We start from the raw sequence: 72,089 nt of genomic DNA on the forward strand, positions 1-72,089 counted from the left end.
TGAGAGCATGCTGATCATTGGTTGAAAGAGTAAAACAAATCATGAATGTCTATCACTTTCAACAAAAAGATAAGGAAGTATGTATAATGAGAAAAAAAGAACATATTAATTGGCAAGAAAAAAAAGCCTCATGAAATCTCAAATATTTGAATGAGATTATTTAATTTGTACTTTTACTAAAATACTTGATAAAATTCATCCTAAGAAAAAAATCATCAAAATTTATAAACTTTTAAATATTATAAGATTTTTTTTAAGTTGTAAAAAATCTTAATTAAATATTAACGAATTTTATTGAATTTTAAAAAAAATCCTAATAATTTTGATTAAATATCAAAATACTTATTTTTATTATTTAAAAATCTTGATTAAATATCTTAACTTTTTTCATATAAAAAAAATCTTTTAAAATCCTTAATTGAATACAATCTCCTAAATATAAAAAAAAAATAATAGTATGTGTATGTAACTATATCAGTATGCGTATATTATTGTTGATGTTGATTAATGTAGATATTTTTGGTTGAATCTCTATTTTCTTATCCTCACACACAATCGTTGCTCTTTATTACTCCCTATATTTATATCTTGATTATGATTATTTCTAAAAGAGGATAATATAGGGAGTATATGTTTTCTTTTTGTTAATTTCTCAAAAGGAGTGTTTGTTTTCCAGATAATTTTTTAGTTTTGAAAATATTATGTCTGGGAATAAAACATGAGAATATTATTTTAGGTATTTAATAAAAAAAATGTGTTTTAGTTGGAAATGATTTTAGTATTCTCGAGAATAATTAAGACATATATTTGGTTAAATTATTTTTCCCTCCAAATATATATTATAATTACTAAAATATCTTTATTATTATATTAAAGATGCTATTTTTTTCATAAAACAAATAAATTTATTATAAGATTAACAAATGACAAATAAATTATACTCAAAATGTTATTCATATGACAAAATTCCTCTCACTACTTTAAAATTTATGAGATTAATAACAATTGACACATGAACCAAAATTTTGAGAATGACAAAAATTAATGAAGTAAATGAATGAATCCTTAATAGGGAAATGTGACAGCCGGTAGGAAGAAAAAAAAAAAAAAAAAAAATATATATATATATATATATATATATATATATATATATATATATGTATTTTTTCTCACAAAGGAGATTTGTATCTCATGGGAATAAGTATTCTGTATCCCTTTTACCGGAATTAAATATTAGTTGAATTTGAGATTATTGCTTACCTAAATAAATAAAAAAACATACGCGTGATTTATTAATTTATTACTTTGTAATAAATGCAAGATTATTTTTTCCTCTTTTATATTCCTGAGACTAAAACAATCTACCCTTGAAACAAATTAACTACCCCAAAAGGTTTTCTCCAATTTAGAGGCAAGACTCTTTGACACATGGTCAAATAGTAAATTCAACACTTCTTCTAGCAAAGACTAGAATCTTTGTTTATCACTTGTGAAATACTAATCTCTTATGTTAGAACCAATTCCCGTTAGTAGTATTTGTTTTTTAAATTCCTATATTATTCTTTTTTAAGTTATGTTGAACAAAACATTTCATAACTCATGTCATAAAAGATACAAGTTAAAATATGATAAAATACTTTAGCACTAATAAATTAACAATAATATTTATTGGTCTCCTAATAAAACTTATTAAAGAGTTTGAGATATTTAAAATTAACACTCTACATTTATTATTACTGTTACATATGTATTACATTAATTATTTATCTTATTTAATTTTAAACTTGTTTATCTATTTTTTTTTCTTTTTACATCTCTTTTCTTAGTGGGAATACCTTTTTATATTTCTTTTAATTATAAAAGTTGTTGCAAAAAATAATGTTTCTCTATAATGATTTATAATGTTGCTTTTTCCCGATATCTTTTTCCAAAATTATATTGTATCATTGTTGTTGGAAAAAAAATATAAACACATGGATGAATTGGTGACAATGGCACATCTATTTATTATACTGCATCCAATTCTTATTATAAGTAACAAGTGTAATGTGACACTTTATATATATAAACTTTCACTTATCTAATCTTGTGATGTGCACCAAATGGTTGCATTCGGACAACATTTAGATTCAAAGGTAATAAAGAAAACGAAAATAACTTTTGCGAGTACCCTTAATCAATCAACAAGGGAGGAATTTTCTTTTGTAGAATGGAAAGTCAAATAGGATTGGGAAAAGTTTAAGTTAGCATCATCGCTTAGAGTGGAATAACTACAAGATGATCTCAATCATTATACATGTTTTCCTATAACAGATAAGTGCTTATATATATATATATATATATATATATATATATATCTTCATAACTTGGTGCATGAAGTATCCTTGATCAACCCACATAAATTAATGTGCTAGCCATCTTATAAAGTATTATATGATTAAAGAGAATGGTACAGGTGTTTGGAAACGTGCAAACCCAAGAAACAAGGCAACTAATACATTCCATATTGCTTATATAATGTAACCATAACTTCTCATTATCTCTAGTCGTTCATATTTTAATACGAGGATGCTTGGATTTTAAAATGTTTATCGGAATATTTTATATAGACATCAAAAGAAAATTATATATTCCCTCATAAAAAAGAAAATTATATATATTTTTTGTAACCATTGTAATTAGTTTTGTTTTTCTCTTAGAAAAAGTTTAAGTATTTTTGTAAGCATAATCATTTGTTAGTTACAAAATTATTTTTTGATACGAGACTTAATTATATTTAAGATTTTTGTCGTCCTTTATCCAAAAATATGTTCTATGAATGAAGTGAATTCAATTTTTTTTTTATTTACCGAATTCAACATATGCTGTGAACTGAATCACACTCATTTGTTATTTTTTTAGGAATATACTAATTCATGTTCTCTTATGCTCTACATCATGAGCGCGTGCTGCATTCTTTCATTAACATCGGCAAATCGTTTGGCTTTCCCTACAATCTCGGCATGCTCTATAAACTAATATATTATTAATTCTCTTTCAAAGAACAATTTTGTTCCTGCAGTCACTAAACTAATAGATTATTAATTCTCTTTCAAAGAACAATTTTGTTCCTGCAGTCACACTAACATGCTTCCAAGATTTTAATTTTGCATAGCCATCATTTAATGCAATCGCTTCTTGATTCTGATCGATCATCGGTGGCTGCATCAAGATGTGATTGCTAACCACATTAGCTGCAGTTTTGGGGGCATCAATCCATGGTTACAACGTGGCACTACTGTTACATGCATGTTGTAGTAACAAGGAGAAAAATATACTAGTAATAAGTAACAAGGAGGAAAATATACTAGTAATATTTATTGCATTACTTTTTATTAAAAGAAGTATTTATAAACAATTAGAAGAGAGAGAAGTATTAATGATAAAAATAATTTTAAAAAATATAAATTTAAAATAAATTTATTATTATCAATTAAACTAACTAATAAAAAAATAAGTAAGTTGTAGCATCACTAGAGTACTCTTGATTTCACCAGAAGCATGGGAAGAAAATGAATTTAAAGACAAAAACTCAAGAAATAAAATGCGAAGGCATGGAGTTCAGGTAAGAAAAAATCTCTAGTTAATGTTTTATTTTAGAGAGCAATTTTAACGAATTATATCAAATAATCAACCGAAGAACAGTGACTAAAGATTCTTTTTACCATTTGGCCAGAATAAATTGAGAAATTAAGGATTTATTTGATTTAAAATTCGATAGATTTTTTTATTGGTAAAATTTGATAAAACTGATTTTAATATAATTAATTTAAAGAGAAAATAGTTTATTTTTTTTATATTATTATCTAATCATAAATTGATATGTATAATAATAAGTTGATTCACTTTTACAATATGATGATTCTTAATTTATTGACTACTGCATGCGTATATGTGTACACCTTTTTAAATTAACGATGTCAATACCGTATTTTAAGGCTGTGTTGGATTGGATATGTAACACTAAAAGTTCTTAATGTTGTAATTAGCTTAACAGTGTTAGAGAATTTTTCTATATAAAAAAAAATAGTGTTAGAGAAATATATTAGTTTCATTCTTATTTGTGGATCAAAATCTTCTTGAGAGAGATCCAAAACATATAGAAAGACGTTTCATTAGGTTATGTTGACACAACAATATTAACCAAGTCAAACCCAATCGTAACGGATACACAAATCATGGGTTAGGTTGGCCAATAGATTGATATATAGTTGACTTTGGGTTATATATCCACCCAAACAGTGCAACGGGGGCGTGGCTAAACTTGATTGATGTCATAATACAATTTGGCTACTTATATTTTAATTTTTGTTTATATATATAATAAAAGACAATGTTTCATACCTTGTCCGTTTCTCTTGTTTTCATTTTCTCCATTCTTCTCTTGACCTATGTGTCTTTATCCATCAAACCTCCATTCTTTGGTGAAGAAGGGATTTGCAGTTTAGATTCATTTTTTAAGGAATAAAAAATTTAAGTCCCGCTCAGTTTAAATTGAATTGAATAAAATGTCAAATTTAATCGTATTTTATTTTATTAATGCTATGTAAAGTACTATGTTAACACATTAACACTTTTCCTAAAAAAAACATTAACACTTTCCAACATCTTATAATTTAACCTATTTTTTTCTTTTCTTCTACCTTTAGTTATATTTTGTTTATTTTTCTTCAAAGTACTAGGCAGTTACTTTATGCGCCAAAAAAAAAAAAATAGTAATTAACTAGTTATTTTAATAATTACTTTTCCCCTCTGTACACTTAATTAAATATGCAAAAGTAATTAATTACAAAAATTTGATCGAGTTTAACTACTAAATTTGAATAATTTGAAAGTTTAAAACATTCTTAGTAGGAGTACAATAGCATTGATTCTTAATTATAGTTACTTTCAAAAACTATAAGAGATTGTTATTTGAGTTTTAAAGCATCAAGAAAAGTATAATGATGTTATAAGCAATCCAATTTAGCCAATTCGGTTCAATATTGAAAAAAATAAAAATCCAAAACCGATAAGATTCAAGTAAAAGGGAGTAATTTTTTAGAGTAAAATGTATATCTATTAATTTTTAGCCAAAATAGTTCTGAATCCTTAATCATACTTTAAAAATGATGATTTTGGTTATCATATTTTTTTTAATAAATGGTTAATTTTGTCTTTCATCTTAGTAGGCACTCCAAAGTTTCATAAAAAATAGATGAAACTCACCAATTATAAGAAATATAATGACTAAAATCATCATTTTTAAAGAATATGAAGTAAGACCAATTTTATCCAAGTTAAATAATATTTTACCTTTTTTTTCATTATCCGTTTAATTTGTTCTGTTTTTTTCTTTTTCAGATCCCTTTGAGTTGAATTTCTCCTATTATATTCTTTCCTTGACAACCTTAGTATATGAGTACACTTTTTCCTTAATCAGTTCTCTTGTTAGTGCATGAAAACATCTGATACATAATCATTCAGTTGCAGCATAGTATGGGTATATATATACATATATTATTCTATGCTTCGGAGTTATGTTATGCCAAACTGTTAAAATTACGAACAGGCCTAATTATAGGGCTCCTCGACCTTGCACTCCAAGCATCATAGATTCCTTTTTCTTTTGCAACCAATGTGGAACTTATTTCTATTCCTCCATTTTCCCAACTAAGCCAGGTTTCCCTTCGTAACTAAGCAACAAATGTTGTAGATTAAGTTAGGTTTAATAAATCAGTGGGTACTTAAATTATTTGAAATTTTTTAATTATGTCTTCAAATTAAAAAAATTATAATTGAGTTTATGATATTCCGCAATTTTTGTAATTGAGTATCTAGAATTAGTAAAATTGCCACAAATTATTTTTTTAATGGTTTCAAGAATTCATAAACTAATTTCAAGAATTCAATAAAAAAAATTAAGAACTCAATTATATTTTAATTTAAAGATCTAATTAAAAATTCTAAAAAAATTTCAAAGACAAAATAATTATTAAATCTTAAAGTTATAAAGAATTATTTACTCGTTATGAGTTATGTGAGTCTCCTAATTAATAGAGTAAGCTAGTTTGGAGCACAGTACATTCTGCCCGCAGGAAATATAACGTGCATGTTATGACCGCTTAAGAGACATATTTTACGTAAGAGTTGAGCATGCATGCGAGGATTGCTGGTAATACTCCATCAGTTTCAAAATTATAGATGGGGTAATTGGGTAAATATTTATTTTAGTTGTTTTTTTTTATAATTATTTTAGTAGTTAAAAGTATGTGGTGCTAACATATGTTGTTTCTTAAAAGATAAAAAATTTAAATTAATTTAGTCTCTAAATATAAAAAGTATGACATATGTTGATTCATATCTATTAACTTTAATGTATCTGTCTACGTGATACCTCTACCGATGTTGTAGTTAGAGACGATTGTCACGTGTCATTCATGTGATTGTTACATGTTATTCATATGTCTGAAAGTTAACTTTTTAATTTAGTATTCAAACTTAACAAGTTGATGTCATTTTGGTCACTAAACCTAATCAATTGGCCAACATTATGGTTCATAAACTTAATCACATACTGTCATTTTGGTCCTTGAGAGTAGTTTTGAATTTTGAATTAAATTTCATGATGCATGTAAATTATTAACATAGTCATAATCATATTCTCTTCCATTTCATATCTCTCATATTTTTCACCTTTCTCTTTTACATGCACTTTGTAGTTCATCTTGACTTTCACATCTATTATCCGCATGCAAAGTTCACCATTTATTCAATTGAAACATCAAAATTTTAATAGAAAAAAAACATAAAACATCTTTAAAAACTATTTTTTTCATAATAAACATTGTCTATCTTCTTCTTTAAGAGGTTACATTTTATTCAATTAAAAATCTTTAAATAGGTTCTTCAACACTCTCAAGTAACCACTAATTACATTTAAAATTCTTTGATATCTATATATACCTTACGGTAGTAGTTCATGAAATCAACAACTTTCTTTGTTTATATTTTTTTTTATTTGCTTGATCTTTTTACATTGATCATCAATCATGTGCCTAATGATCGCATAGATCATATGTGACTTTCACCTCCTTAAATGTTTCACTCTTTATACTCCAAATGTGATTAAAAGAATGAAAAATGATGTATGTTTCGCATAAGTTATATCCACTAAAGTCTTCTAATATCTACCCTTGAACAACAATGTGAAAAGTGCAAAAACTAAAAAAAAAAAACAACAAAATGCATTACACTTGTCTCATTGAAAGGGTATATAAGCAAATGGTTTTAACACTTCCATATTTCTTCCTTTTGTGATTCTAAATTTTTTTAACTATCTTTTTGTGATTAATGTTATTCCATGAAATAGATTAATTAAATAATTAACCTAGCATTTTACACATATAATATCATATAAGATAACTTGATTTTGGTAGAAGATCTAACTTGAAACCTTATAATACCTTGTTAGCAATGTCCTGCATTTAGTTGTTAACTACTATTATGTAATCGCTCATAAATTATTTTCATATTTTTAGTATAATTTAAATGGAGAAATTGGTAAGAGAAAGGTGAAAAATATGACTGATAAAAAATAAAAGTGAGAGAATATAATAATGTTTATGCTAATAATGTACATTCATGGACCAAAATTTCACTACATGGTTAAGTTCAGGATCAAAGTGTGAATAAATTATTAGGTTTAAGAACCAAAATGAAAATAAATTGTTAAACTCAGAGGCCAAATCAAAAAGTCAACTTTTAGACACGTGAATGACAAGTGACAACTGTGAGCTGTAACGTTATCACCAGAGGTGACACATAGGCATGAACCTTAACATTAAAGAGTTAGGTTAACGACAAGATCAATATGTCATACTTTTTACACATTCAAGTATTAAATTCAATTTATTTTATCTTTCATGGGCCAATCTATTAGTGTTATACACTTTGAAGGGTCAAAATGAGTATTTATAGTATTGATTGTGAATTTAGTATATATAGATTAAAGAAAATTAAATGAGTGTAAAATATTAATGTATTAAGTTTAAAATATATTTTTAATATAATATTATTTTGTCCTAGACCAGAGATCATGAGTGTCTCCCAACCCACTGGTCAGAGACTAATCCCGTTTGTTTTTATAAACGGTGAGAATTAAATACGAGTTTTCTTGTTAAATAGATCATTTTTACTCATGTGAATACAACGAAATCTTATATTATTACATCTATCCTTTAGGTTTTTTAATATAAAATTTAAATACGATTAGTTATTTATTGATTTTTTTTAAATAGGTTGTAACCGTAGTATTCTTGATAATGATGAAACTTATTTATTTCAAATAGGGATGTGAAAAAAAAATTAATGTCACAAAATTGTAAAATATTAATAGTTTTGGAATAAAAGGAAAATATTGAAACCTCGATAGTTTTGGAACAATGAAAGTATACTCTAACACATTATCTATTATTAATTAAAAATTACAAAATTATGGGTGAAACTAGTTAAATAAGAAGGAATATTTGCAAAATTTTATAATTTTCAGTAAATTCTACTAAATATTCCATGTGTTTCTTTTTATCTGTTTTTAAGGTTTTTGCGTAGAAACTAATAAATGTAATAAATTTTTTTAATCTTAATAAAATGCATATGTGTAAATTAATTAATTAATCTATAAAAAATATTTAAATTAATTAAAGATTAGATAGAAAATTAGGATATAATTGATAAAATAATAATTAATTATATCTTGAACTTTAATTAAAGAAACAAAGGAAGTAACAATATGTTAGAGAGCATGCTGCTAACATTTTTGTTAAACCTATTGCACGTGCACAACACATATTATAAGATTATTGATTTTTAATAATATTCAAAAAAATGGGTTAAAACAAGAAAAAAAAATTCTACCATATGCATTAACAACATTTTTGCAAATGCGGTATAAAGTACACATGGTTAAATGGGTTTGGAAACCTTTCCTATTATATCATTAATAACACTTAAAAAGCGTTGATGATTTTAATAACATTTAAAAATATTATTAAATTATTTTTGGTTCAAATATATTTTATCCCTATAATTTAACTTTTTTTTTCACTTTAGTTCCTACAAATTATGTTTATTTTATTTTTTGTCTTTAAAGTGCTTTAAATATTATTTTTATTTTTTTAAGTGTTATCTAAAGAACTTAAGATAAAAAATAAAACAAACACATTTTGTAAGGACTAAAATAATTTTTTTTTACAAGGACCAAAACAAAAAATACTGAATTACAAGGAGAACATAAATATTTAAGTCATTATTTTTTTAGTAACATTTAAAAAATGTAGTTAGTTGATAATAGTGTATCATTAAAAAATGTTACTTATATTCTTGTAGCATTAAAAAAAATATGAATATAATATTCATTAATGTTTGAACATCGAAGTATTCAAATTCCAAGAAAATTCGTCCAACGAACCAAAATTTTGTCACACTATAATCTAAAGACAAACACCAATTAAGAACAACCATAATTATTATTTTTCTCATAAAATCGCATCATGATTTAACTCGAGAATAGGAGAAATATAGAAAGGGAAGAAAATAGAGAACTTACCACTACAAGAATTCTCTCCCAAGAGGTCTAGAGTGTATGGAAAGTACGCAAGAGAATGTGGAACTCTACCTCTCCACCTTGAGGATGAGAGAAGTTGGCTAGAGAAGACCTAACTTTCTTATTTGTGAGGTTTAGAGAAAGAATAGTTTTAGGGGTTTTCAAGGTTTTTCTCTCACTGTGGCTCCACAAAACACACTCCCTCGCCTATTCTCTACCTTAAGGCCCAAGCATGAAGCCCAACCACCAAGAACTTATAAACTCATCTAAAAATACATTAACTTTTTACATTTTATTAAATCATTATTCATAGGATAAATTAAATTTAATTCCTCTAACATTTCAATTAAAACACTTAGTCACATAATTAGGTAAAACACATTGTTACATTTAATTCACTCTATTTATTCAATCCTCATCTATTAAAATATCAACATTTCATTTGCTTTATCAAGTCAGTTCAACCATGAAACAGTCTCAACACTTTTTTTTAAAAAAAAAAATAGACTTCTACATTTTTTAAGCTATTATCTTAAATGATAAAAATTAATAAATAAGTGCAGAACAGGTCTTAAATTAAGGAAGACATCGTAATGATAAACAAACGATTATCTTAAATTACAATACTGCATTTATAACCTCTTAAATGTGTTAAGTTGTTAATAACCCAGTTTTTAATAATGTGCTAATAATCCAGCTTTTAGCATATGAGTCTACATCTACATCAATATTCAATAGAGATGGAATGGAAAGTTACGTATACCATTATCCCCTAGTCAGAATGTTGAATAAAAACATTTATTTACTTAAAGAACAGTTTTTAAGCAGTTTTTTTAACGCACTTCCAAGTGCAATCTATCTACGTAAACTGCAGTTGACCACAGAAAAAGTAGATAGTATCTGCAGTCATTACTTTTAAAATACTTCAGCTATCACTCTCCTAAATATTGGATGCTGCAAACGAGTTCCAATATTTTAACGGCCAAATGGCAGTACATTATCAAATATAGCAGAAAATTTACTGAACTACAACGGAAGAATGAGCTCGTTATTATGTGCAAAAATTTACATTGTACATTATCAAATATACAAAGCAAATTGCGAAAGGGTGGGGGGGGGGGGGGGGGGATGGAGAGTACAATGTAAAACTCCCCAAAAATTTTCCGTAAAGTACCCTCCACGGGGAAAAATTATTTACTCTTTCAGTGTGGGGGTTAGAAGCTGATACTTAGGCTGTGTTTGGCAAAGTGTTTAGACCACGTTGAACGAAAAAAAACACATTTCAAGACAAAAATGCCAAAGCAACTGCCTAGTTGCTTCTCCATTGTGTCAAACCTGACGTTGACTTAAAACCTTTAAGTTAACTATGTAAACCGAGTGATCATTGACGCATTTCCTTTTTTCCCAATTTTGAATGAATTCGGATTTGGTACAGGGAATGGCAACTTCTGGGATTCAACCAAGCAATATCTACCTAACAACATCGTAGGTTCGAGATCAACGACTCACGAGCCAACCCGGTTTAATTAGGATGTCTTCCTTAAAATTGCGACCTGAGACAGACACTGACTCACCTTGACGGCGGTAACACTACAAAGGATTAAAAGAATAGGTGAGAAAATCCAATTCACAAAGTAGTGCTAAAAAAAGAAGTGTTTACTCAACGAGAAATATTGATCAATATAGTTACAAAAAATGGAAAATGAATTGTCCCTAGATTCATTCACTATAATTGGAGAGAATAATCAATTCCATTTTGTGAAAACCTAGCATGCATGCACACGTGCACAATCACACAGACTGATAGATGGGAGTTACTGAATGAAAACAATATGTAAACAGGCATTGATAAGGAAGATTTTCTTCTTTCAATACATAAACAGTAAACAATGAATTTAAAAAATTATTTTCTTGTTAGATTGTCATCATAAACAGATTAATGACCGAAAACATGGAACTGATAAAATTACATCAAGAATTAAATTGATAAGCTAAGAAACAAGTTCTATAAAGAAATGGAGAAATAAGTTTAGCAACTACATGTAGAAAGTTGGGATAAAAGCTTTATTTGAGGCATCAAATTGAGAAAAAGAGCTCAAGCAACTAACCTTGTAACATACAACAGTGTCATCAGGATACATTGCAAATAGCTTCGTACCAAGACGTGCATCACAGGAGTCACAGAGGCTCTCATCATTAATTTGTACATTCCTTGACCTCTCCTCCAATCTTGACAATCTTGCATCAATGTCTACGGCACGAGATAAATTATGCACAATCTGAAAGAATTTGTTGCTAAGATTACAAGCCCATAATACTTGGTTGACAACAAAAAGTAGCAATCAACCTCAAAATTTCAGACTACAGAGAAAAAATAATCTTGGGAAGATTGAATATGGGAATTATTGAAAAAAATTAGTTTGATTTCAGAAGTAACCATGAATTTGGTGGTCAAACATCCATATAAACTGGAAATACTGTAAGGACTATACCCAAAGGATCGTATTAAAATAAGCCATATACATTGTTCCAGAAGTATTTAAAAAATTGTTGTAGTTGCCAAAACCTTGCTGAATTCTCTCAACCTCACTTCGAGAGAACTTTCATAACTGAGGATTAAAGATTATTCTTGATCGCAGCAGCCACTACACCGAGTGAAGTTTTATTCTTTTTTCTCTATCACGTGGAAAGAAAAGATCTGAGATTAGGACAATCTATCCAAGGGAAAAAACATGGAAGTACCTGTCCTTGACGATGATGATGAACTCTGGCCCTGAACATTCTTAGTAAAGTGTCAGAAGCAAGTTGAAGTGGCATATCTGGAGACAGTTTCTGCATTATAAAGCCAAAACTTTTAGGGAGTAACATTCCAAAATTAAGAACCACATTTATGTGGAATAAACTCTATAGTTGAGAGAGAGAGATGCAACTATATGCAAGTCGTTAGAGTCCTGTAATTGCAAAAACATACATCTACATCCAACATTGACAGTTATACTCGGGTTTGATATTGATGAATTAGCATACTCAAGCATTTCAAATTTTCTCTTGCAGTGGTTAACTTGTGATATTAATCTTTTGATGATAAGAAACGCGAGGAAGTTGATTCATTTATCATATACATCACATCAAAGAAATTCACACCATAAATTACGTTCTTGTTTATAAAACTTGGTATTTTCAATATGCCTACTGAGTGGCTTGCTTATGCAGCAGCTCCATTGACTAACTTATAATATAATTGTTTGATATAAAATAAATAGAACTATTCATGAGCCATCTCCTAAAAATTTGAGGTTTAGATAGTAGGTCATTGACATTAGTATTAAAGACCCCATGTCAAATGCTCAGGAGTTTGATTGTTGCAACCCTTACTTTTCTAAAATAATGTTGAATTTCAAAATGATGTGAGTTGGACTTGTACATTGTTCAATCTTCAAACATCAAACCCAAAGGGCTTGCATGAGGAGGAACATTTAATACAAAACCATTTATATGCCTTCACACAATAGGTTAAGTTTTTGGGATAGTTTGTCCTTGACAAGAACTTTAGCGAAGAGAGAGGGGAAATACAACCCTTCAATCCTTACCAAGGGGCTGAACAAGTTTATGACCTGATGGTCTTATAAGGGGCAATATTTATTTGTATTAATAATCTTCACTTTAAGTGCATATCATTTTGCCAACATAAAACTTGCTGATATGACAGATGGATCTGTATACGTATTTTCATGCCGACAGATCCCTTCTTTCACTCTACACTGCAAAATATGTACTTTTTGCAGTTGAATATAGATGTTGTGAACAATTTGCTTCAGAAATTATGGTAATATAGAGTGAGTTAAATACCTCTAAAACTTGCAATGGATCTAATGATTCTCCATGATTATGCAGAAGGCGAACAGCAGCAGTAAACATGGGATCCTTATCATCTTGTGGATCCAAATACATTTCAAGCAACCTGAAGACAATAAGCAAAAAGTAAAAGCATTTAAAACAAACTTTTTAAAACACCTCAGCATAAATAAATAAAATATTGAAAGGGTAAATAGGAGACAAACTGCATATATGCATCAGCTCTTCCTATCTCAGCACAATATTGCTCAGCAGCTTCACTGTCTTCCAGTTTCCTGGGAGCCAACATAATAATAATAATAATAATAATAAAGAAAAAACTCCTTGCATGTGATTTAACACGTTGTAGGCCAATTGGTTCTTCTGCATGTGGTTTATGTTTTATTCACATTAAACTTCACTATCCTAAAACTATGGGAAATCCAATTGTCTGCTAAAATACATATCCAATGGAATCATGCTGATTGCAAACATCCCATCTTGAGACAATCACATTAGTCTGCAAAAAATACGGTAGGCTTATATCTTACCAATACTTTAAAGGATTTTTCTTCCCAAATTATTGGAAACTGAAAGCTATTACAACCTAGAAGGATAAATATTTGCTAAAAAAGTAATGCATGTTCATCTTTTCTGTTTTTGTCTACAACAACCAAACCTTATCCCACTTAAAGAGGACAGTCAAATATATGGATTAAACATCTTTCACCTCTATCAAAAACAAGTTTTTCAATAAATCAAATTATAGTAAGGTAAATTTTAATGAACATTTCTTTATAGTGCAACTATGATACTCTACGATGAACATAATGTGTATACCTGAACATTTTGTCAATCTAAAACTGAGGAGACTATTGTTAGCAGTGCAATTTAGATCAACAGTTTCTGTATTATCTTCTCTAAGAGTCTGCTTGCATGATGAGTAAGCTAATTTATGTTTGAAAGATGCAAGATTGAAATTTGAAGTTATTGGAATTGTTTAAAGTTTTAGCATAATGATTTGACTTTATGATTTGCTCATTGATGCATGAGTTTAACTTGTATTAGCATAGTTTTGAGTGAATTTTATGAAAGCTAGTGTAACTTTGAAGCTAATTAGACACTTACAAAGCCAAAATTTGGAGGACCAAAGTCTCCTGCCCCAGTCTTCTATACAGAATAGCCTGTTGAGTAAAGCCAAATTAATATAAGGAAAAGTAAGGAATGCTAAACATCCTTTTGAACATATGGGAGTTTATCACCACACCTCCCAAAAGTCTATGATCACAAAGAACCATTAGTAACACATATGCCAATGTTGGATAAACAGAGCTTAAGATAGCACGGTCAAAAGTCTTAAAGTTACCTTTTCTAACCATAATTCTGATCCTTCAATCAAGTCAAGAACTTCTTCTGGATCATACAAGTCTGAGGATTGCAAAAATATCTGTAATCTTTCCCTGACAGGAATCTGAAAGATTGAGTTCTTCAACATAGCCAAACTTCTTGTCTCTATATTTCCACTATCAAGATTCTCAGAAATATTTTCAGATTCAAAGGCTTCAATTGCTGATTTGGCAAGTGAGAGGGCGTACAAAGTATGCAACTGTGTATCATTACAGTCCTGGTCTTCAATCAACCACTGGAGATACCTAAAAACAAGGAAGCCATTGAAAACTAAAAAGTCAAAATATTAAAAAATAAAATATAAATTTATATTACAATGGGAACAACAACCAAGTACTTTAAATTTTGGATGAGAAATTGATTTGAGTAGTCTAAAATTGTTTTAGAAAACAGATTTTAAAACTCTAGAGAGAGAAAGGATTCAAACAGGCTCAGAATGATTTTTACCATGATAATGCAATGATGAGAATCATGAGATGTGATGCATTAATAACTTAATAGTGCACTATCTATAGTAATATTCCAGTAAGTATAAATGTCGTATAACTAATGTAACACAAATCAGCAGCTATATTTATTATATGGTCAGCAAAAACATAAAAGGAATGAAAATGAAATAAAGAAATAATATCTTAATCAAATCCTTCAAATCAATAACCATAAATATCCTAATAAAATTCTTAAGACATTATCGATTTGAGAGAAAGGAGTATACTGCCAATAGATAACACAACATACCTCTGTAAAATTTCTGCCTTCTGCGGATCAATAGTTGTAACAACTTCATCTGCAGTACGAAATGAATAACATCATGAATTGTTTCATAATAAAATAATCTTAGCAAAAAAAAAACCATAGCAATGCCTATGATATTTGAGAACCCTTTGGCAGAGTACATTAGCATTGTATGATAATATCCATTAAACCAAGTAGTCCAAACTAGTCAAAATTTAGCAATACATTCAAAATTTACATTTCACAATAAAAAGTACCGAAGAGTAGTAATTATCCAAATAATGAGTACACAATGCTTAAAGAATCAAGGCCAACCAGGAGAAAGCTCGATCTCTCGTTTGTCTGAAGTTAAAACATTGACTGCAAGAACTTGGTTGATATCTGCAATCTGAAATGAAAAGATTCAAAACAAGAATAATGATCATTTAATCAAATTATGAAGTTGAAACATTCTACTTCCATTAACAACAAACTTCTAAACACTCGTACCCATCCTAGATGTTGTAGAATCAATTCTTGGTCAGATGATTCCTCAAGAATCTTTGAAGCTTCAGCTGCAGCAATTACCCTGCCAGAAATAAGGTTTCCCCCACTATTCTGTGTATTATTCTCCAAAGAAGGGTCTTTCCAGAGGCCGGATGAATAATTTCTAGCTAGGATGCGCCAAATATGCACAGCTTTTGAGCTCATTCCTTTACTTGCACATAGGAAGGCAAGTGTCCTTAGGTGCCCAGACTCTTCTAACATCTGCTCCAATTCCTCCTGAAAAAGAGATGTATTTCACACGGTCATTTTTCAGGCAACCCCCAGGTAATTACCATTATGTCATGCAACCAAAGTTTTCTTTAAGGAGCAGCATGGATTTAAAAAAGGGAATTTTTTTCATTTTCCTGTATATGCTTGTGCTTGACATTCAAAGAAGGTTAGGTTTTGGTTTTTCATGTTTATTTTGCTGCTGAGGCTATTCTCTTTCTGCAGAGCTTCAAATATGATCATATCAGGAAAAGGAAAAAGTAATTTCTCAAATCTACATAGAAATAATGGGTATAATTCAATTCACGACATATTTATTTTACAGTATTAATTATGAAAAATGTATTGAAATTACTTCAATCAAATAACTAAATACATAACTGTTAGAATAATTTGCAGTTCATGTACAATATGTTAAATGCTTAGTTCTCATAGGAATTAGCATCCACTATTTGCCTAGGAAAATAGTCTCCACTTAGTCTACTAGGAGCCTATAGATACAAATGTTCAGCATAATCTGAGAGTCGTACAATACAATCATTTAATCAATCAATTTCACTTGAACAATTCCATCCTAACTCTATTTCTCCCCTATAAATTCAACAATAACATCCAGAGACTTGTGTAAAACAAAAACATATTAATTTGCACGTATCTATTGAGTTATTCATTTACAATATCAAAACCACAATAACAGTAATCTGCACATACCACAACACACCAGTTTATAGAAGAAGCCAGCTTCTCCATGTCCTCAACAGAATTTAGAGCTCTATACAAATACATTAGTAGTGTGTCAACTCCCTCCCTGACTGATTCCGTTAGGTCTTTTTCACGACAGGCCTCCAAATACCTGTAACAATATTGATCAACATAGGTGGTTAAGTAAACAAGTCAAAGGCCATAATAACTACACATATAAGAAAGGTTCCATGAAAATTATTAATTTACAATGCTATTATGATATGGTATTGAAACCCAAAATATTTCAAGTATATTCCTATCTTCCTCTACACAAACTTTTCTTTATGATCAGCCCAATAGTCCCTGGTACATGGTATAGGAGCTTTTTATTAGTATCTGTATGACATTAGAAGTCAGTAGGAATATATTATATAGTCACCATCCAAAAATAGAAACAAATACGTGAATAACAACAAAAATTGAATTCAGACCTGCTAATGTTCTTGATTGCTGACTCCAACAAATCAGCTCTATTTGCTGGATTGAGAAAAAGATCATTATCTACTATTGTTTCTACACCTGCTTTCCTCAGGAAAGAAGCTCTTTGGATTGTCATCAAGCCATCATCTATTACATCTTCAAGAGGGGCCGGTGGAGGATGCAAACCCCAATACCTATTCCTAGGAACCTACAAAAGCCAGTTTGAACATCTGTACCACATTCATACAGCACAACCTTTAAATATTTGAATAATTTATATGTATTAAGGACAAGTACCACATTTCACAATATAGCACAAAAACTAATACAAAAATTAGTTGTTACTATAGTATATTTATTATTTTAGTTGAATTTGTGCCTAAATCTGATTGAGAAGAAATTGCATGCGACCAAGAAATTAAATACTAACTAGATAAATACATAAATCTTCTACTAAATTTACATCTCATGATGAACGGCTCAAAAAATATATCAATTGATACTCATCCAGTATGGACCATTTCTTCACATTTCAAAAGTTCTATTTCAGGCAGATTACCCCCTATGTTGTCAATCGTGGGCGTCACGGCCGCTATCGCGGCGGAGCGGAGCAGCGCGGCCCCCATCCGCAACGGGGATGGACGTAGCGGCGCGGTTCAACGTCGCGGTTGGAGCAGCCGCTATCGCGGCGGAGCAGCGCGGGATCTGGACCGGATTTTCACGCCGCTACACTGAAGCCGTGGAAATTCTGAAAACCCTAGCGCGTTGCTGCTCTCCACACCTGCAAGGCTGCGACCCCGGCAACGCTGTGACACCGGCGAGCGCCGCCACGAGTGCTGCGAGACTGCGACACTGTTCGTACCTTTCTTTCCCAAGCGAGTCTGCGACACCGTTTCCTTGCTTGAACTGATTTAGGGACTGGGGAAGTGAAGATGGCAATGGTAGGCGTGAGGGCAGGGGATTGGACAAAACAGAGAGAGAGTCGTTGAGAGTTTGTGTTCCTTGAGGCCACGGAACGCATAATCATTATACAGTGAATATCACTGAAATAGGATTTTAGTCCTTTAGAGTTTTTTTTAGTTCCTATTTTTACTTTATTAATATTAAATTATGATGTTACAATAATATTCACAACTCATTGACTTACCGTACACGTCCCCTGATGTGTATATTTTTTTTAGTATTTTAAAATTTGTATCTATTTAAAATAATGAATGACATCAGATTAATGGATGAAATATTTAAAAATATAATTTAGAAAAAAAATCTAAATATATGTAATAATTACGTGATAAGTTAATGAGATGTGCATATGGTGTTAAGTCATTTACTAGTAACTAGATTTCATCCTTCTGTGGTGCGTGTGGAGTCACAGCTAGAGAGATAAAATAAGACCTGTTAAAATTAAATTAAAATCTTAAGTTCTTTCATTAGAATAAAAATATTCTTAAGTCCCTAATTATTTAGCTTAAGAGGGATTAAGGCTTTAAGCCCTTTATTTGCTTGACTTTTTACTTTATGTTTTGTAACTTTTGTTTAAGTAACTATGTTTTCAGTTATTTTTCTGTTTTTGAACTTATATATATACATATTATTAATTATTTAACATATATAAAAAAAACATTAGAATAGCGGTCATCCCGCTATCCGCTATCCCACTTTTGGGGTCGACCGCTCTGCTCCGCTACACCGGTATTGACAACTATGATTACCCCAAGGCCATATACTAAAAAAAACCAGCAACATAATTTTGAAACAAAGCTCAAGGCAATAATATAAAAAGATAGACATGCACAATGTACCAGTAAGGACCAGCGATTTGGATCTCGCATTATAAATGGGAATACTTCAGAAGGTTGCATCGTCTCAGAAAGCAAGAAGTGGTCCACTGCTTCTTTAAAATGCAAGTCAAAAAGCAAGAGGAATCCCACTTGAGCATGAACAAACGAGAGCAAATCTTTTGACATTTCACCTTCTGACTCTAGCTCCTCCACCAAGGATATGGCTCCCTTATAGTTCTTCTTCCTCAGAAGGTCTTTTATTTGTTCTACAGAAGGTAATTTCTGATAGCACACTACCTAGTAAAATATGTAAAAATAATAACAAATTCTTCAATGAGATAGGACTATGATCATCAAAATTATTTTTAATTAAACTAACAAAATAAATTAACACGATGTAAAATCTAATAATTAATTAAGTCATGATCAACAGTTACAATTTAAAAATGACATTTACAGAACTATTAGTAATAGAACAACAAAAAACCACACAAAAGAATAACTACATTACAAGCCTCTTTCAAAAAGTACATTACAAACCATTCACAGTCAATTAATCATACATTGTTGTCAATGTCATAAACTCATAATTTAACACAACTAAAAAATGTCCAACACATGGAATCGCGTATGATTATTATCAAACGAAGTCTTGACTTATGTTAGAATGATGGGATTATATATAGGATATAAAAGAAAAACCAACAAAAGTAATGTGTATCAGTTTGGTTTGATTCAATTTTCACAATAGGAACCAAAAGTTGAGCCAAACCACAACAAATAAGGTTTTACAATTTTCATTTTTTTTTGGAATAGCATGGAAGTCAAATTACGGTTGACATATATGATATATATCAATTATATATGCATGAAAAATGAAGTTATATGCAAATAAAAATAAAATACATAAAAATTGGCAAAATATTAACTCAAAAGTTCAATTGGGGCTGGAGACTCACTATAGATGACAAGAGGATGCCGGATGCATGCCGCAACCACAAGATTCATAACGGCTGCAATACCGGCCAGAATTGCAATTGCAGATCCAAGAAAGTACACTATACAATAGTGCTATAGCGGCTATTTAACAACACTGCTCTTGATTAACCAAAAATGGAATCTGTCCACTTTATGGATGATACTATTCTTGTTCATAGGCAATAAGCAATAAGCAGTGATTTATGCTAACAATGATTTATAATTTTTATTTTGTTTTTAGTAATGTCCAAGAACTTTGTTCTGAATTTGGATTTGTAGAATTGTAATTATATATTTATTATGTTTTATGAATTTTTATGTACATATCCTACACATATATATTTTACAAAAAGTTACTATAGCATCAGAATGTATAGCATCACAAATTTCTCTCCAACTAGCATTATATATATGAATTTTCCCTCTTGGGCCAACTACTTGAGTGAAAAATTTAGGTTTCAAATAAATAGTTCTCTAAGAACTACGCATTTAACTCCACAAGATTGAAAAATTCTATTATACTTTTAGTATTTTACTTCCTCTCATGGTTTTCAAAAACAATCCGTGACACCAATTGCAACCACATCAGCTGCATTTGCCCACAATCTCCCGCAATGTCAAGGATCACAACAAAACCACAACTGCAATCATGACTACAATCTAAAGCCTTGCTTCCTACTTCTGAATTTTGTTCAGCAGTTCTGATATTTAAGTACTCCATCAATATCATTTTCAAATTAAAGGGACCCAGAATGAAAGAATACCATACGTTCTTGACTTTTCTAAAACAACTTAAAATAAGTTCCACTAGTTATTTACAATTTTGAGCATGCTATGTTTCAGAACAAATTCCCAAATCAGAGAAACGTTATTTGATACATTTCCATAATTGGACTTCACGAGTGATGCCATGAGAAGATTGCCAGAAACACTCAAAAGCCAACTAAACCTATTCTGTTTTAAGGTGTTCGTATTTCCATTTCAAACCATATTGAACACCAACCCATCATTTTTCTTCAGTATATAAATATTGAGGTGCAACAAACGGTGTGTAAATGCCTATTCAAACACAACCTAAATTTTCCTTTTTCTTTAGCATTATTTGCCAGGGTGTGGCCATGTACGAACAATCTGCCATTATGATGAACTAGCCCCTATTCAGTTTACTTCAACAATCCAATAATCCACAACCCTAATAAAGCATTTATCCATTGAGTTGAACCCTAACAAGGCCAGCCATCCAAGCTCACCTCACAAGTATATGATATATCAATCAACAGCTATATTCTGAAAAATTATCACAATATCACCAGATTCAAACTAGAACATACCTTGGTAGCAGTTGCAACAGCAACAAGCCTCCCACCCTTATCTTCCTCGCTGGCAACAACGCATCGCCCAACCCCTTCCCCGCCGAAGGGCAACACCTGAACACAACCACCATGCCTCTTATGATACAACCCAATCTTCCCATCACTCACAACCACCACATAGGAATCAATCTCCCCCATGGAATCCAACCCGTGCCGGAAGACCAGACTCCCCCCCACGGGTTGCCCATGGGGATCAACAATAACCCCCACATTGTCCACCAGCAACAGCACCCTCCACTCCTTGTGCAAGAGCTTCAACCTCGGCGGCCACGACACGTCCGGCAATGAGAAGATCACGCTACTCTGCCCAGTAACACATGAAATCAAACTGTACCCATTCACAGTACCAACAACAATAGAATCATTCAGCCAGACCATGGCACTAACAACCCCATCAACACACTGAATCTCCTTCAAAACCACAAGCGCACCACCATCATCCCTCTCACTTTTCCCATTCCTATTCCCCAAAACAAGCTCCGCGAGAATCAGCCTGTTCCCAACAACAATTGCAAAAACACAACCACCACCTGTCTCACTCTGCACTTCACCCTCCTTCATTGAGTTCATTCTCAATTTCTGAAACAATCCTAGACCCGAACCCGAACCTGAACCTGAACCTAAACCCGAACCGAAACCCTCGGATTCTCCACCGTTGTTCCTGAGCCTTCTCCTCGTGACCAACGAAACCCCCTTCGGGAAACTCAATTTCGTGGCGCGATTCGAGAGTTCGGAGTCGACCAAGAACAGAGTCCCATCGGACAGCAACAGAAGCTTCCGGAACTCTTCGATTACCGAGATGGACTCGACGGCGGCGTCGCTGACCGAAACGCTTCTCAGGAACGAGAGCTTGCGCAAAACGGCGTCGTCGCTGTCGTTGGAGTCCTCGGCGGAGAGGGAAAATAGGGTTCCGGAGTGAGTTCCGACGTAGAGAAGAGTCGTACGGTGTCGTTTCGAGTGGGAGATTGAGAGGGATCGAATGGAGCTGGCGCGTGAGTGGGCGGTGAGGTCGAACTGCGCGTGGGGCTCCAGCACCACGCGGCTCATGCTGCTGTTGCTTTCAACCTGAACCATTTTTGTGAATCGACGCGCTGCGACTCGGAAAGTTTCTACCTTCTCATTCTCGCAGGTTCTTTACTCTCATGAAAACCAATTGAGGGTGCACGATAAGGGCGATTTTTTTATGGCTCACCTAAGCGGAGCCTCAACGGGTGCGTGGGATTAAGCAAACTTGCCTTGCACCTCCCTGCACTTGGACTCTGCTTCACCCAACTTTGGGGAGAAAGAAAGAAAGAAGGAAGAGAACATACACTTGTTTTGTTTCATGTTTTTCACTTTTTTGTAAGTCTAGGTTTTAATTAATTTTTTTTTAAAAATATATTGTAAATAATAAGTAAATGAATAAATACTTTTTTTATATTATCACTTAATTACAAAATAGTAACATGATAAAAAAAATACAAATTGAAATTAAAAACATTTTTTTGGGTACATAAAATTAGTCATTTTAGTAAAACTTCTCCATGGATCATTATGTAATCAAATTGAATTAAAATGTATTTACCCAATTATTTCTTCTACTATTTTTAATTTTAACAAAAATCATGTGTAAAGACAAAAAAAAAGAGTTAAATTGTGATTTAAATTTTTAAAAAAACTTTTTCGCAAATAAAACTATCGTCTAATGTATAAAAGATGTGAAAAATAGTTTTCCACAAAAACCAAGTTAGACGAAAGACTTAGTAGATCGATAGATTTTAGAAAACAATTTTTTCTAAAGAGACAAAATCACAACGTAGCACCAGTTAAACAGATAAAGGGAGGAAGCAATAACGCAGAGAAAGGTGACTTATTATGCACTCTTTGTCCTGTACATGTTGAAACCTCATCACTTTTGTTGTTCACGTGTACATACGCAAATCAATTTTGGAGCATATGGATCTCAATGTTTGGTATAGCATTCGTGTAGCATGGAGTTCAATTATCTGTAATATTTGGCAGCATAGGAACAGAATTATTTCTTATGGCAAGGTCTTAGACATAGAGCTAATTTGGCATAAGATCATGTTTTGTTTATGGTCTTGGTTGAAAGCTTACCAAAAGAATTTTAGTATTTCTTTTCTGCAGTGGCAAATAAGCCCTGCACTTGCGCTTATGTAACGTCGGTCTATCTGCCTTGTGGTTATGGTTTGTAAGTGCTGAATCTTCTCATATGAATGTTTCACTTGTATAGGTTAAGATTCTGATCATTTGCTATGTTAGTGGGGTGGTGGAGACCGGATGATTGGGCTATAATGTTTATGTATTATGGTCTTCTTTTGTATTTATTTAGCACATCTTGTGCAAACTATATATATATATAATATTATTGAGGAAAAAAATTAAGTGAGAATATAAAAACGACTAATAATAATCGTTACATCATGGTTAAAAATAATAGATGTTGAAATTAAAATTTTTAAAATTCAAATTAAAATATAATATAACCATTAAATGTTTATAAAAAACTAAGTGCAAAAAATTTTATATTAATTTAACTTTATCATTAAGATTATGTTTAATTCTAATAATCTACCAAGTTTACACTAACATTCAATAAATTTATAACTCTTACAAAAGTTTTTCCAAGCTTATAACCTAATTATTGTTTTCCATAAATCATTACCGGCTCTGGAACAAATCAAAATATTTGTTTGAGGTTGGATGCATATAGAAAAAGTTATTGTTTTACAAAGAAATTTACAAAATAAACTTTTTTTTCTCTCTCTCAAGATTTATAAGATGTTTGGAGAGTTTTACAACTTAAAAAAATTAAATGCAAAGAGAATGAAGGCAAAAGAAGATAGTTCATTACAAAATTTGTAATTTCAACACTTTCAATAGACTTCAACAATCAATGTGAGTAAATGACATCCTTTTTGCATCTGGAGCAAGTATCAATTGGAGCAATAAATGCTGCATTTTATTTTATTAAGTGAAAATTTGAAATAAAACATATCGGTTACTTAACTATAGACATGTTTCAAGTAACCCAAAGGGTTGACGCAGTGGTAAAATGAATGAAAATGATATATTTAATATATGCAAAAAAAAATTGGGTTAACGACAATCACACATCGTGAGTGAAATCAATATCTGATCCAACATATTAGAGGACACCCATAATCTTTAATTAAGAAAAAAAAATAATCATTAAAAACTCAATTTCTTTTTAATCCTAAGTCTAATTTTATTTTAAACTTTTGGAGTTTAGAAGACACAACTAATAATAATCGTTAGATCATGGTTAAAAACAATAGATGTTGAAATTAAAATTTTTAAAATTCAAATTAAAATATAATATAGCCATTAAATGTTTATAAAAAAATAAGTGCAAAAAATTTTATATTAATTTAACTTTACCATTAAGATTATGTTTAATTCTAATAATCCACCAAGTTTACACTAACATTCAATAAATTTATAACTCTTACAAAAAATTTTCCAAGCTTATAACCTAATTATTGTTTTCCATAAATCATTACCGGCTCTGGAACAAATCAAAATATTTGTTTGAGGTTGGATGCATATAGAAAAAGTTATCGTTTTACAAAGAAATTTACAAAATAAACTTTTTTTTTTCTCTCTCTCAAGATTTATAAGATGTTTGGAGAGTTTTACAACTTAAAAAAAATTAAATGCAAAGAGAATGAAGGCGAAGATAGTTCATTACAAAATTTGTAATTTCAACACTTTCAATAGACTTCAACAATCAATGTGAGTAAATGACATCCTTTTTGCATCTGGAGCAAGTATCAATTGGAGCAATAAATGCTGCATTTTATTTTATTAAGTGAAAATTTGAAATAAAACATATCGGTTACTTAACTATAGACATGTTTCAAGTAACCCAAAGGGTTGACGCAGTGGTAAAATGAATGAAAATGATATATTTAATATATGCAAAAAAAAATTGGGTTAACGACAATCACACATCGTGAGTGAAATCAATATCTGATCCAACATATTAGAGGACACCCATAATCTTTAATTAAGAAAAAAAAATAATCATTAAAAACTCAATTTCTTTTTAATCCTAAGTCTAATTTTATTTTAAACTTTTGGAGTTTAGAAGACACAACTAATAATAATCGTTAGATCATGGTTAAAAACAATAGATGTTGAAATTAAAATTTTTAAAATTCAAATTAAAATATAATATAGCCATTAAATGTTTATAAAAAAATAAGTGCAAAAAATTTTATATTAATTTAACTTTACCATTAAGATTATGTTTAATTCTAATAATCCACCAAGTTTACACTAACATTCAATAAATTTATAACTCTTACAAAAAATTTTCCAAGCTTATAACCTAATTATTGTTTTCCATAAATCATTACCGGCTCTGGAACAAATCAAAATATTTGTTTGAGGTTGGATGCATATAGAAAAAGTTATCGTTTTACAAAGAAATTTACAAAATAAACTTTTTTTTTTCTCTCTCTCAAGATTTATAAGATGTTTGGAGAGTTTTAAAACTTAAAAAAAATTAAATGCAAAGAGAATGAAGGCGAAGATAGTTCATTACAAAATTTGTAATTTCAACACTTTCAATAGACTTCAACAATCAATGTGAGTAAATCACATACTTCAACAATCAATGTGAGTAAATCACATCCTTTTTGCATCTGGAGCAAGTATCAATTGGAGCATTAAATGCTGCATTTTATTTTATTAAGTGAAGATTTGAAATAAAACATATCGGTTGCTTAACTATAGACATGTTTCAAGTAACCCAAAGGGTTGAGGCAGTGGTAAAATGAATGGAAATGATATATTTAATATATGCAAAAAAAAATTGGGTTAACGACAATCACACATCGTGAGTGAAATCAATATCTGATCCAACAGATTAGAGGACACCCATAATCTTTAATTAAGAAAAAAAATCATTAAAAACTCAATTTCATTAAAATCACGTCTGAGAAAAAGACCTCGAAACCATTATAGAACCCATACCACATTATTTAAGCATTCTCCTTCCAAATAGGCAAAACCAGCAAAACCAGCAGAGAATGTCATCCCCATTGGTGTCACACCAAAAAGTCAAGTAATAGGAGCCCGTACCTGTTTGTTTTGTAGGTATTATCTACCAAAAATATCAAATTACATCATTACATAACTTCACTGCATCAGGATGACATCAGAAGATATCACGTACAATATCTTCATCCTTTAATCTATGCTAACGAATATACTGATCTCGTTCAAGAAGCTTCATTAGTTGTTACATTTCAGTATTGCTGCCTCTCATGGAAGAACGATATGCATTTCTTGCATTGAATATTTGTTTGATTGTTGTATAACTATTGGGCATTGTGCTCCTTCAGTGTTAGCAGAATATTTCTTAGTTTCACCATTGACTTTGTCATATTGACAATAATTATTTTTTCATCCTTAGTCAATCGACTATCGTATGGATGTTCAACTAATGTATCTCTTCTTACAAAATCTTTCTTCTTGGACCTATATTGACCACTCCTTTCACAACCAATTAAGACAAATGAAGTTCCTCTCATACTAGTGTTTGTGTCTGACCTCATAATGACGGTCACAAAACCAATTTCATAAGCAATAGCTCGAGCCCAATTCAAAACATCATCACAGGTAACAAACACCTACAATTCAATCCAAACATCTTTACTCTTCAACAAACATTCAATAACTTACTTTAACAACATAAAATCATATTAATACTTGGGAAATATTGAACGCATCATAACAATCAACATGTTATGATTTCACACCAGCTTTGTCTTCATTTTGTTCATTCATATCAACTTCTTCAGACATTGTACTATCATGTATCCATTGATCTTCTTCTATTTTAACAAGATATTAAAAAATTTCAATCACAAACAAACGACCTCTAACCGCACCATACATATACTATCACGCAAAACTCTAGGTAATTTTTTACTGCATATAATAATATAAAATATTAAAATTGATAACCCTATATATTAAAAACCAATAACATCAACTTTTTTTACTCAAAATTGATAACCATATAATACATAAAAAATTATAACCTAACCATATGTACTAAAATAAATTATATTATTGAACTTAATTCTAATTCATGAAATTATAATCACAAAAAATAATCAATTTTAGACCACAACAACTCAAATAAATTATAAGTGTAAATTATTTTACAATTAATACAGTTTTCAAAATATAAAAACAAATACTTACAAATTAATTATCAAACTATAATTATTTAAAAATATTTAAAATAATAATACTAATTACATTTCAAATAAAAAAATAATTTTTTTACACATTAATTTTTATAACAATCAAAATAATATATTTATAACTTAATAAAATTAAAAACAATAAATATTTCTTTTAATTAAAAATAGTATTATAAATCCGTATAACTTATACGAATTAACCAATCCGTATGAGTTATTCGGATTGACAATCCGTAAGTTATATAAAACACACAGATTAATGAATCTATAAGTTTGATATAACTTACGAATTCTTTAATCTGTATATTACGCATAAAATAAAAAAATAAATAATGTACCTTCGTTAACAATCATCACTTGCCAACGTACCTCCGTAACACTTTCATCTCGATCGAAGCGGCCACAATGCAACTCTCCTCTCACAAAAATAAAAAAATTAAAAGAAACCAAGAAAATGAACGAATGAATGTGTTACAGTAAAAAAAAACTTAAAAGGAAGAAGAAATCAAGTAGGAATATTTTTGGAATACCCGTTTATTGCTAGGAGCACACCAGCAATATGGCTGGTGCACCTAGCAACACCCACCAAACAGTTAGCTCCACAAGATAAAAGAAGTCAATTATGCCTTGAGTATTTTACTTCCTCCCATGGCTTTCAATAACTGTCTGCGACCGCAATTGTAACCACACAAGTCACAATTTCTCACATTGTCAAAGATTGCAACAAAACTGCAACCACAACCACAAAGCAATTGAAAGGCTTGCTTTCCTACTTCTAAATTTTCAGCAGTTCTAATATTTAAGTACTCCATCAATATCATTTTCATATTAAAGGGACCCAAATTAAAGAATATCTTGACCAGCAAATCTATTGTCGAACATATGCTGTAATTTTGAGATGACTTATTTTGAGATTGTTAAATAGGTGTGACATTTGCAAGTTCCTCTAGTTTTAATTAAAAAAAGAAACCAAAAAAGTGTAACTAATCTATAAAATTTGTTAGGCGCCAAGCCTCTATTATTTTATCTTCACAAAGCTTGTGTGAAAAGCTGCCTTAAGCATAAAAATCACAAGTGAAACACAGCACACATAGTAAACAATTTAAAAGAATGACCAAAACAAAGAAAACCAATTCAAGAATTGTCGCGTGCAGATCTGGCATTATTGTAAGTTGATCACAAAAGTTTAAACAGCAAAATGGACACATAACACATGAAAAAGATGTTAAAAAATGCAACACTACTTTTCTGCCCCCCACTGCATGGAGTAGTGCTCCCACTATAACACCCCTTTTTTTGCTGGATTCCTGCACCGCGATTTTCAAGCACAAATGTAGTGTTTGTCTGTCCATTGCTAAACAAAACACACCAAAAGAAAGGCCCTTTGTGGAGTCCAACCAGGCCAACTCCCACCTCAGTATGTGATTTGTTTCTCAGAAGAGACAACGATTTCTTATCTTTAATGAGAACTTCAGAAAACACTAGCAATGGCTCGATATACTTTCTTTGACAGCCCACAATGTGTCCGGTTATGGTGCCAAAAGTCGGTAGCTCTACACCGCAGTTGGGAGCAAATACTTCAGTGAAGTCATCTTCAGGAGGTCTGCAGTTTACAACATTGTTTTCAGTGCAGTTCCCTTTGCATAATTCGACGTATTGTAAGGCCATGCACCCTAGACCAGGGCTGTCATTCAAGCGAGGAAGCTTTTCATCCGTTCGATTCTTGTTTATAATGTCAACTATGTCATTGGCAGGGTTTCCTGCGAGAGAAAACAACCAGCTGATTTCAGAGATATATAGTAAATGTGCATGCACATACATATGCATGAAGATTATGTTTATACTGTTTCCATTCAACTTCCTTGATCTTCAGATTGATTCCTCATATATGATGAAAGTATGATTCAAATTTGCACCAAATTAAGAATACATTACAGAACCAGATTCTGTTGACACTATTTAAATAAAATGAATCATTGAAAAACTGATGCATAGCTCCACCATATGTCCTTATTGAAGTAAACCTTTCCAATGAATTTGTCTTCTAGTTCTACCTACTGACCTACTTGTATTCCTGGGCAGATACCAACACCATAGTTCTACCAAAAACCATAGATGGATATGTGCTTTTCAGTAGAAGTGCATCCTCCACTGCAAATTATTTCTAACCAGTCTAACAGAAAAAAATATATACATGGCCTATTGGGTTTACAAAATAGATTTGCTAACCTAAATGGGACTCTATTGTCAGTATAACAACGAAATACTTTGGCATCTAAAATGATTGTTAAAAAAATCAACATCATTGCCTAATGGTTATAAAAATAAGAAGATACATATTCACATTATACCTCAAATACTTCAATTTCCTACATCATCTCGTTGCTCATGTTTGGTATTAGAGATAAATTCTTTAGATGATGTAAGAACACATTAAGTACTGTACTAACTTTTAAACCCTTAGAAGTAGTGTGGTTAACACTCTAGTTTTAATCGTAAAGATGCCAAACCAATCTAGCTTCTCAAGGAAACCAATGTGACATTTTAACAAACATATTTGAGCATTCTACAAGTTAAACAATCTGGTCGTGCAAGATGTAGCAGCAGGAATGTTCCTCAACCTCTGAATCAGAGAAGCCAAAGATTAAATCACATTAATTGAAAAAGAATTTGGATTGACTGATTTAGTCTCTTGAAATTCAGTAATTAATTCAAAGGCATCGTATTCAGAGTTCAACCTTCTGTCAAAACTCGTCAATCTAGCTTCTAAACATAGATAGGATTAGGCACACATTAAGGATGGAAGTGAGTTAGGCTAAGCTAGGCTTTATAAAGTTCAAGTCTAGTCTACATACCACCATACCTTGTTGAGATCCCATGTCGACTATAGATATAACCAAAGTAGAGCTAATAGAGACTTGGGCAATCCACATCTAATAAGCTAGTTTTGGGATTGAGTTAGGTCCAATCCAAATTCAAGATGGTATCAAGCAAATAGAAGATCTAATGTTGGACCACTTGCAACTGTCCAAAAAAATTACCTGGATCCACAGCTTTCCCAATGCAATCTATCTAGTGTTATGCTTTAAAATTATAAACAAATAAACAAAGGGATTGAAATTGAACATCTGGATATGTAAATGGTTAAACAACATTAAAAACAATAATGGAAACATGCACAAATAGGCCAATGCTGAATGTTGTAAGTTCAATATACAAATATTAAACCTTGCTATTTCCAAATACATATTTAGAAGTTAAGTATTTGATTTCCATCCTGAAGCTCTCTTCTACATACTTCTATCAGCTATCACACTGATTCCCCGTATTTTTCCACTAATTTCAAAACTGCTGCATGAATCCTCAGCAAAATTTCAGACTACTAATAAATAAGCAAGGACCCTTACGAGGAAACCATACACAAACAAGCACTTAAGCAGTGACAGATCTATTTGAAACATGGCAAGTTAATATATGACTAACAAGAAGCCTTTACTAAAATCTCTCATTAAACGAGTATACCAATAAGGAATCAAAGATCCAGAACAAGATGGAAACTTTCAAAGCCTAAAGACAAAAGCAATTTTGAACTTAAATTAAGGAGCTTTTGGAATACCCATTATACCAGCCATGTCAAAAGTACAAGTAACTAAACCCAGAGACAAATATCAGAACAAGATGGAAACGTTCAAAGCTTAATGACAAAAACAAGTTTGAACTTATATTAAGCAGAGCTTTTGGAATACTCATTATACCAACCATCTCAAAAGTACAAGTAACTAACCCCAGATCAGAACAACCTTGCAGAATCACCAAAAATAGAGAACAAAAACACACATAATCAAGGGCAACACTTGTTACTTATCAGTCATGCCTACATTGTCCTTGTAACCAAATAACAGTCAAAATGCTCATAGACACTTAAAAATGTTCAAAAAGAAAAAACATAAAAGAAAGAAAAGAATGTAACTTTACTTACCATGGATGTGGTGGGAGAGAACAAGAGCTGGCAAAAGGAGACAACAACAAAAGAAGTGCAACAACACACAGCAACTGAGGTTGTTCTTCATCATCATATGCTATGCTATGTATGATTGTATGGTGAACCAACAAAAAAAAAAAAAAAGAGTTTTGCTTTAGCAGCAATGTGAAACAAAGTGAGTGGAGAAAAGGGGCATCTCAAGTTGAAGGAAAGACTAAAAAGTTGATGAATCGGCTTAAATGGAGAAGATAGGGAAGAAAGGTGTTACTGGATATGGGTTTGCAGTGCAAAGAGGACACAAAAGGACTCAAAGGGGGTCCCATGTAGCCGTTATCTCTTCTGTCATTCAATATTTTCCTAAAAATGCTACGCATTTTCAACAAATGTAATTCACTGGGTCCCATATGGTTCCCACATTACTGTGATTATGTTGCCAAAGATTTTTAGTGAATTTTTAATTTGATTTTTAGTGAAATTTTAATTTGATTTTTCATCTTAGTTCCATTCATCTTCTACCAATAATATTATTAGTTGTTGGTATGAATGATATTAGATTCAATTATTTTAAGTAAGATATCAGATTTAAATGTTATACATAAAAAATATAATTAGAATAGAAAAAATTTTCTGAACTTAGTGAGTCAAATTCTCCAATAAAAATTAATTATTAATAAATATTTTATATCAATACTATAAAAAAAATAATCCATCCATCCATTTTTCTTATTGACATACGGATCCTCTGCAGCTGGGCAATAACTGCAGGAGGTGCAGTTTAATCTGTCACCATACATTCTTCTCTATTTGACTGTTTTATTTTTCAATTAATATTTTATGTAAGTTATGCATTAATGGTTAAGATTCATGTAGATTAAAAAATATCAAAAGCATCTACCTCAATTGATTCAATTGGTTTGAATAATATATGTTAGTGTTATAATTTATAAACTAACTAACACCGTATTCAATGTAGGTAAAAGATGGACTGTTGAAGATTATTTTTTTAACAAAAATATTTTAATAAAATTAACTTTTAATAAATATTATTATCTTGAAATAATGATTCTTCTTCATCTGTACAAAAAAATTTAAATGTGGATCAATTGTTGGCTGATAGACAATTAAAAAAAATCATGCATGAAGATAAAATAAACATAGATTGAGTTGTTTGATAGAGAATTTTTTTGACAAATATTGTCATATTAAGAGAGTTTAACTTATTTAATCGAACAAAATGTGAGTTATAATAAAAAATAGACAATTATTCTGTACATTAAACAATTTTTTTAGTTTAAATAAAACATCGTAAATAATTTATAGTTTAAAAAGGATAATTAAAAAAATATTTCTATAATATAAGTTATTAAAATTTAGATAAAAAATCGATTCAAATAATTTGGAAATTTTAAAATAAAATAAAATGAGATTAAATAAATATAAAACCACAGATCATTAGAAAAATGAAAGCATGATAAAAAAAATTCTTGTTTAAAAGCATAAATTATATTTATATAAGTTGATTATTTCTTAATTTTACTTTTACGTCATACTTATCATAACATATAATTATTATATGTTAATAAAAATACATAAAAATGTGAATTTTTATTTTAAATGGACTAAGAATAACATCACTATTTATGTATTCTTAAAATATTAAATATACTTGTTAAGAAAAATATAAATAATGTTTACTACTTTTTAATAATACAGTCAATTATGATCGTTGGATTCTCATTTTTGGTTACAGATTTGGTGGTGATAATACTTTACAATGTACCCAAATCCTGTCAATATATGATCTATAACTAGGAAGACCATTTCATAGCTTGTTTGTATATAACAATGGATACAGGAATTGAGTAAAAGGAATAAGGAACTTCCTATAAAAGCTATTGAAACTTATCAAAAGTGTATTGGGAATTTAACGTTTCTCATTTTAATTGGTACAAAGAGATAAATTATGAATCAATTCATACAAAGTTATTTTAACTTTAATAGTTTAATGTTTCATACTTTGATTTTAACACATGTAAAGATAATAAAAAATTTATAAATTTTATTTTATTTTTAATATAAAAGTAAATAAAAAAAAAAAGATTTAGTAACTCATTTATAGTTACAAATTTTTGTCCTTTAAGTTCCTCAACTTAAAAATACCTCTTTTTAGTCTACGCATAATTTTTCATCTTTTTTAGTCTTCAGACATATTATTTTAAAAGTTTAATATATACACACTTATATTATTATTCAACTACAATTTATTATTTGAATTATTTTAAGATAATTATTTTAAAAATCAACAAACATATTTTACATGATAAATTGTGATTGTATGATTATGTAAAACTTTTTAAATTATAAGTACATATTTTTTTCGTATTTTAATTCCTTTAAATTTCTATAATGAGGATTACAAGGAATTAAAAATGATACACGTGAAGATTAAAAAGAAATGTTTTTAAGTATGAGTATTGAAAGAGATAACTTTTGTAACTCTTAGACTAAAGGAGTAGTTAACCCTAAAAATAAATATTGGAGGCACAAATTCAATTTACTCATTTGCCATATATCCTTTGTAGATTTTATGCAGAAATGACCACAAGTCACGAGTTAACATAATCATTCATTAACAAATATATAAGCGTAGCTCCAAATTAATTTGTGTACATTGACATGAATATAACCTATCTGAAGTAACATACTTGATGCACATACATACATGCACAGTACATGAATTTCTTCTGCTTTGGGGGTATTAGGATACAATGAACACCTAAAAGTATCCCTCCATTTCAGTGCTGGCCGTGAACTGTACAGATCAAAATTGCTATTATATATACTGAAACAATTTTAACTTATCTCTTGTGTAGAATTCCTTTTTGGTATCATTATCCATGCCATCTCATGAAATCTTTTGACCCCATTTTTCATCTTCTCAAGAACACTCAAAGGGATCTCATGATTGACCACCTGAAAGAAACCCCATGTTTCAGATGCTTCCTTGACTATGTCAGAAAGCCCGTGGCGTTTGTCTATATATATATATATATATACATATATATCTGCCAGGTCTATAACTGGAATAATTAACATTGCAAGTGTTGCCTAAATTTGAGGCTTTTTTCTCAAATTTGTCAGGTTGGTGATGGAATAAGATAGGGACCTTCTTAGCACCTACATCAACAAGCCCTTTCACACCAGCTTTTGTTTCATCAAATATAATGCTTTGCGTTCACTCAATATAAATTCATATTCTGGCTTAGTTGTCACTTCCATTTTTCTTCTATTAGTAGTTGTCTTGGAACTAGAAGTATGAGTAGAAGATCCAAGGAAGATAGAGAAAAAGACAAGTGTTTAGATTGGTCTATGATATCCTTTTGGATATTCTACTGCTCTAATAGTTAATGTGTGATGGAGAATGGTTAGAGCAAGCTGCAACAGAAACGGTCCCAATGGTCACCCCATCTCTCTTGGATTGTGAAACGTTCATAATTAGACAAAATAGTTGAGTCATCTTATAATTGGTTTGCATATATAATGTCACATGAGCTGACAAAATCGTCAACTCATCTTGTTGTTCGTTGTTGGTTACAACGGAAAGTATTTCTTAAGAAAGTATAATCTATATTATATATAAGAAAAATTTCGGGATTGCCCTTATTGATAAAAAAAACATTGCAGAAAATTGGATAAGCTAATTTGATTATATACAAGAATAATGATATTTGAAAACTCTCATTTTTTTTCTATTTCTATCACATCATATCAAAGAATCACCTATATATTACTCACTCCTATATATATATAGAGAAAAGAGAGATCAAATTAAATTGGTATAACTTTGACAAATTATTATATTATTTAATAACTTTTAATTGAATAATATTTTCTTAAATTGTTTGATTAATTTTTTTATACATAAATTATATATACAAAATTTAATATTAGTCTAAAAATTTTTGTTATCTCATTCATAGATATTAAAACTAACATAATATAAACTTTTTAAATTATATTGGATCATTTAATTATGTTCTTATTACAGTTTAATTTTTAAAAAATTTGACAAATACAATCTTGATAATATATAGATATAAATCAATTGTTTGATCAATAAAAATCATATTCTATATTAATTTATAAAATAATATAATTATTTAAATTACACCCCTACATTCTATATATAATATAGGAATTTGTTAACCTATCCACCCTTATATATTACTTTAGTTTATTATTAATTACGTGAGGGGGTTATTTGGCATCATATTCCATCTGATTGATGAGTGGTCTAACAACAACAAAACCTTCTAATATTGTTTGAGAATAAAAATGATTGAGCTAAAAAATGAGTAACACTAACAGAATTGCATAGAAATATTCCAAATTTCATAAAATGATTTATTTGTCTCTCTTTAGATGCACACAAACCAGATTGCATATTGGGAGACTACATAAGCTCCCACCCTAGATCCTAGTTGGAGTGGCAAACAATAAGATTTCTAGATTCTAATTGACTTCTTATCTAATGCTTTATCATGTTTCCTTTGGGATAGTTTTCTTAACAAACAATCTCTTCCAAGCAAAGCATGCTGATTGATAACCAATTCTTGCTTCCATAAAATCACTCGTAGATAAATATTTGTTGGTATAGATAGTACAAGAACCACGACCCTCTTGAGCCCATGAACTTAAATGATCACAAACATGTACAGGATGCTTTCTGTCTCGTAAAACTCAATTAATCACAAATAAAATTAGTCTGAGATGTGCGAATTCACATTGCCCCATCAAGGACTTACCCAGTGTAATGCAAAGTCCCCCGAGATATAACTGACTCGTCTCGAAATAATTGGGACAAATATAACTAGCAAGCAAAAATTGACAGTAACCCAAGAGAAGAGGGAGAGGTCTATTTAATTTTGAAAATTTCTCATTTATTTCAGGTAAACGTACATAATTTTTGGAGTTTAAAGGACTATATTGCAATGATGTCATACATATATACACAAATTAATTATCCTGCCTTTTCATAAATTCATGTACATTTAACAAGGGAGTTTAACTCAGTTGGTTAAACACGGTGTGTGAGTCTTGTAAATCCTCCTGGTATGGTGTTCAATTTCCACCGATAAAAAAAGAAGAAGAAGTCATGTACCATGTCCATCAGAGCTTTTCCTTTTGTACATTTCCTAGATCAAATCCTGTAATGTGTAAGGGCACTAGTACCATCCAGTCCTTTTGCAAAATAGTAGGCTTCATAGTCACCAGTGTTCCTGAATTTGGGAGGATTTTCTTCTGATAATAGTTCCTTTACAGGTCCACAGAACTTTAAGGATGCCTTGGCACTTGGACTGAAAAAGCATGCGACAGATATTCTGGGACCAACATGATTTACAATCACTCTGTGTTCAGCACTCTTCAATCTATCGTTTGTTATAAACTGTAATTCGAACAGACAAACAAATTGGCTACATGGTTACATCTAATAAGTAATAACGCTCATTCAAATAACAATAGATAAAAACAATAAGTCATGTCTCACTAGGTGGGAACAAAACATGGATCAAATGAGTGGTTCTGACTCTATCATTCAATTATAACAAGAAAATGGCAAAATGAAAGCTATTTTGTAGCTGACATTCCTTCCACAAAATGGGGATATATGCATATACTATTGTTTGTTTAGGGGTGAGATCATTGAGGGTTTGAGGGATGTAGGTTATGTAGAAGTACTCAATTTACTCATACAGTAAGGAAACTTATAAGGCACAGAAATACATAGTAATATAGCATCTCTAGCAATGAAGCAAAATGGAAGATTGGATACACAATATAATTTCAAATGGCATGGTTTGTCCTTACAAGAAATGCTAACAACATTCTCTCTAATACATTCTTTCCAACACACTCTAACTAATATACTCCTCCCAGCATATTTTGTATTATTGGTTGAAATTCATGTAAGTCCCATTTATTCTGTCGCACTCTTGTGATTGTCCTATTTTAGTAGCATTAGCTTATAATACATTATACAGGACAAATTCTTATTACTTCATCGTAAGTGTCGTGCCATGATCAATTGTTTAAGTTAACTTTTATCTTTTCCCAACTTCCCTTAGAAAATGAAGCCATAGATGTAACTAGTATCCATCATACATTAATAAAAGTTGCAGGAAATAACCAAATAACTGAAAACTTGCCTGCAAAAGATCACCGATATTAATTACGAAAGTGCCAGGTACAAGGGGGTATATCAATCCACTTGTCTTCATATCTTACTTGGAGGCCATCAATATGATCCTGGAGAAGCACTGTGAAGAAATCATTGTCTGAATGCATGGTGGTTCCCGTAGTCAAATCTGGTTCAGGACATGAAGGATAATAATGGCAAAGAGCAAATAGCCCCTCAGCACATCCTATATCTTTCAGATAGTTTGGACTCAGACCCAAAGCTTCTGAAAACAACTCAAGCAGTAAAATCCCAAGTTTCATTATGTGCTTCCTGTATTTCAGCAGTATATCTCTGCAAGAGTATGCAATCAATCAGAAGGGTTGAAATTCAATTTTAGACCTTTTCAATTTGTGTCAGTTAGCTTCTATAGTAGTTAAAATTTTCAAACTTCATCTTTTAACATGTTATATTATGTTAAAATGAACACAAGTCGCAGATTAACACAACCTTTGATTAACAAATTTATAAATTTAAGCCTCCAAATTTGTGTACTTTAACCTGAATGAAAACTATCTTTTTTTAGGATGAACTATTAGGAGTTTAATGACCATGCATTGATAGTGTGAAGTTGTTTTATATTGTCATCCAATCACAAATCACTATTGATATTATTGTATTACTTTTTAAGGCTACTGTAAAAGTCAACAAATTTACCATACATGATGAGTTATGATTGGATGAAAATGTAAAACTATCATACACTATCTGTGCATAATTTTTTCCTCATATTTTATACTAATTTCCCAAGGTACCAAGATCTATTTAATAGTACTAATTTCTCAATCTAGCAGATACTTACTATACATACAAACTTGAAGATCAAACCTCTTACCATAAGGGGCATAGTTATCAATTAATCAAGCTACAACATATTGAAAGAAACCTATTTGAAGGAACACATAATTGATACACATACATACCTGCAAACTACAGGAATTTCTTCTGGTTTGGGGGCATCAGGATAATACAAATACCAAAAAGAATCCCTCCAATTGATTGATGGCTGTGAGCCATATAGATCAAAATTGCTTTTATACAGAAAGGATTTGGATCTATCTCTTGAATAGAATTGTTTCTTGGCTTCAGTATCCATCTCATGAAACCATTTGACACCATTTTTCATCTCCACTAGAACACTCAAAGGGATGTCATGATTGACCACCGGAAAGAAACCCCATGTTTCAGATGTTTTCTTCACAATATCAACAAGCCCTAGGCGGTTACTTGGATCTTTGTTAATAATTGCAAGGTCTATGATTGGAATAATATGGCTTGTGTTGCCTATATTTGAAGCCTTCTCAAACTTCTCAGGTTGGTGATGGAATAAGCTAGGAACATCCTTAACACCTGCATCAACGGTAACATCTAGTTTTTTTTTTTTGTAAAATAAATAAAATGAGTTTTATTTAAAAATTAATAAAATTTTTAGAAATTAAAAAATTAGAGCAAATATTTTTTGTTAATTAAAATAAGGATTTTATAGTATTAGAAAATAAATAGAATAAGATGATGTTTTAGAAAATAAATGGATGTTTTAATTAGTTATTTATTTAATGAAAAAGTAAAATAGAATTTTTTTTATAAAATAATAAAATAAAGAAAAAATAGAGTAAATAATAGCCTCAGAGTACCCTAAATATAGATAGAGTAGATCAGTTTTTACAATTACCATAAGTCTCTACACTCTTCCTCCCAAATTCTTTATCTTTTCTTACTCTTTCAAAATCCTTTCTTTTTTCGCATACACTCAAATCTATCCCAATAAAATTAAGATATCGGACTTGTTAATTGTTGGATCATCCTGAAATTTGGACAAAACCTTTGGAAATGACTTTCTTTCATTTCCACCGTTCAGATTTTCAAAATAATATTTGTAGAGAGAGAAATGACCTTCACACTGAGACAGTAAAATTGAGACTTCAATCCCTTCTCTTTCTCTCTAACATTGGGAAACCCTAGTAAAGCAACCAAAGGAAAAGCTTGAGGAATGTTAGGAAACCGCTAGAGACACCGCTATCGCTGCCAGATTACACATGTGAGTCTGCTTAGAAGTAAGGGATGAGTTTATCGCAATTGAGGTTAATTTTGGAGTATTTTTATGCGCTTCAATTTTACCTGTACAATGATAACTACAAATTTCTCATGTTTGCCGGGTTAATTGATGCCCTGATAGGAATTGGATGGTTTAATTGAGTGTTTGAATTTGAATGTTAGAAACATAGAAATTTGAGAATTCTTGATTCTTGCATGTTTTCTTGAAATTGATTGAGGGGTTTTGTTCCCCATTATGTGATCACATTTTTTATGCTATTAACCGAATTAATAAGTGAATGGTTATCTGCCTTAAATGTTGAAAGATTATTATTGTATGATATTATATATATATATATATATGATGTATGAGAAGTGATAATGTGTAAGTGAGAAGTGTGATGGGACATGTGTTGTGAGCAAGTGTGAGATTAATACGTTCCTCAATATGATTATACATGTTATTGTGAAGTGTAAAGTGATGACATTGAGTTGTGAGTTATGAACTGCACAATCACACAACTGTAAGACCCTCTAAGGGCAACGAGTTTTTGCGTGACTATTATTGTGATGGGATCTATTATGGGAACACGACGAGGTGAATCACTTTGAGACACGATAAGTTAAAATGATTTTGAAAACAAATGAGTAGTTGTGTTTATTGCATAGTTCATAGGTAAAGTTTGTGTTTGTGCCATGTATATATTAATATTGTGTGATATGTATATGATTCATGAGGTGTGATAACGTATTGTTTGGGATTATAACATTGTGGTTAAGGTTGATTGTATATGATAAATTGAGTATGTGTTGAATTGTAAGATACATGTGTAGTGAAGTATTGCATGCATTGAGTTGTGAACTATGAACCGTAAAATCACACGATTGTAAGACCCTTTAAGGGCGACGAGTATTGTGATAAGATCCACTGTGAGAACCTAACGAGTTTAATCACTTTGAGGCGCAATGAGTTAAAATTATTTTGAGATTAATTGAGGAGTCATGTGTTTTGTATAATTCATAGATAGAGTCTGCGTGTTAAAATGTTTTCTAGGTTGGTCTTGATTCAAGAAGGAGAGGCCTTAACGGACTCTTCAGAGTCTAGGCTTTAGGGGTAAATAGACCCGGTCTGAGTGCTCCTTTAAGATTGTATTGATCCCACATGGTTGGAACATTCTCGCAAAAAAGGGTGACCCTGACTGGTCTCTGTTCACGCCCCGGTGTTGCTTGTTATTATGGGTGCGTAAATCTAACCAGCAAGTGTATCGAGTCGTGCAAGTAATAATAAAACGGTAAGAACCGAGTATCAATCTCAAGGAACTTGTTTCATTTGGTAAACTCTCATTCAATTAGCAGACATTGATATAAAGTCATGTAAATAGAATTAAATCAAAGATGTATGTGTTGTAAATCTAAAAGAACTACAAATACGCTTATCAAAACGAGAGAGAAAATGGATAATTTTAACGTTGGGTCCTTCTATTGAGCGCTTGATGTAACTTGATTGTGGCCTCAACCCATCAATGAAGATATTAAGATGAATAGGCTCGGAGAATCCGTGAGTTGGAGTTCGTAGCAAGCTACGAAATCGTTCCAAGGCTTCACTCAATGACTCATCGGGAAACTAATGAAATAATGAAATAACAGCCTTTCCCTATGCAATTTTTGACTTAGGAAAATACTTTTTCAGAAATTTTTCCACAACTTCATCCCAAGTCCTTAAGCTATTGCCTTTGAATGAATGCAACCACCTATTGGCTTCTCCAGATAGTGAAAATGAAAATAAGTGGAGCCTAATAGCATCTTCTAGCACACCAACAATTCTCACTGTGTTGCATATTTCAATGTATGTTGCTAGATGCGCGTAAGGATCTTCATTTGACAATCCATGAAACAAATTGCCCTGTATAAGCTGAATAAAAGAATGTGGATAGGTAATGTTTTACGCCTGAACCTCTGGCCGCGCAATGCTAATGAAAAACTACGACACAATAGAACTTGAGTAGTCTTCAAGGGTTACTCTTCTTGGTTGCTCTTCAGCCATTATGTCGGCTTCAGACACTGCAGTTTTGGATTCCCTTGTTTCTGGAAAACTAGAAGACAACTCAGAAGATCGAGGTTCCTCTAGAAATGGTACTGCCCTTTCTTGCAAAAAATTTCTCCGCCTTTTTGCGTTGTTTCTTCAGCAAGTAGCTTCAATCTCCAAGTCCAAATCAACCAAATCACCTGCAAAAGATCTACGGCGCATACAAAGCACTAGCAAAAAGAGTGGTTAACCAATTCAAGAGAAAAAAAACAAATTTCTAAACTAACTAAATATTCATACAAACAAATAATCAACGAATAAAGAATTGATGCCTACAAACTAAACTATAGTTCTCCAAATGGGAAGAAGTTCCCCAGCAACGACACCAAAACTTTGTTCATGCCTCGGTGTTGCTTGTTATTATGGGTGCGTAAATCTAACCGACAAGTGTACCGAGTCGTGCAAGTAATAATAAAACGGTAAGAACCGAGTATCGATCTCAGGGAACTTGTTTCATTTGGTGAACTCTCATTCAATTAGTAGACATTGATATAAAGCCATGTAAACAAAATTAAATCAAAGATGTATGTGCTGTAAATCTAAAAGAACTACAAATACGCTTATCAAAACGAGAGAGAAAACAGATAATTAAAATGTTGGGTCCTTTTACTGAGCGCTTGATGTAACTAAAATATTTTTCTCTATTTAATGTTATTTCTGTGTTCTATACTGAAGACTAAAATACCAATCACCGATTTCTCGCGTGAATGGACTAATTCTAATTAAACCTCGTTCTCGAATGTCTCGCCGAACTTAGCCTAATTGAACAACATTATGATCACAACATAACAAAAACTAAAACCCTGCACTCTATGTCTAGCAATGCAGTTATCTAGCCCTGCTATATCCAGTTCTAAGGATTAATACATTTTCTAATGCTAAAAATCCTAACTTTACACACCAATGGGTGATCAGACCAAAACCATGAAATAATTAAGTGCAGATAAAAGCAATGAACACATAAAGCAACTTTAAATAGATAGTTAAGAATTTACATCAAGTTCCAACAGAATTTCCCAATAGAGATACTTAGTCTTCCATCACAAGGCAGCACCTTTCAGCTACAAGATGAGGGTTTAAGAAGAAAATAACAGATTACACAGTAGTGGGGATGTCTCCTCCACCTCTAGGAACCTAGAAATTACTCCTAAACCTACAATCCTCTTGAAAGCTGAGATTTTTGGCTTCCTTGCTATGTTTTGCGCCTCTGTTACGCTCTTTCTTCTTCTTTTCACGCTCTTTCTCTTATTTTTCCAACTTCAGCCTTAAAAAAGGCTTTTTGTCCTCGAAGGCGCACTTAGCGCCATTTTCGCACTTAGTGCAAGTTAGTGATTATCTGCGAAGTGAGTTGGGCGCGCTTAGCGCATGAAGAGACAAAATCCTCACTGAGTGAGCTGATGACGCGTTGAGCACGCAGATGCTTCTCAGATTCTCCCAACTCACTAAGCGAGCTGAGTGCCTCGCTTAGTGCATGACTCTCGCTAAGCGCACAAGCCTCGCTTAGCAAGACACCAGCTGCTAGCCTTCACAAATTTCATCATTTTTATCTGAAATTGAAGTTGAAACACATTAAATTCATAATGTTGGGCATTTCTATTGAACAAAATTAAGCTAAACCTAAAAATATGTACAATCCTACAAAAATAACCATAAATTGGGGAAAAGACAAACATTTTATAAAACTTTTCTATACAAAAGTTAGTCATAAATGACGACTAATAGTCTCCCTATGATTTTACCTAGTAAGGTTGACCTAACTTACCAATGTGTAGTATGTCTTGTCATGTACTCTTAGGCGGCCGATGAGGTTTTTCATTGACATGATACCGCATTTCATATAGGATTGAATCTTAGTGTATCTGTTGTGTAACGTCTGTGTAATGATCACTGTGACTTGTTACGTGATGGTGGGTAATGAATTGTGTGAGTGTGAGATGTTGTGTTGTACTTGAGATTTATTGTTCTGAACATGTGATTAGTATGAAGGTGTGAAATGTGATTTTGTGATTAAATCCTTGAGACAAGTGATGTTACACAATGAGTGATAAAATTACGTGAATTGTGCTAAGTTGAACTTGTTATACTTATATTATATGTGTGTGCGCGCTTTCCTTTATCTCTACCTACCTATTTAGGGATGTGATAAACTCACTCTTGTGTATTGTTTATGTTTGGATCCCACGATGATCTTGAATCTTGTGTTCTTGGGAGAAAATAGTTAGGTCGATGACTTTAAAGAAACTCGTGCTAGAGGACGCCAAGACACAATACTCTGATAGGTTAATTATCTGGAGTTTTGAACGACCTTATTTTGAGTTGGAAATATTTTCATATCCTTAATTGATAAGTTTTTAATTTGGTGACTAATGCTTTGTGTTGGAAATATTTTCACACCAGCTTTTGTTTCATCAAATGCTTTGTGTTGTTCCCATGTTCCTTTTGGTTCTAGTCTTGGAGCTAGAAGAGTGAGTGAAAAAGCCGAAGAAGAATGAAGTAGCAGTTAAGACTTAAACATGTGCTTGTGAATGATGGAGGATGATGAAGCAATAATGGTCCTAAACTCTCAATCTTCTCCCACCTCTTTTACACTATACATTATTTAATATATCTATAACTATTTCAGATTAATTAATAATATAGAAGTTTATGGGTATTAACCCGGATTTGTTGCAGTTGCCTTTTACACACATTCACACATTCACACCATTTGCAAATTGAGTTCATAATCAGATTTTAAAATACCAAAAATTTGTTTGTCTGAATAAATTAAATTTATTTCTTTTAAGTAAGATTTTAAAGTTGAGTATTATAAATAAAAATATATAATTAGAAGGAGAATCTTACTAAAAATATCCAATAAGATTCCACAACAAAAATTAATTATTAATAAAATTAGTAAATATTTTATACTAATAATATAATTACCATCATATATAAAATCATATTTAAGACATATATTTGAGATGTAAGCCCTCCAATTTTCACCCAACCACTACAGTTGTTGTGTTGGTTTGCATGATTGCATCTCTTTTCTATACAAGACGACATAAAGACAAGGAATGTAATTTTAAGCAAATCTAAAAATACATTTCCTTTTGAAAACACATTTTCAGTGTTTTTATTTCTTGAAAGCAGAAAACAATAAGTCAAACCAAACATGTTTTCAGAATTCTAATCTTTTGAAAATGAAAACTGAAAATGAAAATGAAAACCAAACACATCCTAATATTCTGGGTTATTTAATATTTTTCCTAATTTAAATAAAAATATCAGCCACTCTTTGAATTCTTATTTTTTGTTACCTAGTTGTTTTCATTTTGGTCGTGAAAGTATATTATTAGTTCATTGAGATCTATAATTAGGAGGATCATTTCATAACATAAGAGGAAAATAAAAGTTGTGTATAAGGAACAAGTAACTTCCTATAAAAGCTATTGAAAATGATCAAAACTGTCTTAGAAATTTAAGTTTTTCCATTTGTGTTTGCACACACAACTTGCATAATTTTTTAAGTTTAAAAGGACTACATTGCATTGCAATGATAGGCTACGTTCTGGACTTGTGAACACAACTTACCCTCATGCCCTGCCTTGTCATAAACTCATGCATCATTTCCATCATAGTAAGTCAATTACATTTATTTATGCTAATCTTTTTTATTTTGTGTGTGTTTTCTTTTTTTAACATTTCTTAGTTCAAATCTTGAAATGTGTAAGAGCACTAGTACCATCCTGTCATTTTGCTATGAAATGTGCTTCATAGTCAGCAAATGTAGTTTCCTTGTATTTGGGAGGATCTTCATAGTCAGCAAATGTAGTTTCCTTGTATTTGGGAGGATTGTCTTCTAATAATAGTTCTTTTATAGGTCCACGAAGCTTTAAGGATGCCTTGGGTAGAAAAAGCATGCAGCAGATATTCTTGGACCAACATAATTTGCAAGCACTATGCGTTCAACACTCTTGAATCTATCATTTGTTATAAACTACATAATTCAAACAAGACTAACAATTAGCTACGTGTGATTACATTGTTACAAAATATTTGTTTTATAATTTAAAATTTTAAAAAATATATCACTTATATTAATTCTATTTTTATAAAATAAAATATTTGTTTTAGAATCTATTAAGTAAAACTAGAATTCTTATATTTTAAGATTTTGTTTTTAATGGGTCAATGTAGTTTGTTATGTGTACTTTTGTTCTGCATAACGTTGGTTTCCAACATTTATGTAGTTTTACTTTGAGTTTTTTTTGCTATTGCATAAGGGGGTCTATGCTTATATATCTCTCTCTTCCTTTGCCAAAAAATACACTAGCAAAAAAAATAATGTTTTTTTTTTCTTCTAAATTTCTTCTCTTCCTTTTCTTATAAAAAAATTATTATCTTTTTGAGAGCAAGAGTATTAATGTTCAAAAGGTTCATAGATCCTTTCGTTGCACAGATCAGAATCAACGGGTTGTCATATCTTGGTAGAGGAGCACAATCAAAATTTTCTACCAATGCAGTATGGGCGCTTTCTCTCTAAGAATAGCTTTTGCGCGCTTCAAACTAGGCTAATTAAAAATTTTCCCCTTGAATTATTTTCCTTTGTGCTTATTGTATGTTATATTGCATTGCTGATTCATGTTTTGTCATATTCTGATGTTACTTTGCTACTGCTGTTTTGTTATTTCGTTTAAGGCTTTGCATCTTCTTCTCATTCATTTCTTTTATTTTATTTTAATTTCTAATCATCTTAGAGAGAAAATTCTACTTTCCTCTTGCATAATATTTTCTTTATTTAATAGCATTTTGTTTTTATCAAAATGTCCATCATGGATATGATTAAGTCCCTTTCTAGTAAGCCTGCAAAATTTACGGGTGAAAATGTAATGTATTATACTCCATTAAAAATATTTTTATTATATTATTTCATTTCTTTAAATTTTAAATTAGTGGAAGGTTGTTAGAAAATATTTTCTTATAATTTAAAATTTAAAATTAAAATACATTTTCTTTATCAATTATGTTTTTTTAAAGATAAAAGGCTTTTAGAATTAGTTTCCGTGAAAAACTAAAAGCATCTCACTACTTCCATTCCTATATCTTTTACTTGGTCAATTTCCTTTGTGAACGTTACAATCTTTAGCGTTAGGAAGTTTGTTGTTTGGTTTTTATTTTCTATTTCTTAATGTTATTGTGACAAGTAGTTTGATGCTACACGTTAGTAACTAGTTGTCTCTATATATGTAGCTCTTTGCTAAAAAAAAATAAACATGTGAAAATACAACCACAAAGCAGTAAAATGAGCATAACTCAAACAATAGATATTTTACCTATCTCTTTTACAAAATTCTACTATCATTTAAAATATGTTTTGGGAGTATGGCACATGTGTTAGGAGAAGGTCAAGTGAAGCTAGAGCTATCTTTGGTGAATTTTCTTGTTTTAGATGGAGTCTATCACATTTCTAATATTAGGAAAAAAAATTAATAAGTACTTCTTTGTTAGTCCAACAAGGGTACAAGGTTGTTTTTTAGTTCAATAGAGTTGTTATTAAGAGATGATGTTTTTATTGGTAAAGACTACATTTGTGATGATTTGTTTAAGTTAAGTCTTATGCCTCTTTCTATTAATAAAATATAACATTTATTCTTTTGTTGCAAATGTTGAATGTTCTAATATGTGACATGCTAGGCTTGGACACGTGAATTTGAATTCTATCAAAAGAATGATGTCTCTTAATCTTATTCCTAAAGCTTCCATTGATTTAAAACAAAAATGTGAAACATGTATTCAAGCAAAGCAACCTATAAAGGGTTTTACTACATGTATTGAAAGAGAAACTAACTTGCTTGAATTGGTTCATAATGATGTATGTGATAGTAATGATGTGTTAACACGTGGTGGTAAGAGATACTTTATTACTTTCATTGATGATTTCTCCAAATATTGCTATGTGTATTTAGTTAATCACAAAAGTGAGTTGTTTGATAAGTTCAAAGTATATAAAACAGAAGTAGAAAATCAATTAGAAAGAAAAATTATAATTCTATGTTCGGATAAAGGTGGAGAATACACATCTTTAGACATGAGTAATTTTTGTAAAATGCTTGGTATTATTCATGAAGTGACACCTCCGTATGCTCCTTAATCTAATGGTATTGCGGAAAGAAAGAATCGTACCTTGCTTGATATGGTGAATGTTATGGTTGTAAGTTTTGATTTGCCAAAATATATGTGGGGTGAAACTTTATATTTTGCATGTCATATTCTTAATAGGGTACCTTATAAAATTTTTGAAAACCCCCCTTATGAGCTATGGAGAAAAAGAGAACCAAATCTGAAATATCTTAAAGTGTGGGAGTGTCAAGCAAAGGTTAACATCCCTATTAATAAGAAAAGGAAAATTGGACCAAAAACTGTTGATTGTGTTTTTGTTGGATATTCTTTGCATAGTACCACTTATAAATTCTCGGTTGTTAATTCAGAAGTGTCCGAAATTTCTAATGATACTATTATGGAATCTAGAGATGCCACTTTCTTTGAGAATGTTTTCCTTTAAAAAATAAATTGTCTAAATCTGTTTGTGATACTTCTTGTTCTAATTTATCATCTTGTAGTAATGTTAATAAGGACATTGTTTTTGAACCTAGGAGGAATAAAAGATCTAAAAAAGGTTAAGGATTTTGGTTTTGAATTTTGCTCTTTTCTACTTGAAGATGATCCTAAAACTTATGGTGAGGCCATGAGGTCTATTGATGCACCTTTTTGGAAGGAAGTTATTAATGATGAAATGAGTTCTCTTAAAATTAATAAAACTTGGTTTCTTACTGATCTTCCCCCTGATTATAAAAGTATAGATTATGAGTGGGTTTTCCAAAAGAAATTAAGAACTGATGGATCTATAGAAAAATTCAAGGCAAGACTTGCTGTGATTGGTTGTAAACAAATAAAAGGTGTAGATTTCTTTGATACATATTCTCCTGTTTCTAAAGTTACTACTATCAGAGTTTTAATTGCACTTGCTTGTGTTTTTAATTTAGAAATTCATCAAATGGTTGTAAAAGTTGCTTTTTTAAATGGTGAATTAGAAGAAGAAATTTATATGAGCCAACCTGAAGGATTTTTAGAACTGGGTAAGGAAAAGAAAGTTTGCAAACTTGTTAAATCTTTATATGGTTTGAAACAAGCTCCAAAGCAATGACACGAAAAAGTTTGATCAAGTTGTTCTTTCGTATGGTTTTCAAATCAATAATAGTGACAAATGTGTGTATGTGAAGCAATTTGATGATAGTGGAGGTGTCATTTTATGTTTGTATGTGGATTAAATATTGGTATTTGGTAGTAATATGCATTTCATAAATGATGTGAAGTCTTTCTTGTCTAGTAATTTTGATATGAAGGACCTTGGTCTTGTAGATGTGATTTTGGGTATTAAGCTTATAAAGAAAAATGATGACATGGTTTTAACCTAACCACATTATGTTGAAAAGCTATTGAAGAAGTTTAATTATTTTGATGTGAAATATGTTTCTACTCCTTATGACTCATCCATTAAGTTAAAGAAAAATTTGAGTGAAGGAATTTCTTCATCTAAATATTCTCAAATGATTGGTTCTTTGTTACATTTGACAAACTTCTCTAGGCTTGGCATTGCATATGCAGTTGGTAGATTAGGAAGGTATACTAATAATCCTAATAATTCTCATTGGATTGCATTAGAAAGAGTTTTTAGATACTTAAAAGGAACCATTAATTATGACATTCATTATACACGTTTTTCTGCATTAATTGAGGGGTTTAGTGATGCAAATTGGATTTCTGATTTTGATGAAGCAGAATCTACAAGTGGTTATGTCTTTACACTACTACAAATTATAGATTTAACATCGTTAGGTTAACATCGATTTTGTACAAAACCGATGTTAACAAAAACACGAGGCATTCTTGTAAATAAGATGAGTTTATTAACATCGGTTTTGTCAAAACCGATGTTAACTAATAATGTTAACATCGACTTTTTGAAAAACCGATGTTAACATTATTAGTTAACATCAGTCTTTTAAAATATCGATGTTGTGTTTTTACTTAAATTAAAAACCCAAGACCATTTTTTGCTCACACTCAGTCTTGCAAACCCACCCTCGTCACGACTCAGACCCTGTGTCCGCTGCAAGTGCCGTCACTGGCATCATATATGACCCCATGTTCGTCGTCGCGCTCTGGTTGTGTTCGCCGCCACGCTCACCGTCGTGTTTGGTAAGTTGTGTTGAACGAAGACCCTTTTTCGATCCTTCTTGTTCTTCTTCTTCTTCTTTTGTCTCCAATGCCACAACCAACCACCTTTTCATTCTCTCCTTGAATGCTGCTTTCCCTTTTCTGTGTCATGCCCCTCCTCTTCCTCTTCCTCCTGCCTCTTTGTAAGTCCTTTTTTTCTCACTTTTCAACATTTTTATTTTATCTCTCATATTATAACTCATATGGGTGTGCTGAATTCCATTGTTGGGTATTTTGTTTTGAGGAAGCAATGTTTGAGTTGAATAAATTTTCAGCATTGCTCTGGTGTTTAAAGCTCATTGTTGTTGATGATTTTTTTTAGTTTAATTAACTCTGTTTACTTGCATTATTCTCCAGTTTTATGATTGCTATTGCTACTTTCCAATTTCTAATGTTTAATATGATGAGAACTGAGAAGGGGTAGTGGCATCTATAGCTAGAGTTAGGGTTTTGGAATTGTTTCAGTTTTACATTCAGAACTAATTTTCCATGCAATGTAAAAAAAAGAAAGAAACTCTGGTTATGAATTTTGGTTTCGTACAAATAATGTTGTTGTTTTTGACATTTTATTGGTCTTTAATCATATTAACAAGGGAGCTTGTGTGATTTAGCCCTTATAATATAGAGTCCATCTTCCAAAATCAGGCTACATCATGTTAATTATTGATCGATATAGTTGGATCCTAGATTTTGGAGACTTAGTGTTGCAATGCTAGACAACCACCCTTTTGCTTGGGAATATGCATTTGTGAGATAGTTGGATAGCATTGACCATGCTTGCTTATCACTAATAAATTTGTGAACTATTTATCTCTGTACTCAATGCAATTCTAGTTCCAATTGAAGATTGTTGCTGGTTTCTCTTGATCTAGCATCAAATCAAACATATGCTTACTCCAGTTTGTTTATCTGTATCTGTGCAGGACTTAGCAACTCTTCATTCAAAGGTTGGTCTCTAGTTTCCTCAATGAACTCTAGTGAAATATCTCAGTTGGTGTACTGTACATGAGTAAAGCTTATCATAATCTCTCTCTATGACTGAATTTGAAGCACACTTGTAGTTGTATGATGATAAGAGCTCAAGTAACATAATTACTCTCACTTAACTAATAAGCTAACTTGTTTCTCCTTAGGTTGGGTTGGGTGGCTATCAGGATCTAAAATCTCATCTCATGTGCCTTTCATAAAAGACAATTCATTATTTGGCCAACTTTTCTTGTGTTTGAAAAAATCTGTTAATGAAAGATTGTGCAGTATATAATATAGAATTTTGTTGTATGTCATTGTAGTACTTTATAGTGCTAAACATAATTTTGGTGCTTAGTTAGTGTTGAAAATTTTTTCTTTATGAGGCAATATATAATCTGTTGTGTTCAATTGAAGGTATAAACTTGCTTGAGTTAGATGTTACTTCATGGTTTGGGTGTGATGTATCATTTTCAACATTAATAAGAAATAAATCTTTTACTAGATAAGTGTCTGCTTGTAGATACAATAAAAGCTTAAGAACTGAATTTTTATTTTGCCTGCTGTTGTGTCATCATAAAAATACTGCTTCTATGTCTGTTTTTCATATCCAACTCCTTTTACCCACTGCTATTTCTTTTTCATACAAATGCAGTTGTGTTAACTGAATATTGCGAGCATATAGTGTTGTTAGGTACAAACCAACAACCAAAAAAATTATGGCTAATGCAAACACTCCAGCGACAAAGAACAACCCTTCTCTAACACTGTAGCAACCTGTTCTTAGCTTGGACCAGTTCTTTAAATGGCCTGATTCTACACTAAGTGCTGCCAGCAACAAAATCTTCACAATTTCAAAACAAATCCTACAATACACATTGAGTTAGATTCACAATCACATGTTTTTGCTAGTGGTTAAGTTAATTGCTAAGGGAGGAAAATTTTAGTGATGAATTATTCAGATATTAATTGGAAGCAATACAACAAAGACTAGTAGTTTGTTTTTTTTTTAAATATAAGATTTTGGGTTATGATTGGGTTATAATATTTGAACATTGAGTGAATAGCCGTTTCTTCCCCACCCCAAGAGTTTATATTATCCCTTAGCCCTTTCTTCTTCTAATCCATCTCAATTCTTTCTATCTAATCTTAAATCAATTAGGCCCACTGCCCCATTGAACATTGTTGTTGAGGGTGAATCCTCAAAGCACATCTATGGTCCAATTAGCACTAGCAAAATCTTTCAATTCTAATTTGGATAAGGTTTATGAAATTCAAAGGCAAACATGAATGCATTTTTCTGTAATAATAATGTTTTTGGGAATGATGATTGATGTAGGTGGTGATTGAGCTCTTTATTGGATTGCTGCTATATTTTTGGACCGTGCTACTCATCATCACAGGTACAAATGTTTTTTGTAAACTTTTGGTGTTGTTGTTTGTTACCAATGTTTTTATTAGTTGTTCACTGCAATTAATGAGAATTGATATATGCTATAGAAATTATGTTCATCATGAGTGAACCTTAGATTTTCGTTTAAGATTGAATACAATGACTCTTGCAGATAATTTGCATTAATCATTGTATTGAATCTTAAATTGTCCATTTGGACAGTTTGGGGAGAGTCATATTTTTATGGTAGATTCATGTGTTAAGGTTGAGATTATTTTGTTGAATTTGATGAAATTTTGGTACAATGCATTTCTAGTTGTTCTCTGAGTGCATACTTGATTGTCGGGGAATTAATGTCACCGCTTTCATCTCGTGTACTTGGAGATTAATGCTAAATGCTACTGAAATTTTGTCAAATTTAACAAAATAGACTTAACCTTGATGTATGAAGCTACCATAAAAAAATGTCTTCCTGAATGGGATAGGGCCACACCTATATTGAAAAAGTGAGATTTTCATGCATCGAATAACTTTGTCAATATCACAGAGTTATTATTTAGATGGATCGAAGTTGGATGAACCAAAGTCGCATGAACCTTGCATATGAGGAAGGCGTTGAAGAGTTCTTGCAATTTTCTTTTGAAAGAAGTCGACCGGATGAGAACGAAATTTTTTTTTGTCCTTGTATAAATTGTTTGAACGAGAGACGACAAATGCTGAACGACGTACCGGAGCATTTGTTGTGTGATCGGATTAAGAAGAATTATACAATATGAATATGGCATGGTGAATTGATAGACATGCAGAGGGGGTCCCAATCTTAACCATTTGATGTAGAAATAGGAGATCACTTAGAGGATATGATTCGTGATCTTGGATAAGAGTCTTTTCAGCAAGCACATGCCCCTATGTATGATACATTGCAAACTGATTCAAAGAAGCTTTTGTATCTGGGGAGTAAGAATTCCTTGATGCTGTTGTCAGCGGTGTTAAGTCTAGTTAATGTGAAAGCCAAATATGGGTGGAGTGACAAAAGCTTTAGTTCACTGCTTCAAATAGTGCCCGATATGCTTATAGAGGAAAACACGTTGCCAAAAAGTTACTATCAGGCCAACAAGATATTGTGTCCGATGGGTATAGAGTATCAGAAGATTCATGCTTGCCCTAATGATTGCATACTGTATAGACATGAGTTTGAAGAAATGCACAAATGTCCTTGGTGTGGGGTATCACGGTACAAAGTGAAGGATGATGATGAGTGTAGTAGTGACGAAAACTCAAAGAAGGGCCTACTAGCGAAGGTGTTATGGTATCTTCCGATCATTCTAAGATTTAAACATCTGTTTGCTAATGGAGATGACGCAAAAGACCTTACATGGAATGCAAATGGGAGAAATTGCGATGGAATGCTTCCTCATCCGGCCGATTCCTCCCAGTAGAAGAAGATTGATCGTTTATATCTGAATTTCAACAAAGAGACAAGAAATCTTAGGCTTGGACTAGCCATTGATGGAATGAATCCATATGGAAGTTCATGACCAGTTTTGCTGGTAATTTACAATTTGCCTCATTGGTTGTGCATGAAACGAGAATACATGATGTTGCCTATGATGATATCGGGCCTAAGACATCCAGGAAATGACATTGATGTTTATCTCAGTCCCTTGATTGAAGACTTGAAAAAGTTGTGGGACGAGGGGTTATTAGTGTTTGATGGGTTTTGCAATGAGACTTTTCATTTGCGTACAATGCTTTTTTGTACCATTAATGATTTTTCAGCATATAGGAATTTGAGTGGATATAGTGTTAAGGGCCATCGTGCATGCCTCATGGTAGAAAAATATGTATACACTAGGCATCGACGTTTTCTGAAACCTCATCACCCTTACCAGCGATTGCAAAAGCATTTAATGGAAGTCAAGAGCATGAAAGTGCGCTGATACCGTTAACTGGTGACCCGGTCTTTCAGCGGGTTCAACACCTGAATACTATATTTGGAAAGAGCCAAAAGAAGAAAAAAAGTAAGACTTGCATATGGAAGAAAAGGTCGATTTTGTTTGATCTTACGTATTGATCTGATCTAGATGTTAAACTTTGTATTGATGTTATGCATGTAGAGAAAAATGTATGCGATAGTATCATTGTGACACTCCATAACATTCAAGGCAAGACGAAAGATGGTTTGAATACTTGTCAAGATTTAGCTGACATGGGTATATGAGCGTAATTAGATCCAATGTCTGATGGTAAAAAAATATACTTGCCTCCAGATTGTCATACTTTGTCTAGAAAAGAGAAGATAAGTTGTTGTCAGTGTCTACACCATGTCAAAGTCTTACAAGGATACTCTTCAAATATTAAGAGCCTTGTGCAATTGAAAGATCTTAAGTTGGTAGGCGTAAAGTCTCACGATTGCCACGTCTTGATGCAACAATTGTTACATGTGGCCATACGAGACATTTTGCCTAACGAAGTCAGTCTTGCCATAACTCGGCTGTGCTTATTCTTCAATGCAATATGTAGCAAAGTCCTTGATCCTGTCAAGTTAGATAAGCTGGAAAACGAGGGTGTTATTATATTGTGTTAGTTGGAAATGTATTTTTCTCTTGCTTTCTTCAACATCATGGTTCACTTAATTGTTCATCTGGTCAGAGAAATCAAATGTTGTGTTCCTGTTTATTTGCGGTAGATTTACCCGGTTGAGTGATACATGCAGATCTTAAAAGGGTATACAAAGAATTTACACTGTCCGGAAGCATCTATTATGGAAAGGTACATTGTAGAAGAGGTCATTAAATTTTGTTCAAAGTACATTGAAAAAGCAAACCTGTTGGGCTTTCCGAGTCTTAGCATGACAAAAGAGTTGGAGGTAAGGGTTCAAGAGGACTGCATGCTATTACTTCAAGTATAGAAGATTTGCAACAAGCTCATTTGTATGTATTTAATAACAGTAATGAGGTTTTGCCATACATACTTCACCACGGAGGTTGAGTGAAGAAAAGTAATCCAAAAATGTCGAAGAACAGGGTCTTGAAATAGCATATCAAGACTTTCATATGTTGGTTTAAAGATACAACCTTTGTTGATAATAATGCTTCTGAAACATTAAGAAAACTAACAGATGGGCCTAAAAGAAATGTTATAACTTGGCAAGGATAAGATATAAACAACTATTCCTTTTGCACAAAAGCACAAGACGAGAAAAGTACGATGCAAAATAGTGGGGTTACCCAAAGGGCTGAATCTCAACACTTAGCTAGTGTACATGATGACAATTCCTGTGTAGCTTCCATCCCTTACTTTGGTTTCATTGAAGAAATTTGGGAGCTTAACTATGTCAAATATATTGTCTGTGTTTTCAAATGTAAGTGGGTTGACAGCAATACCAGTGTGCAGACCAATGATGTAGGATTTATGTTGGTAGATCTAAAGAAACTCACTTACTAGAATGACCCTTTCATCATGTCAGAACAAGCTAAACAAGTATTTTATGTTTAAGACCCTTGTGATGAAAGGTGGTTAGTGGTTCTACATGGGAAAACAATTGGTGTTAATTTTGAAGATGATTATTCATAAATTGATACTTATGTTAGTCCTTTGTCCACACAAATGTTGCCTTACGTCATCGAAGAAGAAGAAGCTGACGACGTTCATGCTAATCGTAATGATCATGATGAAGGAGAATTAATTAATATAGTCTAATGTAATTTTTTTATTATGTACTTCATTTTAGTCCATTCAATTACATAAGTTATTGAGTTTTGTGATAATGTTGAAAATTAATGTTTTTTTCTTTACAAGTAAATGGCGAGACCATCCAGCTCTCCTCCTCCTCCTTCTCCTCCTGGTGCAGCATCATACTTCGACAACCGTTCACCATATCCATTTGTGCCATGATCAAGTCAAGGTTGGTGTTGAGGAAGTTAGAGATGCAGATTCTCCCATTCTTGTACCCACTGAAGAGGTTCAGTTAATGAGACAGACACTTGACACCTTCGTTGCTTGGCCGACACATCTTGTGAAGCGTTTATCAGAACAAGTATTTCACTGTCATTAAATGATTTTTTTCAATTAAAGTGTTCACTGTAATTAAATTATGTTAATTACCTGTGTTGGATAAACAGGGGGATGTGGGACTAGCGAAACCTCCAAATAGGCTGGATCATGATGTCGATGATCCCCTATATTTGATGACATTGACCATCCCACAGCTTTTTCTTAAGCCGTTGCAGGTTATGTGGGGTGCTATCGTGTTTGGGGTGTTTAATGATAACTTCCCCTTGTACATAAAGCATGAAGATCTGTCTGAAATAGAACACGGTGGTTAATGTCTCAGCATCTCTATTATATAGTTGTGGATTATGTAAGTCAGTTTACATTATTGTTTATTACCTAACTTATTGTTTTAAATTCATACATAATTTACTTTATTTTAACAACAATAGGCATATGACTGAGATAAGTATGCGAGTGGGGAATGTTGATGTGTATTGATTCCTCGAGCCACAGTCCCATACATAGATCTGGGCAATCACAATTTGAATCAAAAAGTTATATTAAGAATTGGATGTAGACATCAAAGAGGGATGTGTACCTAGGAGTCTACTTGAATGGGTAAGTTAAATTGAACAAATGAATTTAAATGATGTATCATAGTATAATAACTTATATTGGTCTCCACTGTAGTGCACATTGTCAAATGGTCGTCATTTTGCCTAAGGAAAATGTTGTCATCTGGTTTTGTTCGTTGCATAATAGGCCAAACAATTACCTCAAAGGAATAATTAATAAATCAGTTCTATTTTTCAATACATTTGCATTAGCATTAGTTGGGAACATCAATATTTTAATTGTACAATACACATCCATGTTTGTATTGAACAATGCTTTGAAAGGACTTGACGATACTCCACAAAGTAAATCCAAGGCTGCTGCTAGGTGAATTGTTGTTAAAGTAAGTCATTTAAACAATGTTTCTAGTTATATTGTAATATTGTGTAGACTAATTTGTATTTAACATTGAATATCTAAATTTCATAATGTATTTAGTGTAATAGACAAAAAGGAAGCACTAAGTGTGGGTATTACGTCATGCACTGGATGTCAACTATAATCTTAGGAAGTTTCAAGAATAATTGAGAAACGATAATTAATATTATTTAATTCAAACATATTTCATTTTGTTAAAATTGGTATTATATATTATTAACTTATGTTTTATTATATCATGCAGTATTTTAATGATGCTAGACCATTGTAACCAAAGAGATTGAAGGCGCTTCGCATCCAGTGGGCAACCTATTATTTGAAAGTTAAAATGAAACAATTAGTGTTTAAGTAATTTTGGAATTGTAGTTTAGTTAATTTAGTGTGTTTGGTTTGCATTTTCATTTTCTGTTGTCATTTTCAAAATATTAGAATTCTGAAAACATGTTTGGTTTGATTTCTTGTTTTCTGCTTTCAAGAAATAAAAACACTGAAAAAGTGTTTTCAAAAGAAAATCTATTTTTAGATTTGCTTAAAATTACATTCTTTGCCGTTGTGTTTTCATTTTACCCAAAATGGGGTTCCTGGTTTCAACTGAAAACGAGATTTTATTGTTTCCAGTTTTTTGTTCGTTTGGGAAAATATTTTCACTGAAAATGAAAACAGAAATCCAACTAAACACATTTCCATCACCATTTTCTATTTCTAGTGAAAATGAAAACAGAAAACAACCAAACCAAATACCCCCTTACATTTTTTACAATTCAATTCATGTTATATGCACATTAAATATTATTTTAATTCATAGTAAATATTCAATTTTTTTTTATGGAATTTCTTCTAAAAATGGTCTAAAAACATACCAAAAATTATCTGTTGTGGTTCTGCTCTTAAATTTGCAGGTTAATTTGGGGTTATTAAAAAAATAGAAAGCACATTAAAAAAATTCCAAAAAATAACATCGATTTTTAGTAAAAACCGATGTTGTATCTATATATTAACATCGGATTTTTAAAAAACCGACTTTAAGCTTCATTCACAACATCAGTTTCCATAAAATCGATGTTGTTGTTGAACATACAATATCGGTTTTTACAAATAACCAATGTCGGTTATCAGAAAACAACATTAGATTTTAGTAAAAATCGATGTTGTTGGCTGACTACTAACATCGGTTTTTAGCAAAACCAATGTTAATATATACATACAACATTGATTTTTAGTGAAAACAGATGTTGTATGTATATATTAACATCGGTTTTGTTAAAAATTGATGTTGATATGAATATATATATATATATATATATATATATATATATGATTTTTTTTAATTCTTACTATATAACATCGGTTTTGTAAACCGATGTTAACGGTATTAATTTCAACATCGGTTAATAGCCGATGTTGAAAGTCCTTAATAATCGATGTTAAAACCCTATTTTCTAGTAGTGTTACTTTAGCTGGTGGTGCAGTATCATGAAAATCTGCTAAACAAATTATTATTTCACGTTCTACCATGGAAGTAGAAATGATTGCTTTAGATACTACTACTAGTGAGGCTGAGTTTCTTAAAAATTTGTTATGTGATTTGCTATTGTTGAATAAGCATATACCTCCAATTTCAATGCATTGTGATAGTCAAGTTGCTATATCTAAAGTTACTAACAAAAATTTTAATAGAAAAAAAAGACACTTAAGAGTGAGACATAAGTCAATCAAAAATTTAATTTCTCATGATATCATTTCTCTTGACTTTGTCAGGTCATAAAACAATATTATGGATTCGCTTACAAAAGGGTTGATGCACCAACAAGTACTTGAGTCGTCGAGGGGAATGGGACTAAAGTCCATTATTTAGTTACAACAATGGATATTCGTCTCCGTATGATTGATGATCCCATGAATGGAGTTCAATGGGTAACAACAAAGTTGCTTGTCGACTAAAGTACACCAAAATAAAATTTTGCGGAGTTGCTCCGTTTCTCATTCCTATGATGAGGTGTATTATAAATTATGACAATATTAAGGTTGAGGTATTTATATATGTGTATTTTTTGGTAAAATAAATACATCTTAATGAATCCGATGACAATTATTGTAGGGGTGAGGTCACAAACCACTCTTTGAGGATTCACCTAGTGAGTGTGGTGGTAGGACTGCCATTATGAGATATGTGTTAATCTCTAAGTGACACTCACGAAATAAGATACATGCGCAAGGTTGTGTGACGTGCAACCACTGATTACAACCTAAATGAACACTAATATTATAGGAGTTATGTACTAAAGTTCGGTTAAAGAAGGTGTAGTTTAAGACAATTAAGTCTTTACATTTTTCTCGGGTGAAAGTTTATAAATATTAGGTATAAGGCTCAAACCCGAAAGGTTCCTTATATTGAGATACAATATCACATGCTCTTTCTTTCAAGTGTCTATACAAATTGTGTTTTTTTAAACGTTTTAAAATTTTAAATTATGTGGGGGAATGTTACAAAATATTTGTTTTATAATTTAAAATTTATAAAAATATATTACTTATATTAATTTTGTTTTTATAAAATAAAATATTTATTTTAGAATCTGTTAGGTAAAACTAGAATTCCTATCTTTTAAGATTTTGCTTTTAGTAGGTCAATGTAGTTTGTTATTATGTGTGTTTTTGTTTTGCACGTTGGTTTCCAATGTTCATGTAGTTTTACTTTGAGGTTTTTTTTTTTTTTTTTTTTTTCTCTGTTGCATAAGGGGGTCTATGCTTATAATTCAATTTGATTCTTAAGTTTTTAAAAATTTGGAGATCAAATTGATTCATTTTTAAGAATTTGATGATTAAATTGAATTTCTTAAAAATTTGAGAACCAAATTAATTCATTTTTAAGAACTTGAGGATCAAATTAAACTTTTTAAAAATTTGGGATCAAATTAAACAATTTAGAATAATTTGAAGAAAAAATAATTCATTTTCAACATCAAATAAAACTAGTGAATTAAAAATCAAAAATAAAAAGGAAACATTAATGCAATAGAATTACATATGAAATAAATATCTCTTAAACAAAAATAAACATAAATCTAAAATATAATAAAATTACAATATCTCAAAGCATAAGTTCTACAAATAAATTGAAAATATTATGTATAATATATTTATATAAGGGTGAACATGAGCGTGAGGGTGGAACAGTATCAAAATTAAATTTAAGAATTAAAGTTATTTCCTTATATATATATACTTTTATAATTTTAACGGATACCAATTTAAAGTATCTTCCATTTACCTATGAGGGATTTTATTCATGAGTATTTGTGGGTATGTATTTTTTTGTTATTGTTATAATCTATTATGTATGATAAATTTATTAATTTTTAAAATAATTATCTTAAAATAATTTAAATGATGATTTGTGTTTGAATATTAGTGTAAAATTATTTATAGATATTAAATTAATTAATAACATGATGAAAAAAATTAATTAATAAATAATTATATGATATAGTACCTAAATTGTTATATCATACACTGAAATTATCAAATTTCTAGAAAACGGGTTTATGTTATAAATCAATTAAAACGAAAAAATTATATTTCTTATTATCTAAGTTGAAGCATCCGTGAATTGCGCTGGTTTAAATCTAGTTTATGCAATCATATTGTCTTATAAATATGGCAAAGTATATACTACAGAATTCTTAGGTATTCATGTTAAAACATCCTTATACATATATCAAAGATATAAAATTAACTGAACAAAAAAAAATTATGAGTTTAAATCTCTCATCAACAAAAACTAATATATTTAAAACTAATATTTGCCCATAAAAATAATAAAATCCTTATACATGTATCAGAAATCTTTAATCCTGAAGTGTGGCAGAGGAGAAGTCCCATCAAGGCCTCTTCCCAGGGAATAGGAAACATAGCCTTGCACTGTAGTTTCCCTGTACTTCGGAGGATTATCTTCTGATACTAAATCCTTTATGGGGCCATAAAGCTTTGTTGATGGCTGAAGACTTGTGCTAAAAAAGCTTGCAACTGATACTCTTGGACCTACACGGTTTGCCACCACTCTGTGCTCAACACTCTTGAATTTGTCATTTGTTATAAGCTGTTTGCAAGAAAATTGCTAATTATTTTCTAAACATTAAAATGGAAAAGAAATTGAATTGAAGCATCACAGCACTTCCAAAAGAGAGATAGCTATTGGAAGATATGGCATGTTAATGTTGCTCCAAGTGGAACATGTCCTCTTTCGATATTATACACCCCTATCAAAAGAGTAAATTATCTTTCATATAAAGAACCAAAGCCAATTGTGTAGCAATCATATGTATCCAATATCAAGGTATTCAATTGTTTAAAAGTATTAGTAATTCTTTTTCATTTTAATTTTGATATACTATGAATATAATAAAAAATCAGATTAAATAACCTACGTTTTGATAGTGAAAAATAATTTTACACTCTCATTTAATTACGAATCACTATCCATGAAAAGTTTATAAACTTTTACAATAATTATTTTAACACTCATATCATTATTGATTTTTGATTAATTTACAATGTAAAATTAAAAATAATTTTACATTGTTAGTACAAAGCCATAAAATCCAACAATTATAGCACATGATTATCCATAATTGGATCACAGCGTAAAAGTCAGTGCATTCTAAGTAAATTAATTATTTTTTTTTTCCTTTTTAGTGTCATTTTGTTAACACTCTTCACATTTGAGTCCAAGTAACTGAAATAGAAGAGTATATAAAGTACATATAAAATCCACAAGTCCCCATTGTGAAATAGGCTTGCATATAAAATACACAGGTAAAACATGAAAACTCACCTGAAGAAGATCACCAATGTTGATCACTAGAGCACCTGGTACAGGGGACACATCCACCCACCTGTTTTCATGAAGAACTTGGAGGCCACCAATATGATCTTGCAGAAGCACAGTGATGAAGTCATTATCAGTGTGCTTGGTTGCACCTAAAGTCAATTCTGGTTCTGGACATGCAGGGTAGCAATGGCAAACAAGTGTAAGTCCCTCATTGCAACCAATGTCATTCAAATAGTTTGGATTCAGCTCAAGGGCTTCTGATAATAACTCAAACAACACACTCCCCAGCTTCTTAACTTCTTTTGCATATTCCAGCAGTATGTCTCTGCAAGCATATGCAGATAATTTCTTGGTGCTTTTGACTCAGCTATCATGAAAATATGTTGCCAAAATATGCATTGATTGTTGAATTTGAAAAATAATGAATTAATTTCTTGATTTGTTGATCTTCATTAGATATAATATGTCCAAATATACAATTTGGTCAATTATAATTGAGATAAATTTCAGAACATACGAAATTTCTGAACTTCCCAAGGTTTGAAATTTTTTATCCCATAGCTACATTAACAGTTTTAGATTTAGATTCCTTTCTTACTTTTTTGTTTTAAAAATTATTTTTTAAATCAATTCTACACTACTTAACAATCAATTTCTAATCTAAAATCTAAAATCTATTAAATTTTTAAAATTGTTTCCAAAACAAGTGTCAAAAAACCAGAAACAGAAACAGTTGGAAGATATTTTCTCATCTTCTATTTTCTTCAAGTAGTTTGTTAAAGTATTCAAAGGACAAGCTTTTAGAGTACAGAAATGGGCTCAAAGTACAAATACTTTCACATGTATAAAGACATGATTGATTCTTTTCTCACTTTTTTGTTTAAGAACCTGTTTTATAAAGTTTTGAGAATTGTTTCCACTACTCACCAATCAATTTCTCATCCAAAATTTATATAGTTATGAGAATTGTTTCCAAAGCAAGTGTTTCTAAAACCAAAATTCTTAAACATTGAGAGATGTTTTCTCATTCTCTTCTGTATTATTCAAATACTCTTATTCAAGTACTCAAGCATGGTTGACCAACATGTACAGTACCATCTTCTAGTAGCCACCTCATATTGTTAAATTTTAGAATACAAAGAACTATTTTTCAAAACAGTAATCAAACAAAGTCTTTATTTTTGGAAAACAGAAAACTGATAATTTTGAAGAAGTATAAAAACAAGTCCTAAGATTCTAGCCAAGGGGGTCTACTTAAGCAAGGGGCATGAGTTGTTATAAATCTCTGGTTCCTATCTTTGATTCGTACAGATAAAAAAAAAAAAAAAACTATCCAACATACCTGCACACTGATGGCAAGTCTTCGGGTTTTGGTGGATGAGGAGCCATGAAGCAGTAAAAGGTATCCCTCCAATTAGCAGCTGGTGAAGTAAAAAGATCAAAGTTGCTATTATACACCAAAGGCCTCAAAGGGTCACGTGTGTATAGTTCCCTTTTCACCTCAGAGTCTTGCTCATAGAACCTATTCACTCCACTCTTCATCTCCTCCAAAACACTCAATGGTATTCCATGATTAACAACTTGGAAGAAACCCCATGTCTCACATGCTTGTCTGATTTTCTCAACCACCACTTTCCTTGTAGCTGGATCTTCAGCAACACCAACAAGATCTATTGAAGGAACACTGAGTTGTGTGCTACCTGAACCATCATCAGATTCATCATGATGAGAATTTTTGGGGTTATGGAATATAAGAGGGATCTTTGTGACACCAGCATCAGTAAGTCCCATAACACCATCTTGTGTGTCATCAAAAGCTTTGAGCTCACTTGCTCTATCATAGTCAACAACTACCTTTGTTGTCACTAAAACTTCATTGTTGCCTGAGACTCCCATTTTCCTTATCAATGTGGTGGCTGAAGATGTTTGGTTAGAATTCCCTTCTAAAGATTCACAAGCATGAGATTGAAAGAAAACTTAGAGGTCAAAAGGATTAATCCACCCCTTTGTGAGAGCTTATTCTTAAAGTTCAATGCTATACTCTCTAACACTTTTCTTTTAATATTTTCTTCATTAAAGTTTATTAAAAAAATATAAGTTTAATTTCTAATAATTTTTGAATTTTTAATATGTTTCAGTAAATCATAAAAAAATTGTTAGAAAGAAAGTGTTTTTTTTTTTCTAAATTAGAAAAGGTGTTAAAAACAGTGTTGCTAATGTTTTTCTATTCTTAAATTTAAGGTGTGGTGAATTTTCATATTAAACCAAACTAATATCAATTTATTTTTTAATTAGTTTATTTAATAAGTAAAAAATAATTTTCATAATTTTATCAATTAGTATTTACTTTCAATCAATTCTTAAAATAAAAATATTTATAAAAAATTAAAAAATATTTTTACTAATTTGAATAATATGTAAAATTATATACATTATATTTATTATCATTAAAATGATTAATTGTCAATTAAATTATTCTTTTAATTAACTTTTTTACATTTTTATTAATATAGCCGTGCATGGATTTACTAACTATTAATTATACTTAGCATTAACAATCGGAGTTTTTTTTATGCAACAATCGGAGTTGCCGTAGTATATACCTACCAAATATTCTTATTTGCACACTTTTCAACACGTATTAAATACTTTTTATTTTTCTAATATAAAAATTAAAAACAACTGTATTTTTATTAAAAGGTGTTTTTTTTATATATTTTAAAATACTTCTTCAAATTGATTGATATTGAACCGCTGTTTTTTAGTCGCCACTTGGAGTGGTCCCCATAAAAAAGGCTACGGTGAATAGAAAGGACCTGCCCGTTTCTAAAAAAAATCATAGAAACGATGGAACCCACCCATTTTTTATATATATGCTAATTTATTTACTATTACTTACTATATTTTTTATATCTAGTATCAATACAATTTATTATTTTAAGGTTGAATATTTAATATATATATATATATATATATATATATATATATATATATATATATATAAAATCGTTAAGTTTTGAATAATTGCCAGCGCTTTGGATAGGTTTTGTATATCCCATTTTGGATATGGAGGCTGCGTCGTTGACCTTAAGTGAGTTTCAAAATTTACCAATTGGAGGTGCAACACTTAAAGCAAGGGAGAGAAAAGAAACCTAACAAAAGATTTAACTTTAAAAATCCAAGATCAAATTGAGCTAGAACCTCATTAGCTTCTAAAGTATAACACAATTAAATATTCTGGCATGAACCAAATAAGAATTCAGAAGTAACTCGTATGTAATGTGCCATGCAGAACAGAGTAAAGACAGAAAGTAAATGGAATTTTTAATACTACAGAAAAGTCCACGAAATCAATGGCAGTTGGCTAAAACAGACTATTCAAGTATTCATATTGTTACTATTGCTCATGGTCTTCACAAAAATTAAAACAATCAAAAGTAAAAAATCTCATTTCCATGATTCTAATCCATCATAATTTTACACTGAAAAACAAGAAAAAAAGAAAAGTATCACTTGAATTCATACCTAACCAATCTCACATTGCCTTGATTATTTGTTCAGTATTTCCTTTAAGGAGAGGCTGTCATGAAAATGTTCTGTTCTGATCCATAGAACCACAAACATTAAATCCTCCCAAAAAGTTCAATACTCCGGCAAAAGAAGAAGACCATTCAGGGACTTTCCTTAATGAATGAACCACTCCTGGTTAATTTATAACAGTTAGCACATTATGGAAAATATGAACCTTGGACCCCAGTCAACAAGCAACAATGAAGAACCTCAGAAGCCCGAAAATAACTAGATTTCATCCAATATCCAAAGCCCAACTTGTTTAATGTTAAATGGAGAATAAGTGCAGAAACCTTAGAAACCACTGGTGGATGATGCAGTTCCGGATCTGGGACCAGAAGTGGATCCATTACTTATTTTGCTGATGATCCCTTTTCCAAAATATTCAGCAATGACAGAAAACCCATCTTTAGAGCTCTTCACCTGCTGAAAAAACCTGTCCTGATCCTTAGAATTTTGCTCTAAATTTCTTTTCATTTCTAAGACGGACCTATATTCAGGAGCACACTCAGGGCATTCTTTTTCATTATCGCCAAGGCAGCGCAGGTGGAATGAGTGCATGCACATGAAGTGCACGGCAGGCAAATCAAGGGTGAAGGTGCACGCAGTGCACTTGCTAAGCTGAAAAATTCGAGCATTTGTCCTAAGATCTTGAATCTCTTTTCTCATTGCCAGTGTATCTTCCTGCACAGAAATATTTTATGTAAATCCTTCCATACTAATTACATAAAGAATAACAATTAACAAAGATCACCAGACTCGTATGTGGCAAATAACATTTTATCTATATATAAAACATCAGAGGAATATTTCTTAATAAATTAAATTTCATTATATTCAAAGAAATTATTTCTTATCAAAGCCATCATTTGTATTTACCAGTTTATCATCACAATACACTACTCTACATCTTCAACAAGAACAAAAAGTGTTCTAGGTGATGAAAATTCAATTCAAATGAATAAAAAACAAGTGTCATGTTTTGTTATAACATGAAGATGCTGACTGTAACATATATTATAACAGAAAACAGGTTCCTGCTTGACATAGAATAATCAAAATCACCCAACTGTTAATGCTCTAAATTACAAACAAGTGTTTTTCATTCATCATAGTTCAATAATTACTCAGGTCTTCATGTATGACAAATTTCAATACCTCCCTTTCCTGCTCAACTATCCAAATTCCTGTTCATATTTAATTATTTAATTTTGAAGGAATGATCCAAGAGTAATAGAAATCAAAGAATATATTTTTTGGTTTCCTGCACAGAAATTGTGTATAGAATACTTCCATATTGATTACAGAAAGAAAAATAATTAACAAAGAATATCACTAGACTTGTATGAGGCAAAGAAGGTTTTTATTGATGTATATTTTCGTTTTGTTTCCCAGGGTATCCTGCCACCTGATAGGTGACAGAGTAATCCCTACGGAGTCAGGGTACAGAATTTGATTTTCATACAAGATCATTTGAGAAATATTTCTCAAGAAATTAAATTAAACCATATTAAAAGAAACTATTTTTTATCAATATAGAACCCATTTGTTGTAGCTTTTTCTCAGGAAAATTCAATTTTATTTTTAAGAAAATCACTTTTAAAATGTTAATTGAGTTTGTCAATGCTTTTGAAAATAATTAGAAACTAAAAGAAATAAGATATTTTATTATTTTGAGAAGCTACCTTGTATAGGTCCTGGGAAAAAAATATCAATATAATTATCTTTTAAAACAAAAAAAAAAGTGTTTTTTTTATAATTGTTACCAAACAAAAACTAGGTTGTTCTTTGAATAAAATCTCTAAAAAGATAAATCACTTTTCTATACACTCTTAAAATCACTTTTGTTTCAAAGCTTAAACAAAAGGGCACATAATCATTTATATTTACCAGCTTATCATCACAATGCACTAATCTGCATCTTTAACAGGAAACAAAAGAGTCCTAGGTAATGAAAATTCAAGAATACAAAGCATACGGCATGTGAAAATTCAAGAATACAAAGCATACAGCATGTTTTATAACAGAGAACAGATGTCTGCCTCACATTGAATAATCAAAATCACCCAGTTGTTAATTCTCTAAATTTCAAGTACATGTTTTTCATTCCTTAGTTCAATAATCACTCAGGTGTTCATGCATGACAAATTTGGGTATCTCCATTTTCTGTTCAATTATATAAATTCCTGTTCATATTTATTTAGGAAGGGAACAAATAGAAACCAAAGAATAGAAGAGACGAGGAAGAAAAAGTCATGAAGTCACAATTTTGAAATGATACACTGATAAAGTTTAAAGGTACTATGATACTATCCATATAATTTTGGATTGTTTGTGACAGTCATGCCATTTCTAATAAGCCATTCTGTACATTATTTTTACTGATATCAATGTTAGTCAAATAAAATAAAACTAATATTGTCAGTCCTCCTTATAAACCATCAAATAAAATTAAGACCCAACCTTATACCAAAAAAACAAACAAATAAAACTAATACCAAACCTGATATTTCTCAATAGCTTGTCGGTCCTCCTCAATCATCTTTGATTCCCGCTCAAGCTTTCGAGCAATGTAATCTTTGAGCACAGAAAGTGTGAGGCATGGATTTCGGGAAAGAGTTTGAAGCACAATCATAGGGGGCAAAATATCATCCCTCTCAATATAAGTCAGAACTTCTTTTACTTCTTTAGAACAATCTTCTCCAAGCTCACCAAAATATTTAAGTACATCTGCCCAAAGAGATGAGTCCCCTCCTTTAACAGAATCCCCCAGCCTCTTGCAGCATGCAATTAACCCCTCATGATCATGTGCCTGCATATAGCAAGCAATCACTTCTTTATAGAGTTTCATCTTTTCATACAAATACAAAAGCCCATCTTTGAATGCATTCATTTCACATAGTATAATAGATAAATCAACATCATATTGTGGATGTTCTGTCTCTTGAGGCCATGCACTCTTAAGCAAGCGTAAACCCTTTTCACGCCTTTCGAGATGGTCCTTTCCCTGCTCTGAACTTTTGTGATCACCAATGTTTCCATTAGACTGAGCACTTAAAATCATGGTTTTTGCTGATGCTCCATTAAGGTAATTTCCACCATCATTAACTTGCGACATTGAAGGAAAGTTTAATTCATTGGATATATACAACTCTAAGAGGGTATTATGAATCTCAACTTGAGCAGGTGAGTCCTTGACCTTATTGGTATATTTTTCAAGAAAATCCATAAGGGACTGAGGATGATGAATGAAGATGCTAAGAAAATCAACAGGAGATGGCAACATAGACATATACACTCCATTTGAGCGCCCTCTTTTGTTACCATCTTCCGTGCAAAGCCTTATGAGAATCTGAATTGTCTCCACTGGCTTGTGCTCTATCAGAATCTTCCCATACTCCTTTATTGTCATCCCTGCCTGACTTGATTCAAGGCTTGAAATATATTCCAAGGCTTCTTCATAGCTACCAAGATCTTCAAGCAGGATCTTCAAGTACCATTCATGCCTCCCTGCTTTCCTTGCAACATACATTGCATGCTCATGGTAATTGGCAGCACGGCAAACCCTGATTGCTGTTTCCACATCAAATTTAAGTTCCCCAATGCTGTCATCGCTTTTAATAAATAGATTTAACTTTTTAACATCTTTCAATTTAGTGTAACAGTTTAATAGAAGTGTGGTGTGATCTTTAGAAGCAAGACCCTTTTCATGTAGCTTCTCTAAGTAATTTGTGAGGTTGTAGATCCTTTGAGCATCCAAAAACTTCTGTATAACATAAGAAGGTTCAAGGTGACCAATAGTATGTATGTACTGAGCCATTGCTTCATCATAGTCTTGCTTGCTATACAGATGATCCCCATATTTCCTTAGCACTTCAGCTGTAGCTGCTGCATCTGCTTGCTGAGTCTGGACAAGATTAATTGCTACAGTATATAGGTTTTTCTTGAATAACATGTCTAACTTACTTTCCATATCCTTTTCTCCAATACATAAAGCTGATTTATCATTCATTACGAGTATGATGTTACCCCATTCATAAAGCATATAAGAAACTTCTTTAACCAATGCACTGTGGGCTATTAATCGATTCTTCAGGTCATAGATGTTGAAAGTATGCTTTCCTGTTCTTTGATCTGCAATAACACACAAAAGGTATCCACGGAACCATCCAAGCAATTTCTTCTCTCCCTCAAAAGCCCAACAAGGACCACGCCCATCAACTTCATAAAAATATACTGCCTCTGGTCGACCAATTACCAACTCCTATTCATATTAACAAATAGAAACATTCAGCATTTACAGAGAAAATAATTATGATAATTTATAAAATCCATTTAGAACAATGAACAAAGACAATGAACATACAGAGCGATCACTCATTGCAACACTGTTCACACCAGATCCAATCTGATCAAGGGTCTGCCTTCTCGGCGGTTGATCATGCAATGAAAACAAGCTAACTGAACATGGAGTCACCGCAAATAACTGTAGAGATTGACCATCCACCTTAAAACCAAGTCCAGTTACAGCCGAAAGAGTTTTGTCCAAATGGTTGTTTTCCACCTGAAGCTTGGAACGGGTGATACGCTCCCGTGCAATGTCTCCTTTGATACAGTAAATAGAACCACTGTCCAAGCCAATAGCTATGAGTAGTATAGGTGGCACTTCTTCTAAAACCAAAAACGATGTAATCTGCAGTACACCATAGTTCCAAAATCATCAAAATACAGGACCGAGATAATAAAACTACATAGCTACCCTGTTTTACTAAAACCACATGGGCATCATTCATCAGAAAATGAAGAGTAATAACCATCCATTACAGTGTCATTCATTACCTTTGCCTCAGGAAACTGATTAGTGAATATCCGCAATATCCCAACGCAATCAGGACTCGTTGTGCTCGAACTCTCTGGTTGCATCTTGTCTAGGTCAAAAACCTTGAGGCACAAAGCTGATTGCTGGGGAGTAAGCTGTTCATCCTCCCCAATTGTTACCAGAAAGTTGCGTTGCTGGTTAATCAACACACAAAACCAAACCTCTTTTAACTTCAATTTAAGAATAAAAGCACAATCCTAGACTACCAACAAAACATTTAGAGTGTGTTTGGTTATCAGTTGAATTAAATTAACTAAACCTACATTCAACACGAATGACAAAATCTTTTGGTTCTCCATTCCATGTTTTGGAATGTATGAACATCAGTTTACATTATTGGAATTGGGATATCCAAACATAGTCTTAAACCACAAAACCCCTTCACCAATGTCCTATCCTTAATACGCAGGCTAAAAAAAATAAAATCTATACTACTAAGCAAAGTTTCAACAAATGGTACTATACTACTAAGCAAAGTTTCAACAAATGGTACGCAACCGCAATTTAAAACCTTGCCACTAAGCCCAGTAATTCTTTCACCAATTTCCACAATTAAAAATAGGATTCTAGAAAATTCCAACACCGAAGCAACCAGCAATCAATCAGACACGATTAAAGCAGGACTCTAGAAAATTCTAACAATGATCTCACTCACCTTATAAGCTGCTGAAGAAAAATAACAAAAGAAGAGTGAGGTTGAACTATTACTACTACTACTACTACTGATTCCATCAATTAAAAAGCGTAATCGAACTGCAAATTCAAGAATAAAAGCGCAATCCAACTACTACGACGCCTAACAAATTTGTCAATCCTTAATTCTACTACTAAACCTGCTAACTATTTCACCAAATTTCACAATCAAAAACAGAAATTCAGAAAACTGCAACAACGATCTCTCTTTTTTCACCTTGAGTTGCTGAAGAAAAAGAACGGAAGAAGAGTGAGGCTGGAAAGAGTAGTTGAACTTGAG

The 72,089-nt window shown here is 31.4% G+C and overlaps 4 protein-coding genes and 1 pseudogene across 4 annotated transcripts in view; all 5 read right to left on the reverse strand.

The window, feature by feature from the left end:
- Positions 1-10,025: 10,025 nt before the first annotated feature.
- On the reverse strand, positions 10,026-22,968 carry LOC100777041 (vacuolar sorting protein 3). Its single transcript, XM_006576621.4, has 14 exons — positions 21,606-22,968; positions 19,318-19,593; positions 17,527-17,723; positions 17,063-17,204; positions 16,088-16,360; positions 15,914-15,986; positions 15,602-15,650; positions 14,823-15,108; positions 14,585-14,640; positions 13,684-13,752; positions 13,472-13,583; positions 12,365-12,454; positions 11,731-11,901; positions 10,026-11,212 (listed from the first exon to the last, which is right to left on the reverse strand). Exons 1-14 carry the CDS (start codon positions 22,719-22,721, stop codon positions 11,120-11,122), a joined length of 3,003 nt encoding a protein of 1,000 aa, XP_006576684.1. The 5' UTR covers positions 22,722-22,968; the 3' UTR covers positions 10,026-11,119.
- Positions 22,969-28,878: 5,910 nt separating this feature from the next.
- Positions 28,879-32,197, reverse strand: LOC100804659 (uncharacterized). Its single transcript, XM_006576622.4, has 2 exons — positions 31,869-32,197; positions 28,879-29,649 (listed from the first exon to the last, which is right to left on the reverse strand). Exons 1-2 carry the CDS (start codon positions 31,963-31,965, stop codon positions 29,066-29,068), a joined length of 681 nt encoding a protein of 226 aa, XP_006576685.1. The 5' UTR covers positions 31,966-32,197; the 3' UTR covers positions 28,879-29,065.
- A 4,597-nt stretch (positions 32,198-36,794) lies between these two features.
- On the reverse strand, positions 36,795-42,184 carry LOC100805191 (1-aminocyclopropane-1-carboxylate oxidase homolog 12-like; annotated as a pseudogene).
- Positions 42,185-61,480: 19,296 nt separating this feature from the next.
- Positions 61,481-64,730, reverse strand: LOC100777564 (1-aminocyclopropane-1-carboxylate oxidase homolog 1). Its single transcript, XM_003520993.4, has 3 exons — positions 64,010-64,730; positions 62,671-62,992; positions 61,481-61,935 (listed from the first exon to the last, which is right to left on the reverse strand). Exons 1-3 carry the CDS (start codon positions 64,561-64,563, stop codon positions 61,675-61,677), a joined length of 1,137 nt encoding a protein of 378 aa, XP_003521041.1. The 5' UTR covers positions 64,564-64,730; the 3' UTR covers positions 61,481-61,674.
- Positions 64,731-65,972: 1,242 nt separating this feature from the next.
- Positions 65,973-72,089, reverse strand: part of LOC100778100 (vacuolar protein-sorting-associated protein 11 homolog) — a 6,540-nt gene continuing 423 nt past the window's right edge. Inside the window, exons 1-5 of the mRNA XM_003520994.5 lie at positions 72,027-72,089; positions 71,077-71,250; positions 70,604-70,930; positions 68,741-70,501; positions 65,973-66,921 (exon numbers count right to left, since the gene is read on the reverse strand). The exon at positions 72,027-72,089 is cut by the window's right edge and continues 423 nt beyond it. Coding sequence (XP_003521042.1) covers positions 66,532-66,921; positions 68,741-70,501; positions 70,604-70,930; positions 71,077-71,250; positions 72,027-72,089 — 2,715 coding nt within the window. The 3' untranslated portion in view covers positions 65,973-66,531. The remainder of the gene's footprint in view (positions 66,922-68,740; positions 70,502-70,603; positions 70,931-71,076; positions 71,251-72,026) is intronic.

Source organism: Glycine max, chromosome 3, assembly GCF_000004515.6.
Source record: "Glycine max cultivar Williams 82 chromosome 3, Glycine_max_v4.0, whole genome shotgun sequence".
Classification (NCBI taxonomy): Eukaryota; Viridiplantae; Streptophyta; class Magnoliopsida; order Fabales; family Fabaceae; genus Glycine; species Glycine max.

What these genes read in the sequence shown, in the direction of transcription:
- LOC100777041 (XM_006576621.4), bottom strand. Translation starts at nt 22,721, where the DNA reads ATGGTTCAGGTTGAAAGCAACAGCAGCATGAGCCGCGTGGTGCTGGAG. An exon ending in AAGGCAGAAATTTTACAGAG is followed by an intron (nt 15,109 to 15,601) that starts GTATGTTGTGTT and finishes CCTTGTTTTTAG; the next exon opens with GTATCTCCAGTGGTTGATTG. An exon ending in ATCATCATCGTCAAGGACAG is followed by an intron (nt 11,902 to 12,364) that starts GTACTTCCATGT and finishes AAATTCTTTCAG; the next exon opens with ATTGTGCATAATTTATCTCG.
- LOC100804659 (XM_006576622.4), bottom strand. Translation starts at nt 31,965, where the DNA reads ATGATGATGAAGAACAACCTCAGTTGCTGTGTGTTGTTGCACTTCTTT. An exon ending in TCTCTCCCACCACATCCATG is followed by an intron (nt 29,650 to 31,868) that starts GTAAGTAAAGTT and finishes TTTCTCTCGCAG; the next exon opens with GAAACCCTGCCAATGACATA.
- LOC100777564 (XM_003520993.4), bottom strand. Translation starts at nt 64,563, where the DNA reads ATGGGAGTCTCAGGCAACAATGAAGTTTTAGTGACAACAAAGGTAGTT. An exon ending in GACTTGCCATCAGTGTGCAG is followed by an intron (nt 62,993 to 64,009) that starts GTATGTTGGATA and finishes ATATGCTTGCAG; the next exon opens with AGACATACTGCTGGAATATG. An exon ending in ACATTGGTGATCTTCTTCAG is followed by an intron (nt 61,936 to 62,670) that starts GTGAGTTTTCAT and finishes TCTTGCAAACAG; the next exon opens with CTTATAACAAATGACAAATT.